Below are 60,948 nucleotides of genomic sequence, written 5' to 3'. Positions count from 1 at the left end.
CGGAGCCCCCTACATCTGCCATCGCTATATGGCAGCGTCAGCATCATGTTGTCATTCAGTCTGCTCACAAAATGTCCTGCCCCTCTAGATAATAAGCATCAGACTTTTCCTTTATTGAAATTTCATTCTTCCCTAACATGTAACTGTAATTAACACTTTGACCTAATTTTGTACCGTAATAGTTTGAAGCTCACATGAGGAATTGAAAGACATAATACAAATGGAATATTATTGAAGGGAAAGAGGTAAAAAAACAAAAGCCCATCAGTGCAAACTAAACATTTACGTCACTGCCTTATTTCACTGTCATTGCTTTTAGTTATGTGACCTTCATCAGATCACACCTGCTGATGATCCAGATAATGCTTCCTGTTTTCTGAAACTTCATCATTATCTAACTAGGTCATAAAAAAAAACGTCTAATGTCATCTGTGATGTAATTATGTGTTTGCTTGCGCTACTCTAAGGGTGTGAAATGTTAAGGGTAGAGTCACCATCCCTCCTTCAGCGACTCTTTGAAGGCGCTGCCAGTAGTGCTGATGTCTCGTCTCAAGGCCATTTGGAATTTTGACGTTACTTCTGCAAAATCAGCAAATTCTTTTTGTCAGTGTGCGATGGTGATGAGTATTCAAGACGTTATTTCATGATAAAGTGTTGTCAGTTACATCTGTGGGAAACCTTTTCTTGTACCTGCAGTAGACAACATCACCCATTAGAAAAGTTTTAGACTTGAGTACAATAAGTTTTGTTTTTTGTTTAAGTAAAAGTTAAATTAGTCAAAATTACAGTATGAATTCTTAAAAGAAACCTTTGTAAGATGTTAATTTAAATCCCCCTATTTAGCATTTATAAGCAGTATAATATATAAACAGTTAATAAATGGTTTATAACACACTATAATGTAGTAAGCAGAATATATTAATGTATTTGTCAACAACTACAACTCCTCCTGTGGGCACCCAGAACTGGATGCTGGTATATAAACAGATAATGAATATTATCTATAGTAAAACATAGTTGTAATAATATAAAATATAGGAGAAGTTATAATTGTTGACAGATACTGTACACTAATAAACACTTAAAGATGTCTTTGTATCTGCTTATAACTACATTTTAATGTGTTATAAACCATTTATTAACTGTTTGTATACTGCTTATAAAATGCTAAATAGACTTAAACACTCAAGTATAGGTGAAGCATTAATAACTCCTTTGTTATTTTACATCATTTGAAACCTACCTCATCTAAACCACTTCAGCTACTGACTTACTACATTTCCCAGAATACTTCAGTTCCCTTTGCCAGCCCCTTTTGGTTAGAACTGTTTGTACCTGGAAGGAGGAATAGTGCAAGTTGTCTTGTTTCGTTGTATTTCTATGTCTGGTTCCTGTAGATGAAGAGTTTGACCTCTGTAGCTCTTCTGCACCTGATTTCAGCAAGAACCATATATGTGAAACTTTCATTGACTGTTAGCACTATGACATGTAATATGAATATGACTATGTAGTGTATGTATCAAGGGATTATTTTCAAAAAAGAACAGCCTGTCTCTGTTGGACATAATCCGGGCACACAGCACACGGCTGAGTATTGTTTTTATTAATCTCTAAACTTTACTTGAAAATGTTGACTTGAGCACAAAAACCCACACAGGACCCAAATCCTAGACACCTTTAATTTGCTTTCTGTGCTTTCTTTTGTATTTATTTGATGTTTTTTTTTTAAATATTAATATGTTGTTAATATGTTAATATGTATGTGCTGATGCTGCTGTGCAACCAAGTGGGGACAAATAAACTGAGAAATGATAAAGCAGTCCAACAATACTGTATATAAAACCATTAAAACCTAACGTCCAAATTCAGTCAACTTCTCTTAGATCATCCAAAAAGGGGGGACGGGTGTTAAAGGTGTTCATACCCTCGTCCACAACGTACGACGTACAGCATCACACAAAAGGAATAACTTGAGATTCAGAAATTGTCTTCTTGATCACTTTATTGACTTTTGTTTACACTTATTACTACTTGGACCTTTAAAACTGATCAATTCAGTGTTTATTTTGTTTACGCCACTTGAAGACAAGCCTAATCCAGATCAATTATTGTGTTTGTCCTTTTTTCACCCAAGAATTAGAATCAGTTTATTTTCACTCAGTTTATCTGTATGGGAAAAACAGATGATATTAATACATACATACATATATATTGTCCATACAATAATGATAATAATGTAAGGTCTAAATAATGCTCAGTGTAATAGAGCAAACTTGAATGTTAAGCAATGCCCTGTAAAGAAAAAATAATTAAACAAAAACTTGATGAAGTTAGGAGACAGAGTGTTTTGGGAGAACAACATGTTCCGGTGAACTAGAGGATGTCAGCGATCACGACGCAAGCGGAACAGTTTGGTGGGAGGCCTCCCACGCTTCGGCTGGGAATAGAGATGCTCTTCTGCCAGACTGTATTGTATCATCATCTGTTCTTGTTGACCAAGAATGAAAATGAGGCTCTGAATAGAGTTGAAATATAGTGGAGTGATACAAACCTCCGAGCTATGTTGTTTTTCTTCTCTGTTTGTGCTTATTTCTTGCTGACAAAATAGCTGAAAAGAACACAGTGTTTATTTTGGTAACTTTAGATTATTCCATACGCATCAGACAACACATTTTTAACCATTATTCAATCAGGGAAGTTTCACATTAAAGCCATTAGTGTCTCGTTCTTGTTCTAGTTGTAAGATGATGTCATGGCCTTTATCTTTGTCAACTGGCCGCTCGTGTTTTGGCGCTAATGGCGGCGCGTTTGCACGTTGAATTTGACTTTGTTTATTTATCTATTCACTCGCTCACCATAATGTAATGAGTAACAATGAGTGACCCTGGCAGCAGCCTACTAGGCCATGGTTGTGTTATATTAATAAGATATATCACATGATGCATGATAAAAATGAGGTATTTTTGTAATGTAGGTAATGTTATATTTATAGTTACAAATGTAATGCTTAAATGACTTTAAATCTTTTGTGGCCTCCCTTTTTGTGTGGGCTGTGACAAAGCGGCTCTGAATTTTTAAATGTTTATGGACAACAGCATAAATAAACAGCAACAGCCTACTTTATTTTGGCTGTATTTTGAGATTTGCTAATATTTTTGCCGTTACTGTTAGCCATTATACGCTTAGTGCATTCTCATATTGTTTTCCAGATGTGCAGATTTAACCCACTGTGCACTTGCAGCAAAAAAAAAATCCCCCTATGGCCAAAAAGCATTTCCTCCATAGACCGCCATTATAAAAGAGATGCCTGTAAAACTGATTACCTTGCACCTTGAACTGCAAAGAAGGTCAATTATCACTCGTATCATGAATTTAGAGTCCATGAAGGCTTCATAATGATAAAACTTTCCCCGAGCCAAGAAAAGGGATTTAAAAGTTTGTGATGTCATCCCATTGTAAAGTCAATGGTGAGGCCAAAGGGAGAAATGCTATTGTGCACAGTCAGTGGGCCGCATGACCGAGTGAATCTTTGAGTCTGGTATCCAGTTCCTATAATACATCCATGGTTGATTTGAACGATGCATACGTTTACCTCAAGTTTTGGACTATGTTAAATATAAAGATTATAACAGTCTATAAACAACAGAAAATCACAAAAAGCATGTCATGCCCCCTTTAAAATCTTAAGTGAGGTACAACGGACAAAGTCTCCATTGTAGCATTCTTTTGTCTAAATTTGGAGGATTGTGTATTCTTTGGGGTTCTCTGTCTCGAAATCCATTTTGCCATTTCAAACTGTCCATAATGCAATAGTGAATTCCTTTGTACACCATCTCATTTTGGAAGGAAGCACAGAAATAGCAATTTGATATGAAATAATCCAATGAGTGCCTTCTTATTCAAGACCAGCACACAGCGAGCAGAGACCAAAGTCCCTGAACGTTCTTTTTCTGCAACAACAAATGTGTCTATTAGCTAATAACCGCTGCTGAAGTGCTCTCGTATCTGCTGGCACACTGCGAGCAACAAAATGATACTGAAAAAAGACACGATGAGAGACGCACGATGACATACTTATTGTGTCGTGACTATTACATTTCCTGACAACGGCCACATTCACAAAAAGTCCATCTGCCCGACGTCCGGCCATTTTTGTTGAGGGTTTTCCAGGATTGTAGTGTGTGTGTGTGGATGACTGAGTCACAGCTGAGAGCCTTCCTCCAACTCACTGATAAGAATAGAAGCCGACACATACAGAGATAGAAGAACCCACGCGGAAGTGCGAACACACACACACACACACACACACACACACACACACACACACACACCACACGAATTTAACAAAATACACACTGACATACACATTGGCTGCAAATGACATCCACAATTATCTTTTTACATCTTGTGATTTTATACCCTGGTTTGTGTATCTCACCTACTTCCTGCTTCCTGCTTTCTTACTGTGCAGAAGCTTTTGCTCTGCTTGCATTTTTCTGCTGATATTCTTGTTTTTATTCTGCGATAAACTGTGAACAGCAGCTGCTGGATACTTTTAAATCACTGGAACTAATATTTTTGTAGATATAGTAGGCGATTGCTATATTTCAACATTTTTATGACCTTTATACTTTAATGGTTTCTTCACAGGTCGATCAGAAATCGATCAGACAGCTGCAGCTGATTCAGAACGCTGCTCCTCGAGTCCTCACTAAGACCAAGAAAGTGGATCATATAACTCCAGTGTTAAAAAAAAATTCTTCTTAATGACCATTAAACAATAGAGACCGGAGCCGAAGTATCAAAATTTAACAGAACTTGTAAAAGAAGGAGTGTTTCGCAATGCAACACACAGTATTAGGTTACAAAGAAAAAAGGCTCCCAGTGGAGCGCTTATAACAGGGTTTTATACACCTTAACTGGGCGTTACAGTTCTTTTCTTAATCTATCAAAATACAGACTTATAGATAACGTCATGTCTGTTTTCACTTCTCCTGTCCAGGAGCCATCTTTCCCAACTGACCCCCAGATGACCTGTCTCACCCTGTCGCCCGCAAATTTTATATTCTACATCTTCCTCTTTACAAATACAATGCTGAACTTCCTTTAACCTTAGCTGATGAGTCTGCTGATGTTGCAGAGTTGCAGTACAAGACAGGAACAATTTATCATGATGTAGATAAAATAGTAACCCACATACACAGTGTAATCATATTTTTTTATAACATCCAGTTCTCAGATCTTTACACTGGCTTCCTGTCTATTAAAGAATTGATTTAGAGCTGAAATACATTTCTGATCTGCTACTACATTATGAACCATCCAGACCTCTCAGGTTGTCTGGGACAGGTCTGCTTTTTATAAATTCAGGAGCTATGGTGTCATGTTTTGTTATAACAACAATGTTCTGACTGCTGACTGACAGCCATGACATAAACTAATAGTATCATCAGATTATTATGGAGACTGTTTCTATATGAGGTACATTGAGGACATTATTAAAAAAGAGACTTTATAACTGGCATATACAGTGGAGAAAAATATTGCAGCTTTTCCCACATTGCATCTATTTCTTTGTATTCTAATGATTAATAGCTAATAGGTATAGTATTGACAATAATAGTCAGATAGAATTTTATCAATTAGATAAACATATAATCACACAAAAAAACCACTCAGAAAAAGACATGCTGACAAATCCAAAGCAGAATCTCACATCTTTTGACGTCTCAAAGGCACCTGCACATCCATGTGCCTCCGCTTGACACACACACACACACACACAAACACAAAGCAGCTCCCACACACTATTTGCTGTACTGGCACACACAGCATTTACGCACACACACACATACACACACCCCTCGTTGTTAGCACGGGGACACCATGTGTCTGACTGACTCAGTCTGTTGGAGGAGGCGACTCGGCGACTGTACTGAGCACGCTCCACACCTCGTTCTCACATCAAGAGGCCTTCCCTTTAATAACAGACACACACTTTCCATCATCTCCTTCTGTTTAAATTCATGCTTCCTCTCTCTCCTCTTTGTCCGCCTCTCTCTATCACCCAGATCATAACAAATACAATGTGCGATGTCAATTTGTCAAAGATTTAATGTTGCTGGTGTCTATTTTTCACAGAGACATTGAGCCTCATTCACAAACAGTGCGTACACACAAATATGTGCTCAAACCATGCATATAGATATTTTAAACACAAATCCAGGATTCATCAATATGTTCTTACCTGAATTTGTTCTTATTCTGCAGACAATTTTAGAACTACCTACGACCATGCATACGCACAAATCATAAACATCATGGTCTTAAAAAATGATTTAGTCAATATTTATTCAATGTAAACAGTATATTAGAGCCATAATTATTTAAAAATGATCGGGCCTAAATATACATTTAAAAGTGTGAATTTGCTAAAAATACATAATTTATTTACAAAATATAAAAGTAATAGCCAAGACATTGTAATCCATAAATCATGATCATAAATGTAATGAAATGATTAATATACTAAAATTGTCCTGTTCTCACTTTTAGATGATAATAGCTGATATATCAGAATCTCCATATTTGAATGTGACAGTGATTAGTTTCCCCATCAGATTAGGTTGTGATATATGCGCCTGACAGTTCAGCAGTGGCACAGGGAGATGAAACACGACGTGCACTCGGTGCGGCGGTAGAGATTTATTTAGGTCAATTCCACAGATCTACACATTTACAAACTTTTCATTTCCTTATGGACGTACTGTATGGTAGAGGTGCAACATGTGTGCAGGCTGTATACAGGATTCACAATCAGGCTCTAAATGGTTGTATAATGACAAGTTTATGAGCCAAATCTGCCTTTTCTTTTCTTCTACTTCTGAAACTATTGTTTGAATTTCACTAGCAGTAAAGTTTTCTACATTTTTACGATCACCGCCTTCTCTTCACTGCTGCACCGCTCCAACAAAGCTTTCCTTATGTAGAGAAATGGGGGCGTGGTAGTATGCTAATTACCGATAGCAGGCATGCGCCAGTCAATTTAGATTGATTCTGATTCACTTAGTCAGGAAAATATTGAGAAAGACTGATTTCAGCTTTGTGCCGGTAAATCTCTGGTGGTCTGGTGCTGCCTTCCCAGGATGATCATCCACCCTATATATGGTACATTATTTTCTATTTGTACATGATTTAGAATAGAACACTTAGTGTAATTCTTCAGTACTTGAGTAATAGTGTCCTTTCAGATCCATGCAGACCCACACATGAACAATAAAGTGCTTTCCAGCATAACTAGTCTGGAAATGTTTGCTGGCAGAGCGGCTATACTGGAGTTAATTTAGATTTAGCTTAAAGGGTATATATATTATGCATTATTATTATTATGTATTTCCAGGTCGATATTTGTATTCTGGGGTGCTACTGGAATATCTTTGCTTGATTTACAGTTCAAAAAACTCCTTATTTATCTTATACTGGCCCTTGACACAGCCCCTCAGTTCAGCCTCTGTCTGGAACAGGCTGTTTTAGCCCTTGTGTCTCTAAGGCGGAGGGACAAGGTAGAAAAAACACGTTGCAAACGAAGCATTCAGAGCAGGTTGAGGCCCTGGCTTTTGACTTGTAGGGAGCATTTCCACATATGTTCACCTCAACTTTTGTAACTACATAACAGTATATAAATAACAGAAAATCACAAAAAAGCAAATTATGTCCCCTTTAAAACTATTGGTACCTTGTTGGAAAACTGTTATATTTTACTTTTTGTTATCCAGGGAAGATTATCAGTGCACTTCATTACATCAACCTTACATCTAGGACGAGTGTCCTGGTGCTTCTTCTTCTTTCCTCTTCTACTGGAAAGTACAGACAGCCTAAGTACCTGAGGGTTAGGTGCTTTGCTCACAAGCACCTCAAAAACAACCTGAAGATTAAAACTAATGAGCAGGTCCTGGCTGTGTTTGCTTGTCTCTTGCTTGATGTCGAGGCTTAGTTTCAGCAGCAGCTTCCCTTGCTGTTGTTGAGCTCTGACTCCAGTGGAGGATTTACTCTGTCCTGAGGTTGGGGATCAAGTGGGTCCAGACCGGATTGAACTGACAGAATCTCCTGCACCAATCTCCTGAAACACAACAGATTTAGCAACATTAGTGAAATGTAAATTCTATTACAATAATTTATCAAAGTAGATTTCATATTTATGAATCAGTTTATCCAGTCGCTGAAAACTTTCAAAAACAAGTCAAGCTACAATACTGTAGAGTATTTACTCATCGAAACAGGATGTACACATAAAAACCTGCAAGGCCACAATTTAATCAAAAGCATTTTAAGCTACCTTTAGCTTGTTTCACTTGTTAATTTCTCTGAGGAAGGGAGACTGTGTTTTTTTCCTCCATGTAGCTTGGTAAAGATACAGGACACATAACATAAAAGGAACTGAATGCACTCATACAAAGACTCTGTGTGCATCAAAAACACATGTCCATGGTTTTTATATGACTGAATTAACACAACAAACAAGAGCAGCCCGTATTCACCTACCCCTTATACCTTATACCCCTTGGTTGGAAAGAGAAAAAGAAAAACACGTAAAGTACATAGATTCTAATTTAGCACAAAGCTTCAAATAATTATACTTTGTAAAATTCTTCACCATTAATCCTGCAAACAAGAGTCTCTTCTTATGTACATATCAGGTTGTACTCTGAGATCATTTGCAGTAAATGACGGAAAAATTAAAGTTAAATTTTTTTACAGAATGAAGCAGCAAATCCCGTTAAAACAGGATTTTTTTTTGACAAATTTGGAAAAAAAACACTTTGCTCTGTTGTGTTGAACATGTGGTTAATATCTACAGCTGCCTGTGTCTTGTTGTTTCCATGCTGCCAGTCTGCTTATTGAAAATTGTAACTTCTTGTCTGTTTTGATGCTTTAGCCAACCTTCAACATACATTTGCTGTGTTATTTTGGTCATATTTTTATTATGTGTCACAAATGCGAGTTCTTCAAAAGAAACCTCTGATTACACTCTGTATAGTTTGTTTCACTGCCACCCTCATATCCTTACTGTACACCCATCTGTGATCTGTCAAGACTTCAACCGATGCTTTTAAGAAACAGCAGTGGGACAATTTTCCTGAAAAAGGGGAAATTTGACAAATATAAAAGCTAAAAGCATAAAAGTCTGTCAGCAGGACCTTTGCAGACGCCTGTATCAAAAATCACAGCAATCACATGTTAAAAAGAGCAGTACACCTGTTGTAGATGAAGAGCATTTCTGTCTGCAAATGACTATAACACTCAATTTCACTTTCCTTTTTATACCCTTCTAGATAAGTTCAAGTTTGAATCCCCAAATTTTAGCCAAATCTGGCAGCCATTCTATATGTAACACAACTGGAGTTCAGCTGCAGTTGACCCAACTCCCCCTGGATACCTGAGGAGTAAATCCCTTGTTAAGAACTTTGAGTATAGTGACCATGGCTGGATAATCAACCGGGCAGAGCAGACAAAAACCCCACAGCTCCGGACCCTCAGCTCAATAATATGCACTACAAAAGCACCCTAGAAACTGAGATGGTACAGTAAGTGCCTTAAGGTGGCTCCTGCATGTTTTTTGGGAAGTCTTCTAGGAAGGACCTGCTTCAGATTGCTAGTTCTCATAACTTCTAACATCAGTTGATACTATGCTTACATGTTATATACTCTTAAACCTGCAATAACAGAATTTTTGACCACTTGGGGGCAGCAGAAACAAATTATGAATACAATATTGACCATCTTTTAAGTTGATATGTTGAACAGTTGCAAATTGCCACATCCATTTCTGTCCTGGTGACCACCTGGTCTTATTAACTTCTGAGGGAAATATCTGACTCTTTAGCTGCTAAATGCTCCACTATGTTCACCAGCTAGTCTACAGCTAACTGTGTCTGTTTGCCGTTTGGTGCTGAGCAGGTAGTGTATAGTTGGTTTTAAAGCTTTTTCTCTGAAATCAGCTGCCTGCTGTGGCAGAAAAAAATGCTTTGAGAGCGGTGAGAGTGAACCAAAACAGTAAAGTTGCAGCTGGACAGCTAAACAATGAGCTGAAACTTGCTATATAGCTCTGTAAAGCCTTGATGAGCTGCAAAGTTGCTGATAATTCTCTGCAGATTAATCGGTACACATTGTTATTGATTGAAAATATCGAATATAGATGCTGAAAATAAATTTGCATGTAATCAAATAGTAAGGGAAATGGGCCCTCTGATGTGTTAATCCAGCCCTGAATATGTTACAGCCACAAACCCAGCATCATGCAACAAACAACTAAATTTAGGCTCATCATCTGTGGCTGGTCTCACACTATGTGCTAGGTTGAGAGGTTGAGGAGTTCCAAACCCTTGAAGAACTTTGATATTGCATTCGGGCATGTTTGGGGCCATCCAGTGAGGATGTCTGGCCACCTTTTCTGGAAAAGGATGAGGATGAGCTGTTCCACTCGCAATACTATCTACTACTATGGCCTTATGCCATATAGGCAGTTGCTATCTGCCCTAAATTTTACTGCATCATCTGAACTCTGCACTTGTCCTGTTACCTCATAGCCTCTCCAATGTTCTTGTTCTCTTTGACGGATGTCTCCATCCATGTAACGAAGCCGTTGGCCTTGCTGAACTTGTCGATGCTGTCTGCTGACACAACCCGCTGAGACAGGTCACACTGCAGAGAGACGTTTTGTTGTTGTATGGTTAGTGGCTCTGAATCCATGACTTGCTGAGGTTGGAGTGATATATTAGGCTGGTTAATCAGATCTGTTTCACTCAGGGTCATCAATCTCTGATACAATGGATTTAAGGCAGTTTGATCAGTGTTAATAGTAGGCTTGACAACTGATATTGTACACATCAACTGTGCAATTCACCCATCAATTGGGTATGTGCAATAGATGGATGAATGTATTTGTTGTTGTTTATTGTTGTCTTGCTGTGATTTTATACTGCAGACACTGTAATGTCCAAGACAAATTTCCCACTGGGACAATAAATTCTATCTTATCTTATAGAGTGAATGCCACAACTGTGATTGATTTTGTCTGATTTTGAATTAATTTGAGTGAGAAATTTGTGTTTTTCCATGATAATCTGTGTTTAATTTGTTGCTTTATTTATCTGTTTCTTTATGAGCTTGTCAATAAAGAGTTGTACTGTCTTTTACTTTCTGTAGAAAATTATAATGTTTAATTTTAGAAAATGTATGGGCATCAAAAGAGTTTAATTTAAAAATATTACATGTAAACACAGAATGACTGAATGAAAAATACTTTAAGTTTAAGTTTAAGTTTCTCATAATGCTGAAAAGCTGTATGTCTGTTGCTGTTAGTCCACCAAACAATCATCACATGAACTAACAGCACCTTGATCATTTATTAATACAGAGTCAGAAGAGTTTCATGATCATTTCATTCATCAGTTCAATGCACTGAATCACCTTGTTGGCCAGCAGGATGCAGGGGATGGAGCCTCCGTTGGGCAGCATGGCCTTGCTGTCCAGGTCCTGTTTCCAGTGGCGACATCTGAGGAAGCTGGATGAGTTGGTGACGTCAAACATCACCACACAGCCCAAAGCACCTTTATAATAGATCCTGGTCATGGATATGAAACGCTCCTGGCCTGGAGGGAGGACACAAATAAAGGTCACTGTTTCATCCATCCATCCATCCATCCATCGTAAATTATTTTGTACCTGCTATATCCCACAGTTGCAGTCTGACTTTTTCTTTGTCTGACCAGTGCAGCACCTTCACCGAAAAATCCACTGAAAAAATAAAGAAACAGAAGTGAAGTGAAAGAAGTGAGAGAATATAAGCAGAAGTGGTCACTAATCTGTAAAAAAAACAAAAAACAAAAGTAATAAATCTATTTATACACAAAATGTCCAGACTATGAAAAAAGAGAAATGACAATTTCCTCAAACACAACCACAAAATTCCAGACTTCCTTTCCTTTACAGACGCTCTTAGTGAAACTGTGTACTGTAGATATATTTATCAAAAAGTAATAGGATCACTGGTATGTTTTGAACATGGGCTATGTAGCTTACTGCCATGGTAAATATTTACTAGAGCACTAAATGTGTATTGCAGTAATTCATGGCTGAAAATACCATTTACACCTGTTTAACATTTTCTAAAAACCATGGTGTCCAGCTGTTTTAGGAAATTGCTGAGCCTTTTCTAACATACTAATACCATGTTTAGACTGACTTTAGCTCTGTGTAAAAAAATTATTGGACTGAGGTCAGTCTTGCAGTGCAGAACTGATGCCAAATCAGATAACTCCGGCAAGAAAGTTGAATCAGGCTCAACTTTTGACGCAATTTGACACCGAGATGAAAGATTAGCCGTCGTGATAAGTTTCCATAGTTGTGAAGTCCTGTCTCTGAGTATTACAAATCATGGTGCAGTGATTTTGCAGCCACCTGCATTGTTTGAACTCAGGACTGATTTTGGTCTCAATGCCTACAAGAATCTACAGCCATGCAAGCTTCTCTTTAAGGCTTTACCTGGGCACAGTAGTGCTTTGAGCTAACATTGGTATGCTAACATGCTCACAATCACAATGTTAACATGTTGATGTTTAACAGCTATAATGTTTAACATGTTAACCATTTTAATGTAGCGTGTTAGCATGCTAAGATTTGCTAATTAGCACTAAACACAAAGTACAGCTGAGGCTGATGGTAGTATCATGATTTTTGCAGGTATTTGGTCACAAAACAAAGTTTGGACAATTTTAAACTGAAGATGACCAACCAACTGTCATGGGTAGTGCTACCTGGCTAGCATGGCTAAAAATGAAATTATATATTTGTGACTCCCACTTCTACAAAAGATTCACAAGTAGGAGCTGGTGGACTTGGGGCTGAGTGCCACAGAAAGAAGTCAGACAGTACTGAGAGAAGGAACTGATACATTGGTGGTTTTGGTTTTTTCATGGGGTAACAAAATATAGAATAATGCAAACCTTGTCTTGTACAGTAAGCTTGAGACGTGCTACACAAATAAAGATGCCTTGTCTTGTCTTGCGTGTTATCAGTTGTTTCACATGAAATAGTTAAAAAAGTTTTTTGAGAATTATGAAACACAGTCATGCCTGACCTATTGGACCAAATATTTTAACAGCAGGGGTAATGTTTCGGAACTTCCCCTGTTGGTTGCACACCAAACAGGTGTGCAACCAACAGTACACACACACACACACACACACACACACACACACACGCACAGAGCAAGATTAAGATCTATACAGTCACATTCTTCTACTCAACACCGATAAACTACAGCAGCCGTACCTCCCACTGTCATCTTGTACGTGTTGTTGAACTGTCCGTTGACGTAGCGATGCACGAAGGAAGATTTCCCAACATTTCCATCACCAACAATCAATATTTTCAGCATGTGCTCAGTCATCCCTCTCTTCTATCAGACAACAACATGTGAGGGGGTGTCTGAAAAAATGCAAAGAGCATGAAAAAAGTGCCTGCAGAGCCAACAGCTCAAAGGTCAAACCTCATGTCAGGAAATTTGATTTATGAGGCAGACAGGTAAAGTTGTTTCCTGTAACAGAACAAATGCTCGACCTTAACCCACCTGGATTTTACTTTACCTGAGCCTGATCCTTTCTCTAGACTCTCCCACTTTAAATTTAAATCTCCCAAACCCAAAATGATCAAGATATATATATATATATATATATATATTTTTTTTTAAACTAAACTGTGCTAAATCTGAACCTAAAATATGATTTTAACCTTGACTGTGTAAACGCTGTCGACTGACCTCTCTCTGTAGCACAGCACTCTGATCTACCGGTTTCGCTTTCTTGTAGGAAGTTGCCAACAGCCTTAAATAGTTCCCTGTCATAAACCACACCTTCACGCAACAGTAGAGCTGATGAATCTGTGCAGACTTTGGTTAATCTTTGTTTTTTTCTGCCATCACTCTCTTGTTCGTCACTGCAATCAGCTATCGGACACATTTATATTTGAAATCAGTCAAATAGTAGAGTATATATTATACTACATGACTTGCAATTGATTCCATTGGTGACGTTGAGGAAGGAACTATGGACTGCCCCAAACACTCAACTACTGTAGTGTTTTGTAAACTGTGATTTTTACTGCTTTGTTTAACTTATGAATCCCTTTATATTAAAGGAAAGATGTTCAATTAGTGCACATGTATAACTGTACTCTTAAGTCATAATATCCATGTGGGTTGCTTAAAGGATGCAGCTGGCGATTCTCTCTATTTTTTTTTTTTGTCAACAAATCTCATGTGTAGAGCCAAACCAACAATGAATTGACCTATTTGCAAGTACTGTATGTCCAAAGCTTGATATATTCTATTCCTCTTTTCATTCTACACCTCCTTTGTTGTCTTAAAACTATGAAAAACATGTCAGTGAGTCACACCGCTGCACTGGGTGACATGTTCCTTCGTCACAAAGAGTTTGGTCACGTTAGTTTGTTTAGAAACGGCTCCAAAGACTAGCGATCACGTTTTCAGTCTCCGAAAAGTAGTTCCGTGTAAGGCAGACGCCACCTAGATTTTAGGCTGTAATTCAAATATTGTAACTGGGACTGCACACATGCTTCATTGCCACAATCTTCAGTAATCTAACTTTAACACTGGAAATCTTCCTCTTTTCTTTTTTTTGCCACTTCCCCCACCTGCCTAACCCTGTCACAAGACAAGAATGTTGATATTTACCAGAGGTTGCTGAGGTTTTGTAGAGACGGCTTTGTTTTTAAAATCCTCACTTTCTATTAGGGATGTGAAGAGATCCCAGTATTTGTATGTGTATCTGTATTTGTTGAGGCAGCAAAATTATTTGTGTCTGTATTTGTATTCGAATAAAAGTGGAAAGAGTCTTAAAAATTCTGTTTTTGTTTTTATGACACTTTTAATTTTAGTGCTACAATAAGTGTTCATGAATAAACTACCTTACAAAGGAGGTCCTCACATCGAGTCTTGAACTGGAGTCTCCCAGATCATAGACGACTGCGCTGACTACTGAGCTAAAACTTTACTCATTGCCTTGTGCACACAGACCTCTACCTATTTATACACCCATAACATAAGACAGCACACCATGCAAAGTGTAGGGAAGAACTTCAAAGGCAATTATTGTTTTGCACTTTTCATTTATTGCCTATTTTTTTTACAACCTAACTTTGTGGAAAGGAGAAGAGGAACAACAGGTTATGGAGAGTCCCTTGGGAGCACTTTGCTTGTGTCAGTAGCTCAGCTTTATCTCTGGGGAACACCCCCAACAAATAATTTTTTAAATATTTGTATGAAACAAATATTCGTATAAAACCCACTGTTTGTGCTTTGCCGAATAATGTATTTGTATTCGGGCACACCCCTACTTTCGATGATATCTGTGTCTGGCAATGCTAGGGAAATATGGCGGATATGGTGAACTTCGGCCTCCATGAACGTCAGGTGTTCTACATGACTTTCACACACTTACTTTCCACCTCGCTACATAAAGGACAAACTATTTCCTGCATTGGCACTGAACGCTGTCGTCGGACGTCAATCGTGATGTGCAAAATTGTCCAATATGAAAATAATACCAACTGGTACGCCCACCCACTCCTCCTCCTCTTCCTGTTCTTATGCAACATCTCCTCCTCCTCCTCCTCCTCCTCCACCTTCACCTCTCCTCCATCCCACCTGTTCATCCTCCTCCACTTTCTATCAAACTCCTCCACTTCACTCCTTCTCTCGATCTGTCCCATTAATGCCTTCGTCTCATTTTCATTTTGTTCTGACGCACACACAAACAAACAAACAAAAAAACACTGAGGCATGTGGCATCGGCCACAGTCAGAGTTTTACTGGTCTGCCAACTAGGTCACTGTTATTGGCTACTGCACATGTTTCAGTCCCCCACTGATGCTGAGTCATATTCGTGACTCTCTGTTTTTTCGTGTTTTGATCCTTTTCCCAGTCTCAGCTACAGTACCAGTCACTGTTTAAAAATAACTCTTCTGGACAAACCCAACCTGTTGTTTATGTGGTAACTAAAATATATTTTTGGGCCTGCAAAAACAAAGCAGGTTTTGAAATTGTACAGTAGGGGGAGACATTTTTCTGCTATTAGCAACTTGTAAGTAAAGGTAAATTCATCACCAGGAAGTTGCACTCAAATGGTCAAACTGTAAATGCAAGTTTCATGATTCTGAGGTTCATGTTACAGAGTTAACAGAGTGAACCAGTGTTGATGCTTCACTTCTGGATTTCAGGCACTTGCAGTTGTTGACGTGCTGTCATTTTGTTTTATGCTTTCAGAGCAGTACTCACAAATTGATTTCAGCCTGTGAGTTATTTTAAGTGCACTCTTGTCACAACCAGGCTCAAGGAAGAATGAAGAGTAGTGAAAACACTTGAGTTGTACTTAAAGTTTTATTTTTACCTCACCAAAATGAGACAGTAACAATAACAAATTCAAGGAGGAATGAATATGATGTGACAAACATTAGCCACTTATAAAGTCCATTGTATGTGATATTGGCCCTTACAAAAAAACTTGGCCTCATTTGACTTGAGTATTGATTTAACAATGTTTGATGCTTTATAAAAAGTCAATATCTGTTTGATATATATTTCCATCAGGTCATCAGATAAACTCTAATTCAGGTTATTTTCATATCAGCACATATTGTCCCTCTACCACCAAACAAAGACTACACAACTTTTCTACTTATTTTCATTCTTTACTTGAAAAATATTGCTTTCAAATTTCATCGAGACATTGATATGATTATTTTAAAAAAGGTATTCAAACATTATAATTCATTCAAACATTAATGATTGTTTAAATGGTTTTCATTCCTCCATGTTCTCTGCCGTATGTTTTTATCTTGTCAGCTGCTGCAAGATGATTTGTACTGAGAAAAATGAAATCCTATTAATCAGTTACTTAACTCTGTAATGTAATCAGAGATCTGAAGGCATCAATCACTTTACACTACTGTGCTGTATGCAAAGCTGCTGTTTGTGGTTTGTCTCCTGTGTTTGTCTGACACCTAGTGGTCATTTTATAAACTACAGCATCATCCACATACAACTAAATGCAAATAGTGTTCACTGGTTTGTCTTGAACGCATGTTTGTCTTGTCAAAACCCTGCATCTTATGTTCAGTTTCTCAACTTTGACTGGCTACAATCATGATTTTATGTCCTTAAATTGCCATGAATCTATCAATAAGTGTCATGTAGATTTAAATATGGCTATTAATACCTTTATGCTGTATTCAGAAGAGCATGAAGGGAGCTCCAAATAGATTAAACAGTACAGTATGATGACTCGATGCAAAATTTTCTAAATTTGCTTAATTGTTTAAGTAATTTTCTGAATATTCTATACATCTTTTATTGTCTTTTATACATTCAGTTCAATTCGATGAACTGAATGTTGTGTTTTATGTAATTTAATTTTTAAAATTAAATTTTAAACTTCATCAAAACATGTTTATTAGCTATTTTCCAGTATATCAACAGAACAATAAAGACACCAATGCAATGCAAAGGCCTCTATGGCCTTTTTTCAGGACTTTGTAATTTAACACTGCTGAAAAAGTTCTCTGTAAACTGACACACATGTTAATTATTGTATCTTTTTTTTTAATTCCCAATTTTGACCAATGATTATACAACATTATATACAGGGGTGAATTATAACAAATACATTTTCCTACAGTTTCAAGATTCATTTATTATGATTTTACACAAGATTGTATAATGAAATGTAGTTTGTAGTCCCTTAATGCTACTCACAAAAACAGAAATTATATAAATGGATTAATAAATAATCAGTCATAAAAATAAAGCAGTTTTTTATATTGGAGTGCAGAGGATGAATTGAGGAGCCTCAAGGAAAGAAGCTGCTCTGTAGTCTGGTGGTACGACAGCGGATACTTTTGTATCTCTTGCCAGACGGCGGCAGGGTGAACAGGCTGTGGTTGGGTCGAGTATTGTCTTTTAGTATCCTTTGGGCTCTGTGCATGCTCCTCACCTCACCGATATCACTATTTCCTACAGTTTGAGCCACAGAAGAGAGGAACTGTGGTTGTCACGACGCAACATTCGATTCAAAATAAAACCAGTCATCAGATCCAACAGATGCAGCAGTTTGGACTCATAATCACATCATCTTTTACCTCTTCAGTCTCCATCTGATTTCTGCATTAAAAGGTGAGTGCACTGTAACTAACTTAACTGGACCTTTGAAAACAGGCAGCAAACAAAGTCATTATAACTAAGAGAGGTGCAGTAGTTTAGTAGTAGTTTTTTAATGACAGCATAGACTGATCAGAGATGCTCTAGTGGCTGTTTACTCTGGGTTGTACATTCATGAAAGTTTGTATTTTTGTGCAATATTTAAAAACAAAAAAACATATTTTGCAAGCCCCAAATGAATGCTAGTGTTACTCTGTGTCTAGATGTATAAATAGACAGAAAATGATGCATGTAAGATGTATATCGTGTTCTAAGTTTGTTCTGCAGCCCTCAAGAGGCAGAAAAAGGATCAAATAAAATAAAAGAAATAGCTTGTGCCCACATGATCCACAAGTTTTGATAACAAACTCTGAAATGGTGATGAAAATGATATAATATGGATTGCTTTGACTGTAGGGACAGAATAAAATGCAAAACATTCATTTCATCGGAAAACTGAGACTTCATCAACACTGTAAGAGCTGCTTTAAAACTTGTATTCTTTTTAAAAGTTAAATTTTACTTTGTACATTAGTAGGAAACTAAAACCCTTTTTTCCCCTGCAGATTTACTGTCAAACATCAACATGCAACATCTGTCTCTCATGCTTTGCCTGCTCCTTTTCCTCCTCCATCATCCTCTGACCTCAGCTGACCCGGAGGAAGTGCCGGTGGAGGTGATTGTTGACAGTTCTCCCTGCAGCGTCACCTGTGGGCTGGGTGTCAAAATTCAAACTCTGTGTTTACTGAAAGATGGCAAGACAGCGATGGAAGAAGATGTGAGACGTAAAGATGGAACAGAGGTGACATTTTAAACACTGAAAGACAGAGAAATGTTGAAGAAAATAACTGACTTTAATAATAATCATGGCTGAATCAAAGGTGTCGGAGGAGTGTCGTGTGCGTAGGGTGAAGTGTCGAGAGTCATGGCAGTGTGGACTCAGGACCATCACTGTGACTTCAGGACAAAGAGTGGAGGTCGACTGTCTGGGAGAAGTCATGGAGGCGATGGGGAAGTTCTCCTGGAGGTGAGGACGGAAGAGAGGCGAAGCAAAACCATATAGACTATTTAGAATAAAATTTCTGTTGTAGTTTTGTAATGATGTTTATTGTTGAAGTGTCTTCAGTCTCCTCAGCTCAGGGTTGGATTAACTCACCAGGGCAAAAAAGAGCTGTGGGCCTTTCATTTCCCCCATCTTAGTTTGGTTATAAGTTGACTAAATGTAAATGTATTTACTATAACAATGTGCATTATGTAATACTAATAAAAAGCCATCTACAGCCATTAGCAGTTCTGTGAGTACTTGCGCTTAATGCTCACATTAGCATGCTAACATGCCCACAGTGATGCTAGCATGTAGATGTTTATCAGGTATAATGTTTACCATGCTGGTATAGAGTGTAAGCATGCAAACATTTGCTGAAATAATTGCAGTTATTTTGTCATAAACCAAATACCTGCAAAACTGACAAAGTGACATTGCCACATACAGCAATACTTCTAGCATGGCTAAAAATACAGCAGCTGAAAATATTGTTTTTGCTTAATTCCAGTGGTTGAACTTCTCATTGTGCTTCAATGATGTACAGGTGTACTCCGTGACCCTGTGACATCACTGTCAGGGTCACTTACAGGTGCAACAGAGCACTTCTGTACACACCCAACATTGATAACTCCCTTTAAATTGACTTGACACAACCAAAGAGGCAAGTGAAACACATCTTATCAGCCTGGAATTAAATTATTCTTTAAACTGAAATATGAAAAATTTGTTTATATCAATCAAATTAACACTAAGTGTTGCCAGTGAACCTGGATCTCACTTTGTTAATCCAGCCTCACCTCAACCTCAGTGTACAAAATTCTCAACCAATGCCTTGAATAACTGGGTCATTTTTTTTAATCCATCCATACATATTAACCTTTAGTGTTTTTAATAAATCATTCAAAAGTTGCATTTTGCCATTTTTAAAAAAAGGCAAGTCCATTAAATGATCCATGATTCTTTTCATTCTGTGGAAAAACAACCTGTACTTGCAAAGGCTCTTTGACTCTAATGTTTTCTACTATGACTCAGGGTATCCTGGCGTTATGCCCGAGGAATAATCAGCTCTGATGACTCTCTGTTTGCTCGCTGGGAGGCTCCTGAACTGGACCGTGTGATTCTGGATCCTGTCAGGGAGGAAGATGCAGGTAAACACACATATTGATGTGCACACACAGACTCATACTGCCATCACCTGCATTTTGTAGATGGCTCAAGTTTAAAACACCATTTCATTGTGATTTTGAGAGCAGTGTTGTTGTGTTCGTTATTAAAAACAGGAACAAAGACAGAAATGTACACCTGCTAATTCAAACACATGAACATGCATTTATGTAATTATCAGGTACATATCGCTGCGAAGTGCAGGATGCCAACTTCCGCAGGGTGAAGAGGGTTTACTGGGGGATCCGGGTTTTGCCCGACAAGATTCTCAATCTGGACTATGAAAGCTCTCTGGCCCAGTGGGACTTGGCTGGAAACCAGGAGAACCAGACTGTGTCAGACCAGGGCGACCACAGGACAGCTCTTCTTTACACTGTACGGTGTGGTTTAGGAAGTGATGGGTTTGGAGATATAAATAATTGAGCTGCTTCTTGAGTAGCTAACAAATTCCAATTTAATTCTGTCTGAACATGCAGATACTGATCAGTTTGAGCATCGCAGGCCTCGGGAGTGGACTGATTCTGCTGGGCCTCCATCAGATAGTGAAGAGGAGGAACACAGAATTTGCCCAATGAACCCCAGAGAACCAACTGTATGTACCTGTTTACAGATGTAACTTTTCCATCAACAAACATGTCTGTTGTTCTTAGTGTTTAACTGAAAATTGAAAGTAAAACTAAACATGCAACTGGGTCGCAAGTGACTTTGTGTTCTTTTAGTTAATGCTTTTATTTGAGAGTTGACAGGAGATGAAGGGAGAAAGAGATGGAGAATGAAAAGGTTCCCAGCTGGACTCAAACTGGGACACTGCAGTTCATGATCATGATCCTTTAACCCTTTGAACTCTACAATAGAAATGGTCCGCCAGTGCCTACATTGGTATTTTTGCTTATTGTGATGTCATTTTTTGGAGTATCTCCAAATGCTTCATATCCCCAGAATCTGTACAACCTAAGCTAAGAGGTTATGTAAGTAAATAAACCATAATAATTGATAAAAGGTATTGAAATTGTGTCATATATTTAAAAAATACAAATATAGGACATGATTTTTCATCAAATTTTACTGAATAAACACACAAAACACATTGATCCAAAACATTTCTGAATGTAGAAACATGAACAAAATATTTCTTAACATTCCATAAGTTATTTGAACTATGCACAGTTTTTAGTTTTTGAGATATGCTCATTTTTATGAGCAGAGTGCAAAGGCGTTTTGTTAGTTTCATCTGCAATAGACATATTTCCCCAGGCATTTTTGCTTATTGTGATGTCATTTCCCAGAATATCTTATCCAGGCCACCAGAGCACCACTGGAAAATCATTTAAATTTGTTTTATATATAAATGCTTAGTTTCTGATGGAACTTTCAAATTTGTGAAGTTGCTACTTCTGCCTCAGTGCATCATAAAGATCAACAACCATCAAAATAATTTCAAAAACTTAAGTCACAGAACATGCTCAGGGTTAGACCCTTTAATAGTGCAACACGAAAATGTGTCTCCCCTCTTCCCAGCTCCGAAAAACCACCAGCAATATCACATTTTGGCATCTTAAGAAATTAAATTACTACACTTGAGTAAATAAGTAACTTTGTATAAATATGTTCATTTCTTTTTTTACTACATTTCCAGAGGCACATGTTGTACTTCTCACTCCACTACATTTATTTGATAGCTACTAGTTTCTTTGCATATTAAGATTTTATATAGAAATCCTTCTGTCTGATCAGCTACCACTGAGGACACTACAGTCATGTCCTCTGTGTTCTGGGGGATTTCAGGGTTTTTGCATAAAATGTGTAGGTTTCAGTTTTGGTTTACATAGTCTGCCAGGATAATGATCGGTGACTGCATCAACTTACATCTTGAAATTTATGGTCTCTGTTTTGTTTCAAATGGTCACAGACACCATATTTGACAAAAAAAACTGGCAATTAGAGGCAGTGGAATTTGTTTTTGGTACAGCTTGGAAAAAGAACACTCAGTACACAGTATCAACAGCACAACATACAGGCAGACATAACATGTTACACAACAGCAGAGTAAAAGTTACAACTGTGATAATCAACGAAAGTAATGAAGCTGAAGTTGGAGAGAGGATTTAAGGTCAACAATAACAGACAGACACACAATGTAAAAAAGGGTAACCTCTTCAGTTTTTAACCACTAGGGATATTCAATTGATTGCAATCTGCAACCTCACCACTAGATGCCACTAAATCCTACATACTGGTCCTTTAAAAAGGATTTTCAAGGCCCACACATTTATTTTCAGTTATCCTGGCTGATGAGGGGCTGAAGGATCAAGCTGTGCTAGAAATATGTGAGGCCACTGAGCTCCGTGTACTGATAAGAAGAGAGAGGTGAGGTCTAATCAAGCAAACAAGTGAAAACACCTGTGGACCATGGCTGTGTAGGGGCTTAAACAGTAAAGTTAAACAGCTCCAGGAGAAACTGAGGAAAACAGAATAAAAACATTAACACTAAGTGACACTGTCAACTCCTGTCATGCCCCCATTCACATTGATGTATATTATGTATATTCATTATATGTTATATGTTATGTTAGTGTTTTTTACTGTTATGTATATTTTACTATCATGTTTTTGCTGCTATTGTTTTACTGTTATGTATATTTTTGCTATTCTTGCCATATTTCTCTTTCTTCTTTCACTATTTTTTGCCCTTATTTGTGATCTTCTTAATAATTTGATATTTTTCTTTATACCTACTATGTAGTTGTTGCTTTCAATGTCACAAGAATTTGACTGCTCAGAATGACCCTGTGATACACTGTGTATTTGACAAATAAAACACTTTGTCAAGGCGAGTCCATGAGGTGTTGTCCAACTGTGTGCCAGCAGATGGCAGTGTTGAGTCATGTAAAGGTTATGGAGTACAGTACGAATGTATTGGTAAACTATTATTTTGTCACAACCACCCTGCATGATGGGACTCAGCTGCCACAATGAAACCAACATGATGAAGAGAAAGAGGAAAAGAAAAGGAAGCCCTCAGAAACAAGATGATGCATCTCCAGTTGTTGCTGCTTGAGACTGATGCATGTTTCAAAAGAATTGTCTGAACACAGAATTTGAAATGAAGGACGAATAATTAACTTTTTTTACTGATTGATAACTTGAGATGAAAGAGAAAACTTTTGGTGAATAAAACATGGTGTACTAGAGAAGAGTTGTGTGATGTGTTTTTGTTTTGATGGACTTGCATTGAAGCTCATACTGGTCTGCACCTACTGCTGGGTGCGCACGTTACTAAAGCAGAAAATATTGTTTCAGCCTGGAAACTTGAAGTTGTACTGCACAAAACACACCTACACTCGCATTTTCCCTGCCTTAAGTAGTGTATACCAGTCACCTGAGCTACAGATAAGTTCCAACACTCTTCTTAATCTGTAGAAATGATTCGTTCACATCTATTATGCCTGTAATATGATTTATCTGATGAAGAAAATATACTCTTTGAAGTCAGTCTTCATTGTCTTTACATGAATAGCTGATATTTATTAACCTGGCAACACAACATACAGTGTGTGCAGTTTTCTGAAATGAGCCTAGAAGGGAGTGTAAAGTAGGGGTGTGCCTGAATACAAATACATTATTCGGCAAAGCACAAATAACACAATGCAAGATGGCTTTTAGAAAAGCAGTTTATATTCTCCAGAGCAAAGTCAGAAAAAAAAGGTGTCTCTCCATAGATAAATACAGAAAAAACAATCATCTCATGTATTGATCTTTTAGATGAATTTATTCACAATCAATGGACTGACAAAGCCTTCCTCAGAGAAGGTGCGACAGCAGTGAGCTCTCTCTTTATAAAACAACACATCATGTGATCACCAAATGACAGAAACTGTTTGGTTCGGAAACTACCAAACTGTAACAGATTAAGTGAGGATACTTTCAATGACGGTTGTATAAAACTGCAGGAGGATTCTGTGTTTCACTGTGAATTTCTGAAGTTGTCTGAGGAAGAAAAGAATGATGAAATACTACAACTGCAAGCCTACTGGTTAATTATTTTTCTAACCAACCCAGGAAAAATAATCAGGACTAATTACCTAAGTATTCATAAAACTCCCCAACAGTGAATAATGTAGTTTAAATTAGCTCCACGTCAACCAGCTATGCTTACACATGCATCAGTAATACAGTATAAAGTACAGTACCAACACCAAAATACAGTATGACAGTATTCTGTATAATTAACAGGCTATTTTGGCACGCTGCAGTAGCCTACTGGTTAGGACGCATGACAAATAACCACAACATCCATAGCTTGATCCCTGCAGCAAACCTTTGTTGCATGTCATTCGCCGTCTCTCTCTCTCCCCTCGTTTCCTTTCATCTCTAAACTGTCACTGTCCAATAAATGCATAAAAAAGGAATTGTATTAAAGTCCACCTCCACTCAAAAATGTGTTTTGTTTATTGTGACTTCACATGGATGTTTGAGCTTCACCGTGCACAATGATGTATGTGCAGAGTTTGACACTAGAAAGCTGTTTTCACATTCATCTGCTGAAAGTGGAAAGTTTCTCTGCTCATGGAAAATCTCAGTTTAAGGTGTTAACCTACGAGCGTGATTTGTGACATCACAACTAGTTTGTACCAGTATGCAACTTACACAAGTGTGATGTGGAAACTTGAAGCCTCCAGTGGACAAACGCTGAGATTGGACCTTACAGTGAAGCAGGAGACATCTTGTGTCCAGCAATTAAACATCTGGAATTAAAAATATTCATAGATTCTGGAATTTTTAATGAGGGAGAAGGATTTTAATGAGATAATTTAGCTTTTTTTGTTGAAAAAACACATTATTATTCAAAGTAGAGTATTTTATTTACACCTTGAAACATGTCTGGAGGGGATCTTAAAGTACATTTTTTTGATAATACTTTTAATTAATACAAGTTTGAATGCAGGACCTTTAGGTCTAGTTGAGTATTTTTAATTCAATTCAATTCAGTTCAATTCAAATTTTATTTATATAGCACCAAATCACAACAAAAGTCATCTCAGGGCACTTTTCACACAGAGCAGGTCTAGATCATACTCTTTTATTTACAGAGAGATAGACCTAACAATTCCCCCATGAGCAAGCACTGCTGATTTAACTTAAATAGGAAATAAATCTGAATAACCAGGTGAATTTAAGGACAAGTCACAACAATACCAGATGCTGACCTCATTAGATAAACAACAGAGTGAGATGTCTTTGCTTCGGTGCGGTGAGTGTGTTTATTTGTGTTATTTCGGGAGCATCTAAGGTGAACAAGGGACTCCAGGGAAATTACACAAATACAATAATGATGACATGCTTACTGTAATTCATTAATTTCCTTGAAGAACTTGCCGAATAAGCCCCAAAGAACGTCATTTCCCTTTATGTGCTTATTTACAACGTGAGTTTGACAGATGTAACTGTTTTCCCAGCGCTCAGCGTACAAACAATTTAATTACTGCCCCATTGTAGCATCATAGAACACATTAGACTCTACAGGGTAATATATGCAATTGAATCAGTTCATGGTTGATGTCTCATCAGATGTTTGATGTCAAGACCAAGAGATGAGATCAGTAAACACACTTGTTATCTGTTTTCTGAGCTGAAAATATACTAAATTAAATCACTGATGAATTCATATTTTAAAAGATTAAAAAATCGGATCACATGGGGGTCTACCTCTGAGCCAGTCAACCTCTGCTCTCTTTCCTCTTGTTAAGCGGATGTTTCTACAGCAAAATATACGGCTTTATAGTACTGACAAGTGCTTGTATGAAAGCCTTGACCAAATCAGTCACAATCTGATTTTAAACAGTTATCAAACACCCTTGAAAATCTATTTTTATGCTGATCTTCAGTGGTTTGATTTCTCACCTTGCTGCAGTGGTGTGCAGATGTACTCCAGGACCTTGTGACATCATCGTTGGGTGTTGTTACATGTGCAACAAAGTACCTCTTCACCTGTGGTCAACCAGTGAGGACAGTGAAACACTGCTGTTCAGCCTGGTGTTAAAGAGGACACATTATGCACATTTACAGGTCTATATTTATATTCTGGAGCTCTACTGGAATACCCTTGCATGATTTACAGTTAAAATAACTCCTTATTTATCTTATATCAGCTCTTTATGCAACCCCTCAGTTCAGCCTCTGTCTGAAACAGGCCATCAGTTCAACTTCTAAAATACATTTGTACAAGTACGAGCCTGAATCTGATCCGAAATATATGTATGGACAGTGCAAACAACCTATAGAATAAACTTAGACAGCTGTTTGTGAATGAACTGATGTCAGTTTGATGGGCAGTGCCTCAACACAACCATAAAAAAGTCTAATAATGCTGTAGTGACTAGGGATGTGCAGAGATCCCAGTATTTGTATATGTATCTGTATTTGTTGAGGCAGCAAAATTATTTGTATCTGTATTTGAATAAAAGTGGAAAGAAGCTTAAAAATCCTGTTTTTGTTTTTATGACACTTTTAATTTTAGAAAATTAAAGTGTTACAATAAGTGTTCATAAATAAATGACCTTACAAAGGAGGACCCCACATCGGGTCTTGAACTGGAGTCTCCCAGATCATAGACGACTGTGCTGATTACTGAGCTAAAACTTTATTCATTGCCTCATTGCAGACAGACCTCTAACTATTTATACACCCATAACAGAGACAGCACACTATGTAACATGTAGGGAAGAACTTAAAACTTTTCATTTATTGCCTATTTTTTTACAACCTAACTTTGTGGAAAGGAGAAGGGGAACAACAGGCTATGGAGAGTCCCTTGGGAGCACTTCACTTGTGTCAGTAGCTCAGCTTTATCTCTGAGGAACACCCCAACAAATAATTTTTTAAATATTTGTATGAAACAAATATTTGTATAAACCCCACTATTTGTGCTTTGCCGAATAATGTATTTGTATTCAGACACACCACTAGTAGTGACTGTGAGCAGATATTGTACTCCAAGATCAGATATTTTGGCAGAAAACAACATTTCCTCATTATGTTATTGGAAAATGGAATCTGGCCGGCATTATGTTTCCTATAAAATGTGTTTGCTGTTGCCATTTGGTTGCATATAAACGATAATTTCTAGGGGACAGGGTTGATCCAGAACATACTGGAGGCGTTATATATCACCTCAGATCCTCCAGAGGAAGCTGGAGGATTAAGGGGACCGGGGAATTTGACTGATAACTTGACTTGTCGCTGGATAAGCAGCAGAAACTAAATGGAATTCATTCAAAATGATCGTATGGGGAATAAAATCAGGCAGTTATATCTGATTTTTGCTTCCTGCATATTTCTGGAACTCACCTCGCTTCTCACACACACTGAAGGTGACACAACTTATCTGCCTCAAGTCTCTCTCTCTCTCGCTATTTCAGATCTCTTCAGTAATTCACGCTCAGTCCCTCTCACTCAGTTTTAATGTCACTCTGTCATTCACTGTCACTGAGCTGATTTGGACTCCCACAGATTCTTCCTCACTGTATCATTAACTCACACTTCCGTCTCGCTCTGCCTCTGTCTTTCACACGTCTACTCAGTTGGAGTTCTCAGGCTGAATAAAGCATGATTGGACCTGACCACACTTACAGTACCAGATCTTTTATTTTTCCTCCTCCCGTCTTTAACATAATGTATACAAAAACACTTGATACATACTTACTGTGTCCTTGCTTTGCTTCAACCACTAATGAAAAACTAAAAAAAAAGGGTTGCCATGGAGAGAAAGCTCATAATCACGTCGCTAGAATTAACTGTCCATATGATTGCACAGCTGATATATTGGAGCTTATGTACAAAAATATGGCTTTCAAGGAGGGATATACTGACAAATATAAACGGAAGAGGTACATGAAAGAGAATATTGTGATGCGTGATCTGTTTGCAGAAACGTTGTATTGTTAAAAAATAAAAAATATAGAGCCTTGGTAGAGGTACACCCTCTCTAGTTACACAGATGCAGCCTGACTGGTCCAGACTATTAAAAACAAAAATCTAATTTTCTCTCTGGGGAAAATAAATATGGATATTACAGCATAATATGAAGTACGGAGAGTGCAGTTTGAACACCACACTAAGAAGTTTCTATGTTATACAATATACAAGGCCGCCAGCATGTTTTCAAATACCAAGTCCTGCTGATTTTAATTATGTGAGTCTCATTTATGGATGTTAAATGGTTTTCAAGTTATGAACCTGAGAGGAGGTCGTGCCAAAAAAAAAGCAAATGGCTTTAATCAGGTTCAGCTGGTCAAATGATCATTTATTCAAGCCTGGAGCAAAGAGTATTTTGCTCAAAGTGATTTTCCAACCTCTTTCTCTCATCCATGGACTACAGGCAAACTATGTTGCAACAAATTATGTTCTGGCAACTGTGAGATTACATGTTCATCAGTATATACGGCAGGCGTGACAAGATAACAAGATAACAAGCACTAACAGTAGAGGACACAAAATTACAGAGAAGACAAGGCGCTGCTCACATCATCATACAATCTTTCTTCTGAGGGTCAGGGGTAGAGGATAAAAATGTTCTTCAGACACTCACTTCACATCTCTGACATTGTTATTATAGACCTTTGTAGAATGAGACAAGCTGTAGACAAGCATGATCACAGTTAAATTAAGGGGGACCTATTAAGCTAATTTCCAACTCTATATTTTTATTAGTGGACTCCACTAGAGTGGCTTTGCATGATTACACAGTTAAAAAAAACTCCTCACTTATCTTATACTGGCCCTTTATGCAGGCCCTCAGTATAGCCTCTGTTTCTTAACAGTCTGTTTTAGCTCCTGTCTCTTTAAGGCCCCCCTCCTGATGAGGACACTCTGTTCTGATTGGCCAACTTTCTGGAAGCCTGCGGAGGAGCAACCGTATCAGAGCTGTGTAAAGTTGCTGCTGATGCAAACCCAACATTTCCTGGAGACTTTTATTGTGAAGTATTTACAGGAAATGAAAAGTGTTCTCCCCCTGAATTAGCAGAGTTTCGTTAGTAACTCTAAAAATTTGTTCTAAACAGCAACATATTTTACTTTGCAGTGCTGTGTAATGGAAAAACACTCAGCTTGGTGTGACTACCCCCAAAACAATGGAAAAACACCATAATGTTAGCAGCGTGGAGCAGATGACCATATTAAAAAATCTGTCACGAGCCGATGTCAGCTCAGGCTGAAAGTAGAAAAAAAAAATGTTGGAAACTGAGAATTCAGAGCAGTCTGAAGCTGGTGCTTTTTGCTCACATGGATTACTTCTACATACATTTACTTATTATTATTTTGACACTTTGGCCGACATTGTAACATTAGACATATGACTGAAACTAAGGAAAAGCATAATAGGTTCCCTTTAAGTATGAGGGCATTTCTTTAGCATATCAGATTAATAGATGTTTCCTGTCTCTCAGCCTTTACCCCTGTGTCTGCTGTCTACAAAGGTAGAAAACCGTAGGTAAAGTGTCAGTTATGATGCAGAAATGTGCTTCCAGAGTAAAGATATATTTTAAAACACAGTATCATTTGTTAACCAGTGTTTGTGCTCATCCTGAATATCCACAGAGAATTAAAGTTGGAGTGCAGGACTTTTGTTTTCTAATGCGCATGTGCAGTATGCATTCATCCAGCCAGCGCAGGAATGTCAAACCTGACTCCAGATAAAAAAACTCTGTATACTGTGAAATACAGAGAGATTTATCTGGCGGTGATAGGCTTAATCAGCATTGTGTGAACTCATTTGACAAGGGCTTGAATGTAACAGATGTTCATTTTCATCTCTGGACCAGGTTTTGGAAGGATGGATGATCAAATTGACCAAAATCACCATCTACAGGCAACTTTCGTATTGTGGTGCAGTCAAAAAAGTAAGAACTGATCTCCTCTTTCATGACTTAAGAAGTAAAGTTTGGAGATTGTAAAAATAAGAAAAAAAAAGTCACTTACAGATTTTGAGAAAAGTCCTATGTTATCTGAAAGATTTAATTTTCTTTGCAGCTGCACAGAAGAGGCAAAGGACCTCTCCAGATCTTTTCAAGGCTCCAGTGCTACAACAACAAAGAAGCATCTCACTCTACAACAAACAATTATGCTAACTAAATGACAAAATAAATCTGCTCCACTCTCTCAATGGCTTTTTGTGGCAGTATAAAAGTGCCACACTACTACACTACCCTTTAAAGCTTTTTCAACAAAACCCATGTGTTTAAGGTTGTTCTGAGAAGACAGTCTCTTTAAAACAATATTACATTAATACACATTAAGTACAATTTCTCAAATATACTGTATATCAGACAGAATCTATAACTGCATATAGAGCCACAGAACATCACTGTGACCTGGAAATGTCACATTAAAAAAAAAAAAAAAAAAAGAAGAAACATACATCACATCTTTTTTGGTACATTCTTAACCTTTTCAGCTGCAGCACATCTATTGTTCTTGTTGTGCTGCTGTCCTCTTCTCTCCCATCCCCACAGCCAAAGTAGCAGTGACCTTTTTGTGAAACACTCCTGCTCTTTTTGTGCGAGTGCATCATTTTTATTTGTTACTGTGGTGTCTAAATGTGCTCACTATGCCATTTGTGATCCAGAGCTGATTGCAGAACATAAACTGGCATTTGTATGGAGCTGGCAGGAATCGGAGGGGAATTTTGATTATCTTTGTACGGAGGGAATGAAGTCAGTAATTTCACAGAGCCTTTAGTCTGCTAGTAACACCCCTTTCCAGTTCACATGCTGGTTCAAGCACGATCTCTCTACATATACTGCCAACACAAATACAGTAAGCCTTGACAGTGAGAGCAATACGAGAGACTGAGAAAGATGGAGAGAGAGAAAGTGAAAGGGATAGAGAGATAAGAGAGCACACAAGCGAGACAGTGGATGAGCATAAAAACTAAACATAAATGTTATTTGGTCTGTATTTCCTTGTGTTTACAGACAGACTCTCAGGAACACTCGGATAGCAACCTCACACAGATGTGTTGCTGAATGCTGAAAGGTGGTGACAGGTTACTCATTACCTACTTTAATTAGAACTCAGTATATTGTTGCTAGAAGCATAATACAGAGAGATAAGGAGAAATGTGGCACAAGCTGTGCCAAGTTTAAGGTAATTACTGCAAAAAATAGCTTATAATAGCCTGTAAAATGAGACAATTATTATTAGCCCTTTGAATTATAGGTGAATCATATTGTTTCCTCAGGGCCTAATACACTGGCGTCAGAATAGGGGGGACAACAAGACTTTTTGTCCCCCCTACTTTCAGTTGTTATGGTAATAAAGTGGTATGGTCTAAGCCAGGAATTATGGTCATATAGTGATAATGTCTAAGCCTACCATGTTGGACCTTTAAATCTAATCATAAATGGGTCTAATTATGATTAGATTCAAATCAGAACACAGAGGACCAAGAGTATGGCTGCCAGTTCTAGTCTAGATTAAATAATATAACCACCAAATATGATATTGGGCCCCATTTTTTGTGATAATGCAATGACCAGTGCAAACAGCTCATAGACAGTTTGGTATTTTCCTGACCTTGATATTTGCTTTGTCCATTTGTGCCAGGAAGCGCTGCATGCACGGTGAACTGCCAGGAGGAGAAGTGCAAATAGGCAGAGCAAAGTGAGTTGTTGGTGTTTTTGTGGAAATTGGGTCTTAGACGTCTCAGAACCACATCTATTTCTGGAGTAAAGTCACTCTGCTGCCACTTTGGTGATTTTATCAACAAGAGCATACTAATACTTGCTGCAGATGTGCTGAAATAACAGATGCTTGAAATATAAATGTTATTTCAATTAAACACTCTCCAACCAAAATCAGCACAGAAAATAACGTTTAATGTGGTTAAAGCATCTGTATCGATCTGTAATGAATATGTCAGGTTGGGGAAGCAGGAGTGGACCCAAACGCAGAGGCCAGAATGCAGATTTGATGAAAAAAATCTCCTTTAATTGTGGATGGTCATGAACAGGCGAACAGGCATACAGAGCTGAACAGAACTAGCAGACAAAACAAAACAAATGATCCAACAAAGACTCAACTCAAAACCAGACATTAAATACAGACTAAACTAATCAGGGAATGGGGAACAGGTAACGAGACACAAGGGCAGGCTGGGAGTGATTGGCTGAGGGAACACAGGAAACAGGGCAGGGCTGACGAGACTGATACAGGGCAGGTGTGGGGAAGACACAGAGCAGAGCAGGGTTAACGAGGGTGATGCAGGTCAGGTGAGGAGGAGTACATGAACACACAAGGGAAACACAGTAACAAAACCAAAACCCAGAAAACACAATACCCTAAATATAACCCACACCAACCTGTCCAAGAACCACCATGAACCTAAACTTAAGTATACAACACACCAGGCTAAACAATAAAAGGCAGTCCAAACCCACCACCCAAATATAAGAAAACCAATATGACCAGAAGGACTAAACAGAACTGCAAACCAGGAGACCCCAAAGAACACAAGAACATAAAAAGAACCAAAAAACACACAAAGTCCAGGCAGGGTGTGACAGAATGTGGGTGTTTTACAGTATCTGCTGTCCACAGCTGCTTTATACTGTATGAAAAGCTTCTACTTCAGTTCATTAAATCCCTGCAGCATCTGAAGGCAGCAGGGCAGATATGTTGATAAATCTGCAGTCTCTGAAAAGTGCTGTGCCGGTTATGCACGGCTGTTCACTGTCTTTACCTTCATTAAATCAGCTGAAAACCACACCAACACACACATCAGACATCATTTTAAGTTGATATTCTGCCTGTTTAGATGTCGGGTTAGCAGGATTCATCATAGCCTCTTTTCCAACTTTCCTTTCAGCAGAAGTAGTGTCTCGTGTTTTATCCTTGAAACACATTGCAGTGTTAACACTGTTGTTTAACATTAATTACTAAACCATATGACCATTTATGAGGTGACATAGATTAGAGTTATGGCTGAAATAGCGTTGGTCTGATCATGACTACTACGTCATCCAAAGCTGGATGTCCCCCCACTTCAAAACTCATTCCCGTGCCAATAGCCTAATAGCAAATGTTCAGTGCCAACATCTAGCTAAAGTTGTAACTGCTTCACTAATTTCACTAACTATTTATTTGATGAATTAATGCACTGAAAATACAAACAGTGCTTTGTTTAACTTTGAAATCTTCAACTGGCACAAGCAAAACATAAGTCTGTCTTAAAACATTAGTCAGGTGAAACAGGTTTTGCTTGATTCATTCATTCATTCTGGCAATTAAGAGATCCCTTCCTAATGTGATTCCAGTGTAAGTGATGGGAGTCAAAATCCACAGTCCTTGTTTTGTGCAAAAATGCATTCAAAACTTTATCTGAAGCTGATATAAGGCTTCACCAGTCAAATTAGTCAAATGAAGTGATATCTTCCAAAGTTAAAATCTATTTAGTACAAAATTTCCTCTTTGTGTTTCCCTGGACAATGTTTCCTTATTGGGCTGCAGTGGAAGGATAGTACCAAAATTTGGCACTAAAAAGGCTAACTTTGGAAGATATTCTTTTGATTTGACTAATTTGGACGACTTAAGCCTCATATTAGCTTCAGATAAACTTTTCAGTCGAAGGGGAACTGCAGATTTTGTCCCTGATCACTTCATGTACATTGAAAGCGCATTAAGAAGGGATCTTTAAATAGCCAGTATGAACAAGAGGAGTGATCACATTGGAATCTGACTATTGTTTTAAGACAGACTTGAAAAATTGTGAACTTGTCCTTTAATTTGAGGGAATGACTGAAGTAATGTAAGGACACAGGTAGTAGTAGTAGTAGTAGTAGTAGTAGTAGTAGTAGTAGTAGTAATAGCAATAATAGTTTGAGTAGGTTGTTTTTGAAGGTATAAATCATTGTGAAAATTTTACACATTTTTTTATGTCAAGTCTACACCTGTCAAGTTTCATCCACATTTTCCAGTAATTTGTCTCACATGACACACATCAGTTTGACTCAATATGGCTAACCGACCGCAACCATGTAATGACTCTTTAATGCCTCACTTGCACTTTATGTACCAACATCTAGACCATAGCATTATATTAAAAGAAAGACAGAAAGTATGATGTGTTTGTAGAATGTGTTGTGGCCAATGCAGAAAAGTTGCAAATGGTTAGGATATTATAGGGTGTTTGTTGTGACACCAACTTTTTGATTTCTCCTTACTACATTACACAATGTTGGCAGAGAAGACTGTTAAACCTATTTTAAAAAACTAAACATTGCCCTTGCTAACTTCTTTTTCAACCAGTCAGAGGTCGTTTTTGTTTCACTGGTGATCTAAGCCACCACAATATAAAAACACTGAAAATGTTTGATATTCAACAATTGCACAGTTACTGGACAGACTCTGCGGGTTTAGGCATTTATCCACAGCGCTGAGACGACCATTTCACAAAGACAACAGTTGGAAGTCAGCCGGGTTGTTCTGTATCATGTGGATTGTGTGACTCACAGTGGGACTGGAGATTACTAATGATCTGTCTGACGCCTGATGTGTTAAGAGTCAGAAGGAGATGCAAGTTATACTCTCAGCATGCAATATGTCACTCCTGCCAAGTTGTGTTTGGGCAGAAAGGGGAAGCAAAAAAAGGCTATCTTGTAAGAGTGTCAGGGACAAAGCAGTAAGGCTCAAAGACACCAGGTTTCAAAAGCAAAAACAATCAATTATTTAAGGGAAGGAGGATTTATATTGACAAAGGTTAGCCTACATAGACACAAAAGGGGGCAGGAATGAAAATGAACTCTTATCTACACATTAACCTTAATACAAACAAAGACAAAAGTACTACTACTACTACTACAACTACTACTACTATCATTGGCAATTGGTGGCCAATGTTGGGCAGTAACACATGATTTAGTGACAAGTTACTGTAATGAGATTATGTTTTTCAGTAACAAGTAGTGTAAGGGATTATAATTTGAAATTCAGTAATTACAACATTTTGGTCAGTTGACTCATTCACTGTCTTATCAGGAGTTGGATAAGGAAATCTATAAAGTTAAAAACGAGTTCATCCATTTAATTCTAGATCAATAGTAGCTCATTCCTTGTTTGGCGTAGTGTTTTAGGGGCAATACATCTGTACTGAGAAACATGCCAGAGCTGACTGACAGCGTTAAGAGGGGTGAGAGAGAGTAACAAAGCAAGAGAGAGAGGGAGTGTGCAAATATGGACAGAAGGACTCAAGTGTGAGCTGAAATTCAATTTATTTATATATCATGTAAAATGAAACGCTGAATAAAAAGAACAAAAACAAAACGATAAAAAAACAAAACATCATAGCATGTAATGATCAATATCAGCAACAGATGGAGGGTGTGTCATTTTTTTTATCCAGTCCAATTTCTTTGTGGCTGACAGCAGAGAAACACTTTATGGGATTATGTGGTCAGAAAGAGCAGTAAGGGTTCCACTGCTGGTTTGATTTGATGCTCAACAAAAGTTATAATAGAGAGTGTACTGGACTGAAAATGATTGATTCGTTTGGCCTTTATAGCTTGTGCTGTTAAGAGTGGAGGAGTGGATGGATGATATGTTCTCGTCAGATAAAATCTTTGTAAACCAAGTATCCAACACCACTCAGACTGGTACAGGGTCGTTAATATCAGTTTCATCGCTGTGCATTCAGTGGAGAGATTAGTTTGTTACATGTTTGATTGGGGCAGGGGATGGAGGTGTGGGAAAGTGGCTAGCCTGTACCAAAAAAGGAGGTCTTCTTAGCTTCTATCCAACCCCTGGTAAGCCTGTTAACTGTATACTCGGGAATCACCTGGCTTTAGTCATGTGTATGTTCCCTACAGCTACACTGTGATGACCAGACTTCTGGAGTGTTGCAAGCAGTTACCAGGGGTTAAACTAGCTGGTAATGGTCAGTAAATACCAATCGGGTAGCTCTGGGTCTGAAAAGTGAAGCCAATGCGAAAGTGACTTAAACCTGCATTCTCTCTAATGGCCAGCAGGGGGTGAAACCACTGGCTCCAAAAAGAGGTCTGACTGTATGGAAGTCTATGAGAAAATGACCCTACATCTCACTTGATTTATTACCTCAGTAAACAGTTTCATAATGAGTTTATGGTCCCAATCGCTAGTTTCAAGTCTTCTTTAATACAGCATGATGTAAATTATGGTCCCATTTAAAGTAAAATTTATGATAAAGCAGCGTATGCTTTAGTGCGTGACTCCATTGTGATTGAAAAGTCGCTATCATGGTGACAACATTAGTAATGTAACTATAGCATAACCCTAGATTCACATAGTGTAGGCGTAGCTGTAGCCGTTGCTATTTCAGTGTGTTTTCAGTTAATGAAAGTTAATTGTGACATTATTGTCACCTAAAAAAAGTCTTGTTCAGCGTTTGGTTGTACTAAAAGCCCCTTTAAGGAGTTGGATGTTCAGTTTTTCCAGTAAGTACATTTTGTTTGAATGGTTTTAAGCCTGTTTTTTGCTAGTGAAATTAACGTTAGCATTAGCATTATCACAGTTACCCATAGACTGTAAATGCACCATGCTAACCAAGCTAGCAGCTAGCGTTTGTATCAGCTCCACCCTCTTGTCCAAATATGGTCACTTCTGGCTCCAAAAATCCAAGATGGCGACGGTCAGAGTGCCAAACTTGATGCTTCAGAATAGGAGTCCACAAACCAATGGGTGACATCACAGTGGCTATGCCCTTTTTTTTTTTCTTTTTTCTTTTTTACAGTCTATGGTAAATACCTCCAAAACATGGGCATAATGTCCTGTTTTCTATTTTCTCACATTAAATACATATGAGGAGAATTGTAATTGGCTAGCTACACCACAACTTTACTAATAGAAAATTTCACAGTCAGGTCAATACAATGACCTCAAACTTTTTTCACTCTGCCACTCTGCCACTGTATAATCAATTATATGTTTGATACAATTCCATTGGAGTTTCAAGGAAGACATCAGCTGGAAAATAAAAAAAAATTGAATTGAGCCATATTTTGTTAAAAAATATATTGTTCGGTACACATTGAGAAAACAAATGCACTATGCTGCAGGGGTTGTTTGAGCAGTTTTTATGGACACTTTAATACTTTAATTTTAATTTATTTTCCTACTATGTTAGTGTGTCATCTTTGTTAAAGTTGACCACAGCTGTCTTTCTTGATGAAGAAACATATTAATAAAGTTTTACATGTAGCTCTGCGATGTCAGAGGAAGAATATTTGATACTAAAAAGACTTTGGTTGGACAGCCCACCACGTGTCAGGCTCCATGTTTATCCGTTGATCACTGGGGCAGAAATCGACATATCGGATGTGACTGAGCGTTAAAGCAAGTACACTCCTCAGGTTGGAGTGTGTGTGTGTGTGTGTGTGTGTGTGTGTTTGGACACATGAGCATGTTATGCAAACAGACAAACCAAGCAGCTGAGTAACTGTCGCTGAGTATTTGCTTGACTTTGAGGTAAATTAAAAGGAAACATGATAGAAGATTGGTGCTGAAATTGAGGGCACAGCATGTACACAAAACACACACACTCACACTGGTATAAAATCACACACGCACACACACATCTGACTTGATGGATGACCTTTTCTAAAAAACCTGCTCAGGTGCACCTGCTCAGTAATTGGAGACAGTCACAGGGGGGAGTCTGAATATGTGTGTGTCCTACAGTGACGACAGAGCACATTAAATTACTTTCACTTGAGGTCTGACATTTATATGTTGGAGCTACTGGTGAGAACTGACCGCTTGAGTGTGTGTGCCTGTGGGTGTGTGTGTGCAGCATGAGGACTTCAAACCAGTAACTATCATCTCAGTGGACCTGATGACCTTAATGGCGACCCAGGAAGTGTTCTTTGTATTTTTGGGTTTTCTTAAACAGCTGGAATTTCTGCCAGAGGTAATTATATGTAATTATTCATTTAATAATGAGTACAAAACACAAACAAATAAAAAATATAAATCCATTAAAATAAAAGGAACAAAAAGAGTAAAAATCTTAAAAGTAAAAAATTCTCTAATCTCTACAAGTTCTCTGACCAAACGGCAAAATAGGTTGTTTGCCATTGTCCTCCAGAAAGTGGAGTCCCAAATTTGTGTCCCCGAATCACCTACCCTGAACAACTTCCCAAAGGTTCTGCAGCATTACAAAAGCATCATGCCACTTCAGGTACCTCTCAGAGAGAATTTTCACAGCTGCAAAGGGTTACACACCAGGAAAAAAGTGCTTGAACAAATGACGAATGCTGTTTGTCTCTAACATCCACCTGTGCCATTGTGGACAGCGATGTGGTCACTTCCTGTCTGCTCACAGCTTCCTAAAGCTCCATCAACCCCCTACAGGTATGGACTGTGTCTCTCAGTGTTGCCTCAACAAATTGTGGTTGTTTATCTTCTAAGAATTTTTATTATTTTATCATTTTAAGCCCTGTGATGTACACTCTAGTATAAATGTAATTGCCACTGGGCCAAATACTCACCTGCCTCATTAGAAATACAGCCCTAATGGCACTGTTATGAACAATCTTGTATACGTCAAAACACAACCACCATACGCCAACAAAGTTAAAAATGCAAGGGCATTATTCAACAAATCCTTTTGTATAAACGACCTTATTGCTAACAATGAGCTAGACTGTCTGTTTCTCACTGAAACTTGGTTGGGCATGTCCTCCGAATAATGTTTTCTCCCATTCCTGTAGTGAGGGTAGGAAAGGTGGGGGAACAGCTGCAATATTCAATGAAACTTTAAAGAGTAGACCTTGGAACTTTTTTTTCCTTTGAATGTAAAGCAGTAACTTTGAAGTGTCACCTGCCATTGTTGAAAATAACAAATATATAGACCTCCAAAACTCTGTCTCCCTACTTTTTTGATTGAATTCTCTGAATTTCTCACAAGCATTCATTCTAAATATGCTAGTTCTACTGTATTTTTAATCGATGATTTTAATATACATGTTGATAATAAGACAGATAACGAAGTCGAGGACTTTTAGAGTGTATGGATTTTAAACAACATGTCAATGAGTCATATGGGCTCAGCATAAGCATTTCTTCTTCTTCTCCTCATTTCACAGTCTCCTAAATGCATTTAACAACAAGTTGGCTACAGCCTCTGATGCTGTTGCTCCAGTGAAAATTAGAAAAGCTATTAAAAGGAGGAACATGCCATGGAAGAATCATGAAACTATTAAATTAAAGAGGGACTGTTGGATCACAGAACACAGATGGCACAAAGCTAAATAGCATGAGCATAAAGAGATCTTCTCAGAAAAATTAAAAATTTATAATTAAGCAATTTGGACTGCTAGGCAATCTTATTTTTTTACCCTGATAAACACTAACATAAGCAACCCCAGAGTGCTTTTTAAAACTATTGATCACCTCATTAGCTCTGTTACAGACCATAGCGACTTCTAAATGTGATAAATTTGTGGAGTTCTTGAAAGAGAAGACTGTCAACTACACAATGCCACAACAGCTGTAGAAACATCCAGCATACAGTGTAAAGCCATGGATAGTTTTAGACTGGTTGATACTGAAATGCTCAGGGAAGCGGTAACAACACTGAAGTCCTCCACAGGCACCCTTGACCCAATTCCGACTTCCTTTTTTAAAAATGTCCCTGCAGCATTCAAGACAGCACCTGTGAAGCTTCTTTTAAAAGAAAAAGTAGTCTTGAGCTGTCAATACCCAGTAATTAAAGACCAATTTCCAATCTTCCATTTTTAAGCAAAATTTTGGAGAAACTGGTGTACAAATGATTAAGCATTTTATTAACTCAAACAATAAGTTGGAAATGTTTCAATCTGGTTTTCAGGCTAATCATAACACTGAGACAGCCCTAGTAGAAGAAATTCATAATATCAAGATACATCTAGATGCCAATAAACCTTGATTGTTGATATTATCTGAGCACTGCTTTTGATACAGTTGATCACAAAATCATTTTAAACAGACTGAGAGATCACTTTGGACAAAAGTTGCTGCCTGACATCCACCTGCTACATGACGCACATTTCTTCATTTGGACATCACTCCTGGAGTTGGGGGTGTTCCCCAGAGATAAAGCTGAACTACTGACACAAATTAAGTGCTCCCAAGGGAACACTTCAAGAACACTTATTGTAACACTTTTCTAAAATTAAAAGCATAATAAAAACAAAAACGGGATTTTTAAACCTCTTTCCACTTTTATGCGAATACAAATACAAATACAAATAATTTTGCTGCCTCAACAAATACAGATACAAATACAAATACTGGGCCCTCTGCACATCCCTAGCCTGAGTGCTGACCAGGACCAGGAGAGAACACATTACACCTGCTCTAAAGACCTATCATTGGTTGCCTGCCAGTTTTCATATTGATTTTAAATTTATTTTACTTGTTTTTAAAGCATGTTGTGGTCTTGCACCAGCCTACATGTCTCACATGCTTACAATGTATGAACCAGTACAGACCTGCAGGTCCGCTGGAGTCTTTTAGTTGTTCCGAAGTGCAGAACTAAAAGCTTTGGTGAAGCAGCTTTTAGCTTTTATGCTCCGAGCCGCTGGAAGTGTTGGTATCTTTACATGTAAACTTAAAACCTTAAAACCTACCTCTTCAGCCTGGCTTTTGATTAAGAATGATTTATAGACATTATTTACTTTATTTTATTCACTTATTTTGTTGTGTTCATGTTGTAACATTTGATTTGATCTTTTATTTTATTATTTTAATAGTATTATTATTATTATTATTATAACCCCCCCCCCCATTGATTTTATGTTTTTTAAATCTATTTTATCTAGTTTTTAAATCTTTTATTTCACTCTATTTTAATATTACAGCTTTTAAATCTATTTTATTTTATTACATTTTCATAATTTAATTTTTCATGTGCATTAATCTCAAATAGGTACGCTGTTTACAGTCTACACTTGTTCTGTCTTACTGTTGGCTAGTAGGGATGTGCAGAGAGCCCAGTATTTGTATTTGTATCTGTATTTGTTGAGGCAGCAAAATTATTTGTATTTGTATTCGAATAAAAGTGGAAAGAGGCTTAAAAATCCTATTTTTGTTTTCATTACGCCTTTAATTTTAGGAAATTAAAGTGTTACAATACGTATCCATGAAGCGTGTGTCAGTAGCTCAGCTCTATCTCTGGGGAACACCCCTAACTCTGGGAGTGATGTCCAAATTAGGAAATACGCGTCATGTGGCAGGTGGATGTGACTCCCCTCGTTGAGACCTGCTAATAGACATCACAGTGGAGCAGAGGAGAGACGCTGAGATAGCAATGTAATCGACTGGCACTCTGGTATTTGACATGGTTTATTTTTCTTCCTGAAAACAAATAATTTTTGAAATATTTGTATGAAGCAAATATTCATAAAAAACCCACTATTTGTGCTTTGCTGAATAATGTATTTGTATTTGGGCACACCCCTATTGGCTAGTCAGTCATCTGTAAAAAACTTTGAATTGCACTAACCTGTATGAAAGGTGCTTTACAAATAAAGTTTGATTGATCAATCCAGGTGAAAATACCATTTGTAATGGTGAACATGGTGAAGTTTTACTGTTTATTGATTTTTCTTTCATGCTAAAAACCCACGATAATTTAATTTTTTCTTCTGTTCACTTTCCATCATTGGAAACATTTTCTGAGATGTCTGTGTCAGGAGAGACCTCATTTACTGTAAACTAGGGTGTCTTTGGTGTTTTCTTGAAGCAGGAAACAGAGGATTTGTTTTTTGTGCATAACATCTGGGGGAAAACTGCGAAATCTGTAAAATCTGAAAACGATAACCCTCAGATACTATGTAGTGTATCAACATTGCACGATTGCCCTACGCTTGAACACAGAGTCTGAGGTAAAACATGTCCATGATTACACAGCATGTTGTGTAATCACTGTCTGAATTTATACACACCCACTAGGTAATTGGGTTTATAATAACGGAGCCTCTACACTTTATTTTTGTCTTCCTCTTTTGTTCTCATTTAATTGATCCCTTTCCTGTTGTCCTGCTGTTTATCTCCCTTTGTCTTTCCCTCTCTCTTTTTCATTCTGTCAGGCTCTGCTTTTATCTGGCAAAGGCTAATTAAGAAAGGGAACTGTACAGAGAATATGTCACGAGAACTGTGGTTGAATGACCTATTTGCATAATTTCTTTCAATAATGAGGCTGTTGTCTAGTTTCTTTAATCACAGTATCTTTTGATGTGGTGTTGAAGAGTGGCTGCCATAATTTCCACAACATCATTATTCCAGAAATCCTCTCCTTCAAACTGGGGATACTGTATCCCCCGCCATCTGTCAGTTAATCACCAACTTCCTGACAGACAGGAAACAGCAGGTGAGGCTGGGACAAGTCTGGTATACAGACAGTCAACACCGGTGCTCCCCAAGGATGTGTCCTCTCCCCACTGCTCTTCTCCCTCTACACCAATCACTGCTCCTCCAAGGAACCAGCTGTAACCAGCAGAAACTCCTGAAGTTTGCAGACCACACTACGGTCATTGGACTCATCCAAGATGGTGACGAGTCTGCATATCGGTGGGAGGTTGAATGGCTGGTGCTCTGGTGCAGTCAGAACAGCTTGGAGCTGAACACACTGAAGACTGTGGAGAGATGACAGGGGACTTTCGGAGACAACCATCAGCACAGCTCCCCCTCACAATATCCAACAGTCCTGTGTCAACCGTGGAAACCTTCAAGTTTCTGGGAACTACCATTTCCCAAGACTTGAAGTCAGAGATGAACATCGAATCCATTCTCAAAAAAGCCCAGCAGAGGATATACTTTCTCACAACTTAATTTTTTTTTTTACTTTACAGTTTAATTTCCATAAGTGATAGGAGTCGAATCCACACACATACACTCCACACACTCAGCTCCCAAAGCATCCAGTGTTGCCAGATAGGACTAATAAAAAGTAATTGTCTGTGTGCTGCTCCTTTCTTTCTCTGCCTCCTTTTTCCTTCCTCTTCTCCCTCAAACTGCCATTCACCTCCTGTTTTTTGGACATGCTGTGCAGCGGCACCTTCCTTTTTTCCCCTCAGCCAACTCTCACAGCAAGTATTTGACAGATGGCGATGTGCATCTAAGTTCTAAAAAGATATTACTGGAACTTTGAAGTAACATCTGAAAAATATTTGAGATCTGAAAATGACACCGCTATCATCCTGACTTATTTTACAACAGCTTGTTATTCTGTAATTGTCCACTGTGACTTGAGAACTGAGCTGTGTGTCCCCCTGGGAGCTTCTTTGTAGCACACTGCAGTTTTTCCCTCATTTTCACTAAAAAGCATGGACTGCTTTGGATTCCCGAGGGTGGTGACGGTGAAAGAACACACCAAACTCAACAATAAAAAAAGCAGACACTGAGCTTGTAACTCAGAGTTCATATTAGCTTTTAATGTTTGCAATGCAACAGGAGCCTCACCTGGCTTTTCCCCACAATTTTTCTCAGTGATAAAAGAGTGAAACTTAGAAAGGACCTCTGAAGCTCTCTGAGACCTCTGCAGTTATTTGTCATTTGCTCTTTCAAGCCTCAATGATCTATTATGAAGCTAGAAGTTGCCCAGTGGAGTGGAAACTATGGTGGGCAGTTCTCCAGGGTGTAGAGTGGTAATGAAAACCTCAAAAAACACAGATGTTGGAACCTTAAGCCAGAAATGTCAAACTGCCTCAAAAAGGACACTGCCCTGAGTTGCTTTAATTTTGTGAATGCCAACAGATTTATTTTTTTGTGTGTGATATCTGGAGCCAGTGCAAAAGTTGAAGGTTTTGCATTATTGCTTTTGAGAAAATAGTAGCCCTCAGCAGCTTGTCAGCTCTTCTACAGTAGTTTATTAGTTTAATATGGAAGTAGTTTAGTATGGAGACATAAGTAAGTAAGTAAGTAAGTAAGTAAAGTTTATTTAGTATAGCACTTTTCACAGAGCAAAGTCACAAAGGGCTTCACAAGAGTAAAATTATTAAAAATAAGACCATAAAAAGCATTAACGAAAGAAAACAAACAATAAAATATAAGCAACAAAAGACATTAGGTGTGTGTACAGTATTTGAGCATCGTGATCAGCACAGATTTGACTGTAGGGTCTATACATTCAACATTTGAATATCAAGGGCTGCAGCTTAGAAAAACATCAAAACTTTCATGATAAGTGAGAGAGTGTGTATTTGTTGTCATGCATATGTGACTTTACTTGAAAATGTCACTCATTAACCATTGTTTCTTTTTATGTACCTTATGTGGTGTGTCTGTCCAATAAGTGCTTATTATACAAGCTGTATGTTTGGGCCATGTCATTACCAAATTTTGTTGGTTTGTTTGTTTTGTTCTACTCTTTTTTTAACTATGCAACTGTATATTGCACCTTGGAGTTTCACACTGTTGAACTGTGGGTTTATTTAAACTGATTATGTTGTTTCCCTGGTGGGCTCATGGACTACCAACAATTTTATGATTATGGTACTAGATTTTGGGATATTAACACAAAGTTTGGGTACGCTTTATCAAATTTGTGATTTTGGGGTGCTATAGCAAGTTTTGGAAAAATAACAAACAACACTGAAGCTCCCAAAAGGCTGCTCTCTGCTGTTATTAGAAACAATAATAACAAATGAATGTAACCAAGCTCTTTGGGACAAAGCAACATGTCACCCAGTGCAACAGTGTCGCTCACTGACGTGTTTCTAATAGTTTTTGGACAACAATGGAGGTCTAGGGCACAGAAGAATAAGATATAATAATAATAATAATAATAATAATAATAATAATAATAATAATAATAATAAACATTATTTGTATAGCACTTTTCATACAAAATACAGCTCAAAGTGCTTCACGTTGAGATAAAAAAACAAATGATAAAAGAAAAAAAAAATAACAATAATAATTCAGAACATTAAACAGGACTACATGCGTAGAATAAAAGGAGGCAAACAAGAAAGATGAGAGATAGTGCATTACATTAAAAGAGAGGAAACACAGCTAAAAATCTTAAGTAAAAGACATAATCATTCATGAAAAAGAATAAAAATGCCTTAAAATGGATTAAAGTGTCTAAATATATGACACAGTGCAATAGTCAAATTATAGAAGTGTTGTTTCAAGCTTTCCACAGAGACTGCTTCTCTAACATCTTTAGGTAAGGTGTTCCATAGTTTGGGAGCGTAATTGAGGAAAGCTGCATCTCCAATTTTCTTTCGGGTAGGCTCATGGATCTCAAGCAAGCCTGCAGAGGAAGATCTAATGGCTTGTGAGGGAACATAAGGTGACAGGGAGTCTGTGATGTACCTCGGCCTTGATCCATTGAGAGCTTTATAAACAAGTAAGAGGACTTTGAAATCGATTCTGGAAGATACAGGGAGCCAGTGTAGGCTAGCCAAGACTGGAGCGAAGTGTTCTCTCTCTTGTTTTTTTGTTAACAGTCTTGCCGCAGAGTTTTGAATCAGCTGTAATCTTTCAATTAACCTTTTAGAAAGGCCCGTAAAAAGTGCATTGCAATAGTCCAACCTACTCGATATATCAGACTTTGGATACACACACACTCTACTTGTAAGAATATAGAAATCGCCAATTATCCTTTAATGTACGAAGACCACAAGAAAAGATGGAAACGTTCCTTTGACAAACCAATAATAGAATGTCTCAGGACATAAATGTGAAAGGAATACTTTTCTATCAGCTACCTTAATTAAATTTCTGAATGCATGTTTTTGTCCTTTAAATTTTAAACCCTGCATCACTTTAGATCACAGGTTTCAGACCTTTTGCAGCTGATTTGTGTCACATAAGTTTGATTCATTATTCATAGTCCTCACTCGACAGGACGCCCTTAAAGTAATTAGAAGTTCTCACAGTGTGATATAACTGAACTTCTGATAGATATGTGGCTCTTTGAAGAATTAGTATTCAGTATCATATGAATTCTTCAGGTATTAAGGGGAGATGTGGAAATTTGACATCAGCTCATCAGCTCTGATAAGATTAAAACCTGCCAAAAGAAGGATCATCGGTCTCTTTGTGGGGATCTCTGGATAAAACGGAAAGTTTTATTTTGGGCTGATTTCATTAGTTAGATGGAGTTTATTTATTTTTTTTAGCTGATTTGGTAGAAATCTCTATCAAATAGTTGCTTTATTGGTTAAAACAAATATTGTATTTTAAAGAAGTCTCTAAATGATGTCAAATATAGGTAAAAATTTCATATTATGAACTCAAATCTATACAAGGGTTCACCGTACAGTATGTATGCAGTAGGGATGTGCCTGAATACAAATACATTATTCGGCAAAGCACAAATAGTGGGTTTTATATGAATATTTGTTTCATACAAATATTTAAAAAATTATTTGTTGGGGTGTTCCCCAGAGATAAAGCTGAGCTACTGACACAAGCAAAGTGCTCCCGAGGGACTCTCCATAAGCTGTTGTTCCCCTTCTCCTTTCCACAAAGTTAGGTTGTAAAAAATAGGCAATAAATGAAAAGTGCAAAGCAATAATTGCCTTTGAAGTTCCTCCCTACATGTTGCATGGTGTGCTGTCTCTGTGTTATGGGTGTATAAATAGGTAGAGGTGTGTCTGCATGAGGCGATGAGTAAAGTTTTAGCTCAGTAGTCAGCGCAGTCGTTTATGATCTGGGAGACTCCAGTTCAACTTCCAAGTCTTACTCACATTTTAATTTATCCACAAGAAAACAGATAACAAACCCTTCTTAAGTGAGTCATTTCTTACTTCTGCTGCTGTCATGATACAACACACATACAAGTTAGTAGATTTTTGTTTATTGATCCAGGAAGTCATTTTGTAGTAATGGGTTAAAATGCTTCTTAGACATCCCAACACTTCACAGCAGTTTGTAATACTCACAGACAGAACTTTACGACTCTAAAAAGCTATCACGACGGCAGCAATTTTATCTTTCATCACAACGATAAAGAGGTAAACAGTAGAAATACTGTGTTATAAAGTAATCCACCAGGAATGTCAACTCCATCTATGGGTATCTTTGCAATTTGATCTCGACACATATGATATGATTTGAACTGCCTGCTGCTGATTTTACATTCACTTCCATCTGAAACTTATTTCTGTGTCTACACCTTCTACTATTAGTGTGATGGAGACATGAGATGTTCTTTCAATGGAAAATTACATAAGAGCCTCTCATCTTGATCAACAGGTCTCAAACATCTCCACCCTCAATCTGCTATTTGAAGTCTGCCATGTGATGTGTTTCAATTAGAGCCCTGGGGTGCTTTGATGCCGTATCCCACCGGAATGAGTGTGGGTTTGGGTTTGTGACTTTCAGTGCAGTGCATGTCACCTCCCCTGCCTTCTCTATTCTCACCAGGCACTTTTAGCTTGAAGAAATAAGATGAGTGAGGTATCAGAGTAGAAGGGAAGAAAAATAATGCTATCTACAGGGTGTGAAAACAGAAATAATAGAGAAAAAAACCCCTCAAATCTAACTTCTCTTCCTTTATTCTTTACCTGAAAAATAAAGAAAAGTAAAAGATGCAGAAAAATAAAGAAATCCTTGTGCCCCCAAATTCAAATTAGATTCAAATTAGATGTGAGCTCTATCTAAAATCATGGTTTGGGTTAAAATAAAAATAAAAAATAAAATAAAAACGGCTGATGTCTCACTAAAAAAGCCAGTTTTCTCACCAGAAAAAAGGCTGCAAATGTCCTGACGTCTTGCTAAAAACACCCGCTTTTGTCGGTTGACATAATATGTTTTGTTGACATTTTCATATGATACGTTTTGTAGAAATGCTGAGATTATACGATTTGTTAACACTTTGATAGATACATATTGTTGAAATGTTAATATGCTATGTATTTCATGTGTTGAAACGTAGATATTAAACATTTCCGTGGTTTGCAGAAACGTACAGTGCCAACGTTTTATTCTGGCGACCAGGCTGAGTCTTTGATGACTCCTTTTTTGATTGTCCTTTGTATGCTGGTCGAAGAGTTTATTCTCTAGTGTGAGTCCGAGATATTGGACCATTTCAACTGTTTTATTATTGATGATGATGGAGTGCTGGAGTGATGGGGTACCTATTACTGTTTGTTTTGTTTTGTTGACATTGAAATGAATGTGGTTACGCTCACACCACTGGGTGAAGTGTGCAACAGTGATGTGATAGTCCAGAACAGAGTGGTTATCTGTGAGAAGAGCAAGAATGGCAGTGTCGTAAGAGTATTTTTTTATTTGAGGTAAGTGGTGGTGCATGACGGGCTGGTGCAGTCATTGGTGTACAGCATGTAGAGAAACAGGCTCAGCACACGACCCTGCGGTGCTCTGGTGTTAGTGGTGACTGCAGGTGGTGCCTACATGAGCAGCTTGCCGTCTGTCACTGTGGAAACTGTGCAGGAGAGGGATCAGATGGGTTGAGTTGGTGTAGCTTCTGGTGAAGATGAGAAAGAGTGAGAAAGATTTTTAAAGAAAATGAGAAAAACAAGGTCTACACCAACAGTCCATTGATTTTTTTGATAATTTAATCTTCTAATATTAGTTGTACCTCAGAGAAATTTATCGTTCAAATGAGGCAATTTATACTCATTTCTTATCGATGAGTGGAGTTGAAAGCAAAAGCTCAACAGAGACTCTGTCAGCTGCTTCTAACACAAAATCATCTGTGTAGATTCTTGAAAACCTTTCATCTTCAGGTTTGGGTAATTTTATACTTTCAAGTCTGCGAAGAGACAAATAAAGCAAAGGAGGAAAAACAATAAAGAGGAAAATGAGGAAAAGAAAGAAAGGAAGAAAGTGGAAGGAAAGGGTGAGAAGGAGAACATAAAAAAGGAAGTGAGAAGGAAAAGAGGAAAGGAAGACTATCTGAAATAAAGGAGACAAGGAAGAAATGAGGAAATGTCCATAAATCTATTACAATTCATGTATTTTCATATTCATTTTTTCTACAATCAACAATATTTGCATTAAATTTAGTTCCAACTTTGCTAAAATCTGATCTAATGCGTGCAGGAGTGAGTTGTAAAATCCAGCAGTGAGCATGAAAAGGTATAATCTTGTCAAGTTAAAAATGTTCCCAGCAGCCAGACTTTGAATCATTACCCAACCAAATCAAATTACTTAAGGGAGATGTGTCAAATAAAGTCTGGAAACGTAAGCAGTCATGAATCTTATTTTTGTTCCCTTCTTATCTATCATCTTCAAATCCCATATTCTGCCCCAAAACATCTCAGAGTCTGCAGTCTGGGTGATAAAAAAGCATAAAAGGCTTCTACTGTTTTAGTTTTAACCCTAACCCTAACCTTGGCCCTAACCCTAACACTTTGGAACAACATCCTTTTAAATATACAGCATAGTATTCCTAGGAATTACATCCATATTGGATGATTCCACACCTCACAATTTACATCCAGGGCTGATGTTCGGCACCAATGCAGAAACAGAAGTGTTGGTTTTGCAGGTGCAAGTGTGGAGGTTGGAGTTTTGGATGGGTGTGTATCTCGTCTAACTTTCATGCAGGAGTGTAAGTTACATTTTTATTACTGTGATGATGATTCTTCTCTAATCTTTTTCTTTTGTTTGACACTTTTTTACTGGTTTTGTTTTTAAGAATACAAACAGAACAAGAACAATTCAGGTTATACAATTATTACTAGTTATACAATACGAGACAGTTACACAATGCACATACACACACACAAAGGGGGCATATATAGAAAATACATAGCTAACAAAATTACATGATGAAATGATAACAATAATACTAATGATGATAATAAATTAAAGAGAGGGGGGGAAAGAGGAAAGTAAAAAAGAAAACAAAAACAGTCTTTTACATAAAAACCACAGGAAAGTCATTCTTCCCAAAATAAGCTTTATGGGGGTCCCAGATCTTAGAAAAAAAGGCTTGGTTTGAGTGAGTATCTGGTCTTCTGTAGACCCAAAGACATCAACAAATCTCTAACCCAGTGGTGATGATTTCCATTTTAAAAGAATAAACCTTCTTGCAAGAAGCATAGCCAGGGCCGCTGCCCCACGCAGAGACCACTGCTAAAACTCCAGATAAAGTGACACATGGAGAGGGTTGAATATTCTTATGGTGTATTTTGATCCTTCTCTAATCTTACCCTTAAAAAAGTATTTTAGTTCACTATACCGTATGAAAACCAGAGCATTAGCATTAACAAACACGTTTTTTAACAGTTAATTGGTGTGATGGTGCTAGAAATAAATAATGAAAGCACGTTTTGGTGAAGCCGTTTATATGGTTGAATTAATTCAGTCTTATTTTTTTTACAAACATCATATTGCAAAATGTGACACAGCAGTGTTTATACCATCATGAATAAAACATAAACTGCTGAAAAAATGTCAAAAAAAAAAAGTTGGAAAAGGGGTCATGATGCAGAGGAATAATGAGATCCTGTAATTTGGCATCTTCCATATAAACAGGAATAATAGCAAGTTATAACTGAGCATGTGTGGATGTGTGTGTGGTTATTCGTGTAATATGCACGTGATTTATTCAACACAGTGGACAGTCATGAATAACGGCACTACACTCTGCTGTGGCACTTCTTAAATTACATGCTACATTATATATAAAATAGTTGATATATACAGTACTGTGCAAAACTTTTAGGCACCCTAGATGTTTAGATTCTTATCCATTATGCAATACCATCAGGGAGGTGTCTGATCGGTCTCAAATTTATTACATGACAATGACCCCAAGCATATAGCTAAAGTCATAAAGAACTATTTTCAGCAACAAGAAGAATGATGAGTCCTGCAACAGATGGTGTGGTTTGGTCCCCACAGAGCCCTGATCTCAAAATCATGGAGTCAATCTGGGAATACACGGAGAAGCACCTGAGATGGCCTAAATAATAAATCCACAGAAGAACATTCTTTCTCCAGGATGGTTACAACAACCTGCCTGCAAGTTACCATGAAAAACTGTGTTAAAGTGAACCGAGGAGAACTGCTGCTGTTTTAAAGGCAAAGGTGCTCACAGAAAATATTGATTTCATTTAGGTTTCTGCTGTTTACTCAACTTTGTAAGAAGTTAATTGATAAATTAAAACAATTTATAGCAATATTTTTGTCAGCATTCTCACTTTACTTTTAGTGCCTAAAACCTTTGCATAGTACTGTATATATCTTCTTTTTTATGATGCTGTACATTTACTGTAATCACCAGATTGGCAGTTGAGTGTACAAGAAATAGATGTGGTTCTGAGACTATATCTATTCTATTCCTTTACTAATAAGGCACTTATGATTGGGTGTTTGGGTGTGAAGAAGAGCTCTTTTATTGTCACAGCATGACATTTCTACTGACAAGGTTGTCTGGTACACCAGGGTTAGACCCAAACACACGACTCATACAACAGTTCCAAAAAAACAAAGTCTTTTAATTGCAGGTTCGGTACACGGGCAGGCAGTCAGAGAAGGCAACAAGACCAAAAGGGCTAGGCAGAGGCAGAGTCAAAAAAAGCAGATCCGGGTCAAAAAACACTAGAGACTATAACAAAGAAGATAATAATGGAACGCTTGCTGGCACAGGGAGCAGGGATCATACAGACTAAATACACAAGAGGAGTGAGGGTGATGAGACACAGGTGGAGGACATTAGGGGATGATGACGAGGACAGGAGCGGGAAACACACAAGGGCAGGAAGTGGGTCTGAAACAAGAGGAGAGTTCGCAACCAAAATAAAACAGGAAATGCAGAACTAAATGGGAAAGAAAAAAACAAAACATAAGCTAAAGACAAGATGAGCCATGACATCTACACAATGAATATCATAAAAGAAAAATGCAATCAACTTAATCCAATACTAAAAATACAAAAACAAATCTAAAGTAATCACACTAACATAACTACAAATGTATAGTGTCTTGAAATGAAAAGCTTCATTCATAAATTAAAAACTAACTAAAAAACAACCTAATTAAAAAAAAACAAACATCCATTAGACAGAATCTAAGAATTCTTAGTCAGACATCTCTTATTCAAAGACTTTAATACACTTTGTGTGTATCACACTTTCATTTGTCAATCAATTGTTTTTAACAGCATGTGAACAGCGAAATTACAACTGACAACTTTTCTCTTGTTTTAAGCCATTTTCAGACATTAAATACGTGACATTGTTGGCTGAAGCTCAACTAAAAAGCCATAGTTAGCTCACTGACTATTCTTTTGTCTGTTATTCATTTCAGGCTATTAAACATTCAGGGCATCATTGTCTTACACTGAAACAGGCTCACTGATGACAGCTGTAATTACGCCTTCATTCAGCAATCCATGATAGCAGCTCTGAAAACGACAACAATTACTCTATTGAAATAGAGCCACCTGTGTTAGTGAGCCTTCTCTCACTGTCGCAATTTATCTCCATTTTTAATTTCCATGTTCAAATTATAGTGCGGCAGGCTATTTCAGGGATGACAGTGGGGTGAGGATGCAGCCGTACCGATCTGATGACTATAACCCATCCACATTTGGCTTTAATTATTTTTCAATAAGAAGAGTCTTTGAGTTTTACAGAACTGATGATACATTCATCTCTGACAGATTTGGGCTTATTTTTGATGGGTGAAACATTTTGAAGAGGCTGAATTGTTTTGGAAATTATATGTTTTGGAGTTGTCATCATTTGGATTCCACTTTCCGATAGAATTGAAGAGGCATTTTTTTGTTGCCAAAGAAACTGGAGACTCATGGAGATACAGAATAATGTTTTTATCATATTTTGTTTGTTCAGTGACAGAACAGTTGCCAGTTGATTCAGGCCAATTGTGGCTCAATGTCAGCAATGTTCTGGCACCATAGGACCAGTGTTTCCCTTGTATTCATTCTACTTTGTACCTTTCACATAGATGTCCTTTGAAGAATGAAGAGAGGGAGGATGATTCAAAGCAATTCCACAATAATGTAGGGTGTTATTTGTCAAAAGAATTTCTTCTTAATGACCTTTAAATGATGGAGACCGGATCCGAAGTATCAAAGTTTAAGTTGAATTTATTTTCTTGTACAAGAAGGAGCGTTTCACAGTGCAACACACAAACAGGGTTACAGAGAAAAAGGCTCATCATGGAGCATTCACAATTGGTTTATATACCTCACAAATGGGTGTCTCAGCTTTCTCCTGATGTTAACAGACACATTACACAGATAACGTCATGACATTTTCTCAGTTCTCTAATCGGTGGCCAGGTGTCATCTTAAATCAAGATGACACCCTTCTGACCTGTCTCTGACCGTTATTCCCTCCTGACTTCCTCTAACGTAAGTACTGGCAACCCGTTGTTAGTCTTAGCTGCTGCGTTTGCTGTTTCTGCAACTTTGCTAATTTTACATCTTGTTAAAATTGAAACATCATTTGCTGCCTGTGATATCAGGAGACAATAAACAAGACTTTGTTTGTGTCAAGTCATTTTGCTGCCAGTTAGAATGGAAGAATTTATGAGTCACTCATCTAAAACCAATTTAGATGAGTTGCAACATTCAGGCCTGGCGATGAATAACAAGGCAACTCTGTAAAGGCTGCACGTGTCATTAAATTAATTTTTGTACAAATGCTTGCTGTGCTCCAGCTTCAAAAGAGCACAGTGTGGGTGTCTTTGTAAACCTGAATTCACACAATCTTTTTTTTTTTTGCCATAAAAAAAATTCCAAAACTTTTCCTTCTCCATCATTGAAAATTTCAGGATCTATGACTATGTAAATATTTTTAGTTTCAAAAGTTTAACTGCTGGACACAAGATGTCTTTTGAGTTTTCACATCCATACTGGACCACAGTTGGCTTCCAAGCTGTTTTTGTTTTTATGACACTTTCAATTTTAGGAAATTAAAGTGTTACAATAAGTGTTAATGAATAAACCTTACAAAGGAGGTCCCCACACCTGGTCTTGAACTGGAGTCTCCCAGATCATAGACGACTGCACTGATTACTGAGCTAAAACTTTACTCATCACCTCATGCAGACAGACCTCTACCTGTTTATACACCCATAACACAGAGACAGCACAGCGTGTAACATGGGAGGAATTTCAAAGGCAATTATTGCTTTGCACTTTTCATTATTGCCTATTTTTTACAACCTAACTTTGTGGAAAGGAGAAGGGGAACAACAGGTTATGGAGAGTCCCTTGGGAGCACTTTGCTTGTGTCAGTAGCTCAGCTTTATCTCTGGGGAACACCCCCAACAAATAATTTTTAAAATATTTGTATGAAACAAATATTCATATAAAACCCACTATTTGTGCTTTGCTGAATAATGTATGTGTATTTGGCCACACCCCTAGTGAGCACAGATAATCTTTCCCTCTTCCTGAATAGACGAATGTGACAACAGCCTTCTAGTGACAAACTTGGTACGTATATTATGTCATTCTGCACACTAAAGCTCAAACATCCAAATGAAATAACAATAAGCAAACACATTTTCAATGGAGGGGGAACTTTAAGAATACTAACGTTTAAACTAACATAAAATGAGAAGATAAGAATGTGTGATTACTAGTTGTGTACATACAGTACATCTCAGTGTGATGACATGGTGTCTACAGTACATTTGTTCTGTTATCCATGGGAAGAAGAAAACATATTGTACATGATCCAAGATGGTGCATCACAACCATCAGGAGTAAAATGAACTGTCCTTGAGTAAGACATTCTTTAACAGCTCTGCAGCTGACCCCTGACCTGCTTGTAATTGGCAGCATCAATAATGGACTTGTGTTATGTGCTTTGTTAGTTGTCATGAAAAATGAAAATAATTACATGGCCTTCAGTGACAAATAATTGAAAACTATTGATTTATTTCATTTCAAATGATTGAACCTGGAAGGACAGAATCAAGAGCAAGACAACCTTGGACTGTCATGTTTGGAGTTCATCAGGTTTATTGTACGATAACCTACTTTTAATATTGATTAAATATTAAGATTCACCTTTGGAAGGGTGATTGATTATTTTAATTTGGACTCTGGTAATATTTGATTGACTTGCAGATGGAAAATGAGCTACGTTTGTCATTTATTTTCTTGCCATTTGATTGTGACAAATAATGTTGATTAATACTTTGAAATTGGTTACTATGAAATATGATTTGATGGATTTGTTGCTTTGTTGCCTGGGGTATCTTGATAAAATTCAAGCCTTAATTCATGTTATATTTGCAGGTAAACAATATGTCCCATCTGAAATAATACAGAAAAGTAATGGGGACTTCACTCTAATGTAAATTTAGGCCTAAATGCACTTTAAAAATAAAGTGAAAAGTTTTTGTCAGACCCTGCAGTCCCACGACTTTATATTTATACCTGCCATAAACTCAGGTTGCATTAAATTGAATCAGCATATGACAATTTTGATTTCTTGTCAGACTTTATTGCATTGAAACAGGTGTCACTTTTCAAATAGTTCAAATCTAATTAGGGAACTAAACTCTGAAAATGTCATGGTACATTTTCAACCAGAAGAATAGTCATCATTGTTAAATATTTTAGAGTTGCCAAAAAAACAAACTCAACTCAAGGTCCACTTTCTGGCCTTTTCTGGACCTTTCAATAGCAACTTACAGCCTTTGTCAGTGGATGGAGTTTGCTCAGTTGTAGGAGTATAAAGATTACAGATACAAGAGTCAGAGATTTGGCTACATCAATAAATATAAATGTTCTCTGAAGTCAAAGTGAGACACAACTTTGCATGTTGGTGTGTGCAACCTGCCCCTCTCCTGCTGCCTCGCTACGTTTCCCACCTGCTTCAAAACCATCCATCATTATGAAGGTCTTCAAGAAGAACTTCAACACAAGGTGAGTATTGCTACTGCTACTTCCAACAGACCTCGAGCTAGCTCCTCCCTGTTGAAGGCAAAACTGTTACTGAAGCCCCAAGCTGTTTTATTTACAGGGACATACTGCGTTATTCATGGACCCCATTTCAGTAAAAAAAAAAAATGACATGAGGAAATAATAAGTAAAAAATATCACCTCTGAATCGCAGCTGAATTGAATCACACCAAAGCAGCTTTGTATCACAGTGTATCATATCGGTACAAATTGATCTGTATTGTTTTTGTGTCGGATTGTGGACGATGTATTTAGATTCTTATCAAATTGTCTGAGAGGGCGAGATTCACACCCCTACTCAGTTGTCATGGAGATTGCTTTGTTGTCATTGTGTAACCAAAGTGTGGCAAACAAGCAAACTCTGAGGAGGACTGCGAGATGTGGATGAAAGCACTGGAAAAAGTTGAGAAGTGGACCTTGAGTTCAGATCTTTTTTGCCACACATTGATTGTTCAGCTGAAACTGTAAAATGTATATATATTTGTAATACACTAAATAAATTAGGTATTGGTAGGTATCTCATGCAAATTCAATAATTGGCTTATCTTGGACTTTCAGCTACTTAAAAATAAAAATGTCCCGACAGCTCTGATGGAGCTCAGGATTCATCCATAAGGGCTGCTTTATTACAAACAATTACATCCTGTAAACCTGGAATCTGTGTGCAACAGCTGACCTCTTTATGTCCAGTCAATGGTGTAGATGTGCAGCAGAACATAGAACATTAATTACCGTCAGTTCCTGACAGATCCGGTGCTATTAGCAGGCGCAATCCATTCTTTGTGGATTTGGCTCTTAGAGTGGTGGCGTCTTACGACTGTCACAGTTTAAGCTTTTAATCACAGAGGGCATTTACAGCAAGAGATAGATCAAAACATAGCATCTGTTTTCTATGACATCTATAGAGGTCTAATGTTCTCATGACAAAGCAGCATTATCCATAATTAGGTCTTGATCTGCAAGCTCATGTACATTGTATGCTTCATTACCTCCACTGCAAAAGATAACCTGCTTATGTTGAGATTTTATCTCATATACAGGCTTCGCAAGCTTTTGTTTCTACTTTTCCACACACTTTCTTAACTGTACTGACTGATTTTTTTTTTTACAGTTTTATACAATAAACATCAAGTTGTTAAATATTATAAATCAAATTGTGAGTGCATCGGTCCTGCTGGAGCTCAGTGATTTATTTGTTGTTCCATCTGAAAGCACTGCAGCGATGAATAAACATCTCACCAAAACCACATTTTTTTTTCAGTTTCCCATTTGTCACACAGTCCCGAGTGTTGCTTTAATTTATCCCAAGAGCTGCAACATGTTAATCACAAACATTGATCCTGCAGGCTGTGGAGTGAATAATGAAATGCCTTGAGGAGATAGTGAATAAGTCTGCAAGGGTGGGGATGGGGGGGTGGTGGGTTTGTTTGCACTGTCCTTGTACAGACATACATGAAATACGCAATGATGTATGCAACAATGGGTTATGGGCAAATGTAAATTCTTACAAAAACACACCTGTGGTAATGTGAGGAAACAAAAGAAAGAACAAAAGTATTGAATATGAATGCAGGTAATTGAATGCCTCTACATGCACACACACCACAGGCAAAGGTAAATAAAAGAAAAGCAGTGAAAATTAACTTTCAGGAGGTGTTTACTCATTACTCATTGATCTGAGCTGGAAGCCAAATCGAATTTGTGCAACCTTGATAAAACACCACAGGGACATTATATTCTATGTTTGTTAAACCTATGTTAATTCAAGGTTACATGTTTCTTTGTAAGTGATTCATATGAACTCAACTGGAGGTCAAACATGTGTTGCCACTTTGACCAGATACAAGGAACGATGCACTGAACTAAGAATTAAAGTCAGTCTCATTTTACAGCCCAGGGTTTAATGATGTCAAAATAGTCAAGTAGCTCTTCTTTCAGCTTACTTCTTTACTCTTCCCGTTGAAAATGTCCATCCCCAAAAAGACAACAGCATTATATGGTTCCTATTGTATGGTAAGATATTATACTAGTGCAAGAAGTCTTAGGAAGGAGGGTGAAGCATGTGACTTCAAAAACATTAGCTTCTTTTAACAATGAACACAACCTTTCCCGACCCTTTACTCAATATTTTTAGTTACTTGAAACATTAGATTACAATTTTGGAAATTTTTTTACTATGTCTGCCCTGATGAAAAACCTATGAGGTTCAAACCGGTTGGCATTTTAACGTGTATGCCTGACAACATAAAGGCCTTTAATATAACTCCTTTTCTTGCTCCATTTAGGAGTGCCTAAAGAACATTTTCTTCTCTGAAACAGTTCATCCTCTTGGGATCGTCTCACTATGTGGCACAACAACAACATCTCCTTTGTGACTAGTGGCATGTCCCAGATGTTTTGCATCAGTGACTAATTACGAGTCACACCTATTTCCCATGTGTGATGTCAGTTCTGGTCCTCTAGCATCTTCCTACACACGTCAAAATCTATTAAGTTTAAAGATTTACCATAACGTTAACTTAACCAGACCTTCTCCCTGGAGAAAGTTGATCAGAAAACACTAAGGCAGTGACAAATGTTCTATTTTGTCATTTAAGCTGGAGACAAACCTGAAGACTGGCTGACATGTAAAACAAAACTAACTTCAGGTTCTGGTTGGCTGTGTAGGTATTTGATTTTATGTTGTAGAGACATTCATTCTCTTTACAGCTCAATCTCACACCATAAACCTTTTTGCACGCCATTTTCCCCTTGTTTTGTTTATCTCTTGCTGGTGACACAGAAGTGACGTCATTGGTCGTCGATGTCAGTAGCAAAACTTGTTTTAAAAAGATCTTTATGAGAACTACTGGCAGTGACTATATGATTTTAACCATCAACCATGACTGACTCAGATTGGCACCGACCTGCTCCAACTCAGTCCGATCAGTCGCCACGCCCAAATCATATTCATAATCGGCTCAATAGTCATCATGTGTGTTCCCGCCTTGTAACTGTATGTAGGATTTGTTGTCCCTTTAAAAGTACATAATTCAACAAGATATAACAATTAAAATTAAATTATCCTGCCAACTGGTCTCAAATATGGTATCTGTAAGATACCGGATGTGTGAGAGAAGACAGAGTTGGTGTTTATACTGAGCCATGGTATTTCATGGTTTTACTGTAATTCTCACTTAGCATAAAGCTAAAACTCTACCTCATTGTGTCCCCCTTGAGTTACCATACTGGAGCAGTGTTAGGTAAACTGCAGAAGCCAACACAAGTTGCACAAGTCAAAAAACATTACATTACATTACAATGACCTCTGTCTTAATGTGTTTTTGTCTCCAGTGCTAATAATATAATTTCATTGTACCAGTCTGGCTTCAGGAAACAACACAGTACCATCACAGCATCCTTAAAGGTTGTTAATTATATAATTGAGTCACTGGATGACAAAAAAACCCCGTGCTGCTCTTTTTAATCAATCTTTTGAGGGCCTTTGCTACAATTGATCACCTTATCCTGAAGCAACGCCTGCTCAATGTTGGGTTGTCTGAGCAGGCTGTTGGCTGGTTTGAAAATGACCTCTCTGAAAAGACACAATGTGTTAAATATTATGGCACTTCCTCCAGTGTAATGTTGCATCAGGGGTCCCCTGAAGTTCTGTTTTGGGTCCACTTTTGTGTACTATCTATGCGAACAACCCGGGTCAAAATGTTCCTGATGCACAGTTTCGTTTTTATACTGACGATACTGTCATCTACTGCTGTGATGCCACCCTTGTTCAATCACTTGAGTATTTGAAGTCTGCCTTTGGTATTGTAGAGTCATGATTGTTTGATCTGAAACTTGTGTTAAATGCTACAAAAACCAAATTGATGTTGTTTTCTAATGCCAGAAAGACTTCAGCTTCTCTTCCTAACATTGTAACCTTGCAGGGCAGTCAGATTGAATTAGTGTCACAGTACAAGTGTCTAGGTGTTTTGGTTGATGATCGTTTAACCTTTAAATTTCACATTGAAAACTTAGTAAAGAAACTGAAGCTCAAGCGAGGTTTTTATTTTAGAAACAAATCCTGCTTTTCCTGTGTTTCCAGGAAAAAATTGGTTGAGGCTATGTTCCTTCCCTTGCTTGACTATGGTGATCTGCTGTACATGCATGCCACTGCCTAGTGCTTGCACTGGCTGGATACTGGTTACCACAGTGCTCTGAGGTTTGTCACAGGCTGCAAAGTTCTCACTCACAATTGCACCCTATATGCTAGAGTTCAGTGGCCTTCGCTGGCCTGACACAGACTCACTCACTGGTACATATTCATCCATAAGTCAGCTCGGTCTGCTCCCTTCTTACCTTTGTGGGTATGTCTCACTCAAAACTAGTAATTCTAGTTTGCCAAATTCAGTATGAACCTTAGGGATGGACAGTAAGAGGGTGTCTTTTGAGTGCAAACAGGCCTTTATGTTCTCTGCCCCTGCAGCCTGGAACCACTTGCAGACAGATTTGCAGCTAGATGAGCTGATCCTGATTAGGGCATTTGAAAATGTAGTGAAGGGTGTAGAGGCAAATTCAATTGGAATTTGTAATTGCTTGATTGGCTAGATCCAT

The 60,948-nt window shown here is 37.7% G+C and overlaps 2 protein-coding genes across 3 annotated transcripts; one reads left to right on the top strand and one right to left on the bottom strand.

Moving 5' to 3' along the window:
* Window positions 1-7,658: 7,658 nt before the first annotated feature.
* On the bottom strand, window positions 7,659-13,904 carry LOC121896111 (ras-related protein Rab-7L1-like). Of its 2 annotated transcripts, none has more exons than XM_042409774.1 (6): window positions 13,820-13,904; window positions 13,333-13,459; window positions 11,725-11,796; window positions 11,470-11,651; window positions 10,580-10,701; window positions 7,659-8,119 (listed from the first exon to the last, which is right to left on the bottom strand). In XM_042409774.1, the coding sequence occupies exons 1-6, from the start codon at window positions 13,901-13,903 to the stop codon at window positions 7,996-7,998; spliced, it is 711 nt and encodes a 236-aa protein (XP_042265708.1). In that variant the 5' UTR covers window position 13,904; the 3' UTR covers window positions 7,659-7,995. The 2 variants fall into 2 exon arrangements, with proteins under 2 accessions (XP_042265708.1, XP_042265709.1); XM_042409775.1 differs by having other exon boundaries at window positions 13,333-13,488; window positions 13,820-13,843.
* A 4,249-nt stretch (window positions 13,905-18,153) lies between these two features.
* Window positions 18,154-21,168, top strand: tmem81 (transmembrane protein 81; the record flags this gene model as incomplete). The annotated part of the gene is made up of 6 exons (XM_042409841.1): window positions 18,154-18,247; window positions 18,922-19,073; window positions 19,153-19,298; window positions 20,349-20,464; window positions 20,662-20,855; window positions 20,957-21,168. Coding segments are annotated over 6 exons (801 nt in total), but the record flags the coding sequence as incomplete, so codon positions are not given.
* Between the last annotated feature and the right edge of the window lie 39,780 nt (window positions 21,169-60,948).

This window comes from Thunnus maccoyii, chromosome 4 (genome assembly GCF_910596095.1).
Source record: "Thunnus maccoyii chromosome 4, fThuMac1.1, whole genome shotgun sequence".
Classification (NCBI taxonomy): Eukaryota; Metazoa; Chordata; class Actinopteri; order Scombriformes; family Scombridae; genus Thunnus; species Thunnus maccoyii.
The sequence above is the reverse complement of the archived record's forward strand: the minus strand, read 5'-3'. Positions and strand labels throughout refer to the sequence as shown.

Bases quoted from the DNA above. Each gene is read 5' to 3' on its own strand.
- LOC121896111 (XM_042409774.1), bottom strand. From the start codon at position 13,903: ATGACAGGGAACTATTTAAGGCTGTTGGCAACTTCCTACAAGAAAGCG. The intron at 11,652-11,724 runs GTACAAAATAAT...TCCTCCCTCCAG, and splicing joins GCAACTGTGGGATATAGCAG to GCCAGGAGCGTTTCATATCC. The intron at 10,702-11,469 runs GTGATTCAGTGC...GTCTCTCTGCAG, and splicing joins GCATCCTGCTGGCCAACAAG to TGTGACCTGTCTCAGCGGGT.